This window comes from Pinus tabuliformis, chromosome J (assembly GCF_031772625.1).
Source record: "Pinus tabuliformis cultivar Carrire ecotype Pingquan chromosome J, CPIR1, whole genome shotgun sequence".
Classification (NCBI taxonomy): domain Eukaryota; kingdom Viridiplantae; phylum Streptophyta; class Pinopsida; order Pinales; family Pinaceae; genus Pinus; species Pinus tabuliformis.
In genome coordinates this window covers 521,284,113-521,356,201 of record NC_142295.1, presented here as the reverse complement: position 1 = coordinate 521,356,201, position 72,089 = coordinate 521,284,113, and positions in this window count along the sequence as shown.

The following is a 72,089-nucleotide window of genomic DNA, read 5'->3' as shown; positions in this document are numbered from 1 at the left end:
CCGTGGTTTAATATTAGACTTGGGCTTGCAGGGTCCCGATGTAGTTCTGCTCTCTGACCTCTAACCTCTGTCTCCTACTTTCGCTTCTTCTCGCACCTCCTCGTGGGTGCCTTTCTCCTCCTAGGTCCGCTGCCTTCCGACACTTGTGTCTCAGTGGTTTTTGTCTCTTTCTCCATGGAATTTTTCTATTTGTTCGGACTTGTCCCTCTACCTTTGTTCAAGACCACGTTACTGTAGGAGGGAACGGAGTTCCCTCCTCCTTGTCCCTCCATGGTTACCAGTTTTCTTCTGTCGACCCCTGTTTCAAACCCTAGCTTCCTCTGCCATAGAAAACTTCACCAATTTCTAGCCCATGCATTCATTGACCATTCAAATACTTATTAAATCATGAGCAAGAGCCATAACTAGAGCACATCATAGAACCATTATTGTAACCAACATATAACCCAAATGTCAACCAAAAAAATTAGGCATAGAATCCACATAATAAAAAGTACAAGTGCTCATAGATCATAATAAGAAAATAACTCTTATTAACTTGTTGAAAATCTAACCAAGTTAGGGATTTCCACGTACTACTCAAGCATAGATTGGGCTAAACCAAATATTTTTTAATACAATCACCCTCATGCCAAATTCTAAGCATGAATGTGGGATATAATGGGATAAAACAAGACATAATCAATTGGAGACTCCAATGGTTAAAGCACCTCCAACATCAAACTATCGTGATATCACCCAAAACTAGTCCCGAGATCACAAAACCAAACCAAGCCTCGATGCCTCATTTCTTCACCATACCTTGAGGAATTATCCTATCTCCACCCATGTGTGGAGGGCTTCCCAAAGAAAAATTATCTCCAACCCAAACCTTGGGAATTTTCCTGACAACACCTCACCCAATTCCAAAACCTTCTAGAAATCCAAATCTCAACCAAGAAATGAAGCCCATCACACCATGAATATCCAGGAAATAGAAAGGCAAGGCTGAAACCACTGTCAAGCCAAGTAAAACCCATGCTAATGAAAATAAATGAACCAAATAAATAAATTCATGTACCATGCATTCACACACCAACTAGGAAATCACATATGCAATGTGTTACCTACAAATCCCCCCACTAAAGTTGTTCATCCAACCTTCTCCTTACTTTCCTTTACTTGCTAGTTTCCCTCATTTCCTTTCTTGTCCAAGTGCTTGTTCTCTTTCCTTTGCTACACCTTCTCCAAACATGGGCAAAAGTTGTCAAATGATTCTCAAGGTCCTTTTATCATTGATGTCTCATTTTTCTTCATGTTCCTTCATTTTTCCTCTTATCTCCCTTGCATGCAAATTTCTGTCTCTTCACCTTCCTTTTCTCTTATTTTCCTTTATTTTTCATGAATAAATGCCAATTATTGCCTCTTTGCCTTTTCCAATTTATTTTCCAATGTCTTTATCCATTATTAAACCATAAGTGATGTCCACTACAATGCTTTCCCAACATTCATCTCGGAATACATGTCCCATCACCTTGGTCTTATTTTTCCTTTATTGTCCTTTATTACATGAAACTTTAATCTAGGGTTATTGCAAACCCCTCCCCCTTGGGGGAACACTGTCCTCCATGTATAGTGACACCTATGACCAGAAAACCACTGAAAAGAAAACATAATACCTATGGAGCTTTATAACATAACTCGTTGCAATATTTACAATGACTACTGCTAGAAACATGGCAAACATACCTTTTATTGGAGATTTTAACCTAACTCATCATAGTATTTAAAATAAAAATGACATATCCTTGTGCACATTTGCTTTAATAAGAAAATACACATATTGTTTATAAATATTTATAAATCCAACTCGATACAATACTCACAATAATATATACATATGCACATTTTCTCTAGCTAACAAATAAAAGGATATGATGTCTGCATCAACAACAATGGCATATAGAGGCTCACAACTACACCCTCAAATGTAGTATCGAGATTCAACTCCTTCCTAAGAAGTCAAAAATCCACCGCTAAGATCAAAGTCTGCATTCAATATCTAGTGCTACAATCCTTTTGTTGCTTTCTCTCCCAGTGAACAGTTACGGACTCTTTGTTTGAGGGAACACTCCTAATATGCTTCTGATTCGATATGGAGATGGTAATGACCAAAACAAATTTATTCCCCAAACTTTCCCTTCTTTTATTTCCAGTGCCTCCGATAATCTGGTCAACCCCTTTTGTTCAGTCACACATCTTCCAAGCTACACTAGCAACCCTTCTCAGATGATCCATTCCTTGGAAAGGTTTGCTCGCACTTGAAGGTCCAAAACCCAAGCATATCCCTTCCTCAAAAACATAATATTAGTTATAACACGCTCATGGAAATTAACAAAAACTATTTTCTAAAAGTGTCCCACAATAGCCCTTCTCCTTAATGCTTTATGAGCGTACTTATAAATGTTCCAATTCCTTTTGGCTATGCTCATGACTCTTATAGTTTGTTTCAACCAATGAAACTAGTAATTTCCCTGCTTTCCTATACCAAGAACATAACTTCCATTAAACTAAAAAGGAATTGAAATTAATTCAAATCATACATCATTAGTGCTCCATCAATAAGGTACACTTGCAATTTTGTTCACTTCCTATCAAAACAAGTCAAAGTAGCTCTTTGATTAAATAATCATGTATAGACATATCAAATCCGGTTAGATCAAAACTCAACCACATAAATCAAAATCATAGACTATGTGCATAATTAAAAAATGAAATAAAATACTGATACTTATCTTTCAAATGGTTCTTTCCTTCTACCTTTATTCATTGTTCTTTCTTTATACACACTAAATCAATTTCCAAACTTGGCAAGCACTGAGTGCCTTCTCTTCTCTTCAACCACTTACACACACTAGATCGGTTGCAAAAACTAGAAAGCACCTAATTCCTTCTCTTCTCTTCAAAGCAACACAGGAATACAGAGACTATACCACCACCTTCCTCAATATCAACAACAAGGGAATCTAGAGACTAAAATGCCTCTACCCTCAATATCAACAGCTCAATATTATTCTCATCCCAAGTTTTCCAAGTCTCCAGGAACTAGTAACTCAACCAACATCTTTGCAAGGCTCCAAAGAATTTGTTCCAACCCACAGCTCCAGGGACTAGTAACTCAAACAATATCTTTCCAGGGCTCCAAATAGTTTGTTCCAACCCACAGCTCCAGGGACTAGTAACTCAACCCACAAGGCTCCAAAGCATTTGTCCTGAACTGTAGGCTCTAGGAACTAGTAACTCAACCCACGATATTGTAGGAATCTAGAGTGTTTGTTCCAACTCACATCCATAGGGAACCTAAGAACCAATCCCCTTCACAACACATACACATACATAGTGTGAAAGACAACACATACACACACACATGGTGTATAACACCACACATACACCTACATTCGATGTACAACACAACACATATATACATTCACATAGTACAATACAATGAATACAAAATACTCGTGACAAAATATCACATGTACACAACACAACATGTACAACATATATAAAACAATAGTATTTCATATCCAGAGACCACACTATATCTATTAGGAAACCTTACCTCTAGCGTCTTTCTACACCTTACTGCACGCATCCACAATCCAATGCCTGAGTTTGTGGCTCTTTCTACTGTCTATGCTTGTGCTAGCATGCCGTCGATCACATTTCTTTCATTTTGTTGATGTATCCTTCAAAATCACTTGTCTATAACATAAATATATGCATAGTTTTAAGCAAATAGTATAAAATCATATCCACATGATACCAACCTCATAGATCCATCAATGCTACTCTACCCACTTGATTCCCCATAAAATAAAAACCTTTCATGTCATTCACCTACATAAAGAAATCATTCTTCCACAAGAATGATCCCTAATGACCCTTCTCAGGCAATGGCATACATACACACAAACAAACGCACATATGCACACACACGCACACACATATATTAACATATTCATGATCACAACACAATTACCAGATATCATAAGGTCAAGGTTAATAGAACTCCCTTTATCGGTGCACAACATGCGTAACATTAAGAATAACATTTCCCAACATAGCTAAGGAATTTGATGCCTCAAATCCATTTACTTAAACTTACCTATTAGTATTCTCATGATTGTTCTACCCTTATCCATTTACCCTAATGGACCCAACTAGCCCACTTGGATATCATATTCTTGCCTTCAGTTTCCCTTTATTTCATGCATCGGGCTGCATTCAGGTCTCATATTACTTGTTTGGTTTCATTAAGCTCTCCCCAAGCTCCAATAACTTTCCTCTTCCCCCTACCAAATCCCAAGACCATCAAAACATGAAAGGAAAGAACAAGAAGTAACAAGAGGGAAACCTTGAAAAGCCAATAATAATATGACACCATAAACAAAGTGCCATGGCAATGCACTAAACACAATAAAAAACCTCAAATAAAGTACAAACAAATAGCAAAAAGCTGGAAGCAAAAAACCTCAAAAGACACCATGACTCAACCCCATAGTTCCCAATGCTTCCAAAGGAAAGATTAACCTGAGCCTTTTTAACATTTCATGGATGCTTCTTTTGCCATGCAATTCCATGCATCATACTTCCATAAAAATACAATTGTTAGTGCCTAAATAAATATAAAAATATATTGGTTATCTTACATTGTTGTATAGAGAATTCTACCCTCTAAATGAACAGATACTTACCATCACTCAAGGGACTCTAATTCTCTCGATGAATCAATTTCCTCTGCATTTGATCAATTTCCTACCATGGAGTTTCCTCGGCCCCAAACTACTTCCATGCACTTTATTTTCTTTACTACTCAGTATTTGAGTATAAGCTCCTTCTTCTACAGGATGCATTAAGGATTTGCCTGGAATTCTCCCTCTAGTTCCACCATCCATCTCGAAATTAATGCCCAATGCTTTTCCTGCCTACCTGCGATCCACTGTTGCATAGACCTAGGTAGTTCTCTAACCTACATCCCAAACTATATGCGACTTCTATGCACCACAGATCTGAGGCCTACCACACATCCACTATGCACTCTGATAAAAAAGGAAATCATTCATGCAATGGTCTCCATCATAGGCTCAACGTCGCAATGGTTATGCATCTTCTGACATCAAACTCATTCTTAATCATCTCCTCATCTCTGATTCCTCTAACACACTTAACATATTCCCACTAGATGTGTGATTTTCCTTTTAGACTGAGGATATCTATCTTGGCTTTCATGTATTTTGCTGGAAAATATATCTTCTCACTCCTCCTACAAGGATTCTGGTAGTAATGGTTATGATGTCTCTTGGAACTGTAGCTAGAATGAAATCCATAAGAACTGCCCCTCTAGTCAAGTGTATCCAAAGATCTACCACCTCTGATTGTGTCAAATATGTCCAACATGTATCTTCTAAGAGACCTTCTACCATAAGCCCTATTAGTCTCCTGTTCTTGTTCACAGTTGATCCCCATATATCCATGTCCTTGCAAATATGAAAAGTTCTAAAGGCTAACTTCATTAAATTATCCTTGCTTTTCTTATGCTCTTGAAAGACTTTACTCTCACTCAATTATCCTATCACTATACTCCTTGTGACTTCAAATATTTGTCGTCTTATCCTCAGTGTATCGACTAGATTAGGAGATTACTTTTATCCTTGCTTCTCAACCGACCCTTCCTTTTTTCTTCATTTTCCTTATTTTTTCCTCTAATTACCCTTTCATGCAAATTTGTGTCTCTTCACCTTCATTTTCTCCTATTTTCCTTTATTTTTCATGAATAAATGTCAGTTATTTCCACTATTCCTTTGTCAATGCCTTTTCTAATTTCCTTAGCCATTATTAAACCGCAAGTGATTCCCACTATAATGTTTTCCCAACATTCAACCTGGAATATGTGTCCCATGACCTTGGTCTTATTTTTTGTCTATTGTCCTTTATTACATGAAAATTTAACCCAGGGTCATTACAAGGAAGACCTAAGAGAAAGATTGGAAATAAATTTCTCTACAGTAGGGAAAATTATGACAAGTATTGATGAGAAGATATAGATAATTGAAGAAAAAGTTTCAAATATTTATAAGGGAATTTGTCCAAGAGATAAGAAAAAATACATTCACTTGAAACATTTATTTTCTCATCCCATTTAGAATATCTTTTCTCTCACAGTGGATAATTTTCCCCACTCCTTTCCCAAATAAAAGTAAATGAATCAACCAAAAAAGAAAAAATATACAGTATGGATGCATATCCTCCCAAGAAGACAACCTTTGCACCGCATTCATATAGGCCACTAGCACCAAATCTCTATGGTAAAGGAAAACTTCTAGAGGTTCAATATTTGTAGATTAATACTATTCTAAATGGAATATTAATAATCTATTTGTAGGACAAATTAAACAAATGATTGATAGAACATATGTGTCTTATAAGACAATGTGTATGAAAGGAAAAATTAAAAGTAGATGCATGCAAGTCAAGGATTCAATGCTTCACAAGAACATTAGAAAAATGGTGGGAAACATAATCTTCTCCTACTTTGATAGAGAAAATGAAAAAAAAAGCCTTGAAAGGCAAGGGTGGTGATATCATATTAAATGCATTAGGGGAATTTTGAGGTCTAAAATGGGCCTCCTAAGAAAATTATAAAATAATAGTGGAAATAATAAAATAAGATTAGATTAAATCATCAAAATTTAGAGGGAAAAATAGAAAAACTACTTTTTGAACTCGTACTTTTAACTTATCTCTCTATGAGTTTGCTTAACTTTTGAACGGGAGCACTCGTTGGATGCATAATTTGATTCCTCATAAAATGAGTATCCATGTCACATACTTTTCATGTATTTCTCATTTCTCATGTAGGAGGGTCCATCGAAATTATTCAACATGGGCACTCCTTGGATGAGGAAATAAATTTTGCATCTAAAGAGTACTCCCACCCAAAATTTGAGTAAACCCTTAGGGCGATATGTTGAAAAAAGTAGTTTTATTATTTTATTAATTTTTAATCTTTTTACTTTTTTACCCCAAAAATGGTGAATCATCCCCTATGGTTGACATCATCATCTTGAATCTTATTAGTTCTTGTAAAGTTTATTTTGGTTGTACATTTTTCTAAGGAGGCCCATTTTAGACCTCAAAAGTACTCTAATGAATATGAGCGTTGTCAGAACAACATGATAAGTGTTCATTGATACTAGAACACTAGTTTGGGACAGAACATGAAATAAGAGAAAAACATTCAATCATACTCATGAACATGAAGTGCAAGAGAATGTTACGTTATGAAGATTTCCATAAATAATTGACACAAAGAATATATGAAGTGAATGACAACAAAAATATATTATGGAAACAAGTATATCTTGTTTCTTTACCTAGTAAATTTGTAGAATATATGAAGGTGCAAGTTATCTTTAAGTAGTTGTTTGAATTATACACACGGGGATAAATTTATTGTATGGTTACAAGTTCCTCAGTTGGAGTGTGCACAAATATGAAAGTCAGTAAGTCAATCCAAAAAATGTCTAGATTTCCATATAGTAAATATATTTGTGAAAAGTATAGATTTTCTATTGAAGATCCTATTGGGATAAATACGAAGGTTAGAAAAATTCTAAAGAAAATATGAAAAACAAGGAATAGGTCAAAATATTTTTTTAAAAATTGAGATTCAAGAAAAGGAAGGAGATTTAGGACAGTCTGAAGAACACCCTGTTATAGTCCTAAAGACACAAAACTAAAATAGATAAAATAAAATCCAAACAAAAATTAATTTGTTGGTTATGTGGAAAACTGAGAGATGCAACAAACATGTTCCTGAAAGGAGAAACATTCAAGAGAGGTAGAGGAAAAGGGTCATAGGAAAATTTTAAGAAGAAAAGTGAAAGAGATAAAACTTCACAAAAAATATATCCTTTTCACTACAATCAATGTGTCCCCGACAAAAAAATAGAAATCAGTGTCCAGATAGCCCTTTCCATATTAAAAGAGAAGTCCGCAGTTTTGATGAAGAATGTTGTGATTCCATCCTTGAAACCTCAGACTTCAATATTGATTGAAATGGTTTATCTAATATTGAACAAGAATCTTTATCGGTTACTAAAAATTGTTCTTGCAAAAAAACAGATATTTGTAATTGCAAGAGTGAAAGCATTACTAGTAATAGTGAAAAATAAGACACCAATGAAGATCCAGAACTTGCTGGAAATTTTAAATATTTTATGGTCCAAAGAAAATGATATGTAGATTCCAAAACGATGACCCAAATCAAAGTTATGCCTAAAGGAGACATGAAAGAAACACTTCTATATTCATTCCTTAAAACAATTGAACAATATTGTAAGCCTTCAGGAGCTGCTAGCCCTTCAAATAGGAAACCAAATTTTGTTGATGCAAGATTTGAAAGAAATACAAAGTAATTTATAATACATAACATAAATGAGGGAACACATTCTCTTACAGTAAATAATTTTGGTTGGGAAATAAATATTTTGAAAAGGGAAGCAACAGATTTTAAGGGGAAAATTCATTTACTAGAACAAAACAACCACACAGATCTATGGCCTACGCAAGAAATAAAAATAACTAAAGAATCAACTCAGGAAACTTGATTAGATACCACCTCCATTTGAATATTTTGAGGCAAATCGAAAAATTAACATGTTTGATGCTCAACACATTGATGGGTTTAATGCAATTAGGATATTTTCAATTCAACACAAAAAGTAAATCTTGACAATGTTGGATGTCACCAATAGTAGGGGGTCTCCCCGGTATGAAGTCCCAATTATACCTCACACGATTTGGGATAAGAGCCCCATCTAGAACGAAGGCCTAGCTACCATTATTCTTAGATATTTTCATTGGTTGCAATTATCAACATAAGATATTTCACAACAAACATGGATATACGTAAGTAACTTGACATTGTGAAGCATAAAATTTGCAATATATATAAGGTTCTTCCATAAAAAAATTAGAAGAGGTGAGCCTTTAAGAGAAAAGTAATAGTGCTAATCTAGTAAAGACACATAGGAGCATAAAATGAATTTTTAGTTAAATTTTGAAATAGTTCACATAGTAACAGTGATCATGAAAGAAAGTACCAATGCAGATTCAACAAGATGTACACTAAATCAAAAAAATTAGCTCATTTTCTTCAATATTTATGAACACAAACATATATGACAAAAATTAAAAGAATAGTATTACAACATCAATGATATATGCATGAAAGTGCATCATCTCTCATAGATTCAAATATTGAGTGAAAGTTCCAAGTACACAATTATAATAATGCAACACTAGCCCTAATAGTTGAACGTTAAGTCACCACTTGCTCCTCTAAAGAAGATCTTCTCTACTATGCCAGGTTACAAAAGACAAGGTGAAAAGTCCTTTGCTTGAGCTATAGGAGTGTATTTGTAACAAATGAGGTGACTCTCCACCTCCCTTGTTACTCATGAACTCCCTCATGACTCTTGAGCTTCTATGTGACCTTTGAGATCTGACATGACTCTAGTACTTCCTAGTGACATTTCACATTCCATGTGTGACCCTTGGGGTTTCACATATTTTACATTTTATCTAATTTTATAAATACATAAATTACATTCCAAAAATTGTGGCAAAATACATGGACAATATAAGACTTTTCTGATGACACTTTGAGAAGCCATAATTTGGTGACTTTGACATAATACTTGATTGTAATGTATAAATCCCATGTTCATCTCTTTCTTGCTATGTATTCATTTGTTCATGATAGGTTTGACCTGTACTTTATCGTCACCATCTAAAGGGTCTAAATAAATACTACAACCTTCTAATTCATAATGAGTTTCCATCTCTCTATCGTGGTCCAAAATTCCTCTACTCCTATATGATAGCATCTTTATGTCTCATATCCACAAGTGTCCTTATTGTAACCCCTTATTACTGAACTCCTTGATCATCATCTTGACATGATAGGGTGATACCACCTTCTCATTCAGTTCACTCATGACAAGACAACATCAGTCCCAAAACTGCCTATTTTATATTGTGCAAATGTTGACTGTGATTGGACAATGCACAAGGGTTGAGGAAGAGGAATTATTGGACATAATGTGTACGTTCAAGAGTTAAGGAGTGGAGGATTAGGCACTCGAAGTGTTCAATGTGAAATATCAAGGAAAAAGAGGTGAGATTATGTGCATTATGCAGGTCCTGGAGGAGAAGATGATAGGCTTGCTCACTGAGAATGTGTAGTGTGGAGTGCTTGAGGGAAAGGGTATAGGTGTTGCATATTTAAGCAATGCTAGGGATAAAATATGACTTTAACTCTCATTGAATGTGCACATTGCACAGTGAAGGTAAGGTGAGTCGAGGCATTGTGTAGAGGCCAAGTTCAAGAGGCATGGAGGCATGCTTGGGCACTGTGACTATGTAGTGCACCGTAACTGGTGAGGATTCTCTATGATTTGTGCAGTTGGCTTCAAAAATGGTCTAGAAATGACCCCACTATTCACTAGAAGTGCACTGTGTGAAAGGCAAGGAAGAGCTGATCAAAATTGCGCATTGGGAAAGTATAACTCGCAAGGCTAAGTGATTCAACTCTGAAGTTACTCAATGGACAATTGAACGAGGTTATCCTCTAAGACTATATATTGAATAGTTTTGAGGGATAAAGAGTTCATCACTGTGGCTTAGGAAAGCAGAGTGCATAATAGCTAGAGGCTAAAAGTTGATCATTGATTGGGCAGGTTATGAGTACAAAGAAAACTCCAAAATTGGTTAAGTGTGAGATTAGTGAAACAAGAGGGTAAAAGCATATAACAAGTCTTGAACATGATCACACACATATAAATGATCAACCACATGAAAATAATATACACAATACCCAAAATCAACATATATTCATTGAAATGACAACAAAGTGACACTTATCTCCAAGTGTGGCACTTAAGATGAAATCCTTTATGACACAAGTGTCGACTGTAAAGACAAAGTGTGCAATGCCTATAGGATTGTGTCTAACACATGTCCCTATGTTAGATAGGACCCACTAATGCAAGATAATGTTTTGGAGATGCCTCTTAAAGGTGTGTCAAGGTGCTATTAGGATATGCGAAATCGAAACATGCAAGAGTGAAAGAGACACATGCAAAAAAAAAAACACAAGTGACGCATGGAAGAATGGAAACAAGAAAAAGTTACACTTGCAAAATAAATAAAAATAAACACTTCGAAAATAAAAATAAACAGTTGAGAAACTCACCCTAAATATAGAGTATTTACAACCATGATTTATAGAATGCTCCTTCTACTCCAAAAGTGCACAAATCTCAATAGTGAAAGATGAATGTAAAAATGAGCTATGGACCTGACTCTTTTCATAGGGAGGGTAGGCATGCATTTAGGTTTAATATATCTAAGTGTTATTAGTGCATATAAGGAAACTACAAGTCAATATTGAAATCACTGTCGCTAAGAGGTGTGATAGTACTGACTTGAAGAAGTACACTCTTACTATCAAGAAAGAGTGGACAATCACTATATATAGAGGAATCCCTTTACACTATCATTGGGAATTGAGAAATCAATGTTCGCAAGGACATGATAGTCACTGTAGACAAGGATTATGTAGTGATTGTGAGAAAGGATTGCATAGTGACTGTCACTAGAAATTTCATAATCGTTGTTACTAAGGATTTCAAAATTACTATCTTTGGGGACTGCACAATCAATATATCTCAACAAGAGATACAATATCTTTCCTTCTTGGAAGAAGTGTGCTTTTGAAGCCATCAAGAGTTGGACATGTGAGGAAAAGTAGTTCAACACTTAGGATTCCTAACGGAGAACTTGAATACTTAAAAAAAATAATTGAGCATGACATTAATGGATTCAAATGAAGGATGACATGATCACAAGGAGGTTCTAAAATTTGAATGTAGGAAAACTTTGGAGGTTGTTATAGCAGAAACAACACTTGGTGACACATTGGAAGAAACCCAACTTCGATGTTTAGGTATAAAATTATGCACAAGGTCTACCCTTTGGGAAGTATTCACTCATCCTATTGATTACCCTAACTTTCTTAGATATCCATGTTATGTATGTAATATCTTTTATTCCTATTGTCGGCTTAACACCTTTTGCAAGACTAGTCAAATATCAGTGGTTTTGATTAGGGAGTAGTTGTATGTGAGCTTCATGAGTTTATGATATTCAGAGTTTTAGTATCATCTCCTATGTTTCTCCACTATCAGCGGGCTAAGTCACTTCAGGGAAACACAATCATTTCTTCACTTCCAAAGAGCCTATTCAGTACAACTGTGAAGTTTCTTGCTTCACCTCTCTACGAAAGAAGCATTTCTTTTCTTTCACCCTTTATTTATTTTATTGCCTTATTCTCATTGTTATTCTATTGGAATTTATTTCACCAAGGGAGGAAGAGGGATCCCGATTTTTTTGGCAAGAGAGGTTACTCCTTGCTTTGTGGAGCCTCTTATGTATACACCTAAAAAATTAATATAATTGCTTAAAGTTTTCCTCCTTTCCCTTCTTTACTGAGATGACACATTAAAACTAATCTATATAAAATCCAATTTAAGGAAATAATATCCCATTATAGATAGGAGCATCGTAGTTAGGCTAAGGATGTTTTTTAGGATCAAACATATCTTATGTATCATTGACCTTAAAATATATTTAGGCCCAAACAAAGAAGCAAACCAAAGATAAGACAAGCATTTCTTGTTGTCACAGTTTCCTTTTTAACTTTGCCACATTACAATACAACCAAACATGTTGGATTTCATACATTTCGCTATTAAAATAGAACATATTCAAAGAGACAAAAGAAAAGTAACATGAAATAAAATGAAAGATAACAAGAGAGCAAAGGCAAACATAAAGACCTATAAAAACATGAGAGGAATAAAACTCAATGGAAAAGTATTGTAACCTTATGAAAATGTAACTAGAATGAAACTAAATTTAAACCTTAATTTATCTAATCAAAATGTCAAGATCATGTAAAATCAAATTTCCAATACAACCACGACAATTGCTCCTAACCTACAAGCAAATAGATACGAGCAATTAGCACCATGATGAAACAATTTGCATAAACAAAAATATTTACCTAAATAGCCTGCATAAAATTTTAAAGGGCTTTCCTATTGGTAGAAAAATGTACCATACATGTTTATTTTAACCAGTCTACAATTGTACATTCGTGAATGTATTAATTCTTAGTAAGCATCATGTAAGATCAAAACATATTATTAACAACAAAGCTTGCTAAGTAAGATTATCACATCCAATTTGTGACTCGATCGTGGAATATGAAAGAACCCACTTTAGAAAACTTTTGAGGCAAAAAATGGGCCTCAAAACAAAAGTGTAAAACAAAGATAGAATTTAGAAAAACCAATAGGATTCAATATGATGTCAACCATGAGGTATGATTCACCATTTTTGGGGTAAAAGGGAAAAAAAACTACTTTTTCAACTCATATTTGTAACTTATCTCCCTACGATTTTACTCAAATTTAGAGCGGGAGCACTCATTGAATGTAGAATTTATTTTTCCATCCAAGGATTACCTAGGTTTCATGCTTTTGATGGACCCCACTACACGAAAAATATGAAATACATGAAAAACCATGATTGGAATCACATTTTTCATGTATGTCACATATTTCGTGTAGTAGGGTCTGTCAAAAGTATGCAACAAAGGTACTCGGTAGATGTAAAATTAATTTTTGCATTCGATGAATGCACCTTCTTGAAATTAGAGTAAAATCATAGGGAGATAAGTTGAAAATATGAGTTCAAAAAGTATTTTTTCTTTTTTCCCTCCAAAACTTGATGAGGCAACCTAATCTTATTTTATTATTTCCACTATTATTTTATAATATTCCTTAGGAGACCCATTTTATACCTTAAAATTTCTCTAATGTTTGAGAACCTTGAAATCCTTGACAAAATGAACTTTCAATCAACTTAATCAAATTACAGATAGAATATTGTGAGAGAAAATTGATCTGATTATGTTTAGAAACCTTGCCAATATTATGAGGACCTAACATAACCATTAGTGAAAGCTAATGTGCCTCAATTTCTTGACAAGAATCTGAGAAGTGAAATGATGAATCATAAGAATTTATGGCCTTTATGAGATCAACAACTATAAAACAACTATCATCAGATACACCATTAGGAAAATGATTAATTGAAAGACAATTGTTAAGGCTAGTATTATGATCTGATTGAGCAGTTAAGGAATACGATTATCCCTTATTCATAAATAGAGATAGGTAAGTTTGAGCAATTTCACAAATTATTTGAATAACTAAATAATTCTCCTCACATGCTAAGTACATTACCTTGTATCAAATTACAAACTAAACCAACAACACTGAAATTGAAAGGATTAAGAACGAATGCTAGTATAGGAGATCCAAGACATCAGTCAAGATACAAAGAGTAATGAGAGAATTATAACAAGGGATTAACATATGTTGGATTAGATTAAATCATTATATTATCTTGGGAAATTAACCTGTGAATATGCGAATTTTGATTCACCAAATAACTCAAGCATTCACTAACACTCAAAAGGAGAGATTGTGCTACAACAAAAATGATTACCCTCATAACATTCACAATAAAGTTAGTATTTGATTGTTCATAGAAGTACTTAATAGATACGAACCTTTCAACAATTGATAATATTTATCCCGATAATCAAAATGATAGGCTTCATAGTTCTATGCATCCATGAAATATATACATTCCAATCTTGGGTTCAATATAAGAGGTTTGCATGAATATGAATTAACCGAAATAGTATCCTTTATCTGATCTAAATCCCAAGCTTGAAAATTTGGAAAATTATCTTGGAAACCCCAAAAATATTTCAAGAATGAGTTTGGACCTAGTGAAACAATAAATAGACAAGAATTATACGAGAAAAGGATAGATCTAACCTAGATCAGAGATATCATCAGGATTGTGAGGACTTGACATAACCATCAATGAGAGTTTAAGTGCCTAAAATCCCTTACAAGTATCCAAACTTTCAAATGGTGAGTAATTATATTTTGAGAGTTGAGTCAGATCATGAATTGTATGTGGACAACTACTATCATTTATTTCAACAAGTCACTATTATCAAGATGGCAATCATCTACATCATGGGTTTGATCATATTTTTCAACCTTAAGAAAAGGATTACTCAATTCATAAGGTTATTTTGATTATGTTTTTGAGGATGTATAGATTAGAGAAATTTCATGAGAAGCCTAAACTAAAGAATTATCCTCATGCAATATTGGAAATTGCAAGGAATGGAATGGATGCTCAATTGTTTCATTTTTTTGTTCCCCATCATGTATGACCCAACCACCTTGTGTCAATTCAAAATTTTGCTCATCATATTATGAATTTGAAGAGCATGGAATATTTTTATCATGAGTTGATTCATTATGAGTGGTAGGACACAAGGGATAACAAGTTAAAGAAGAGGTCCCCATAACAAAATCTTCTTTGACCAAATCATATTCAAGATTTAAACATTGCAAATCAAAGTCTTCTTGAGAAATCAATAGATCAGTCGATGTACTTAGGAATTCATCACCATATATATCACTGGAGTCATTTGCATCAAAATGATGAATTCCCAATGATTTAGTTTGATTAAGCATATTGATTTCATTTAACTAATTGTCAAGATCAAAAGATTCTAGATCAACCAAGAATAAAGGAAAAAAATATTGATGTAGAGGACTTTGAAATAGGGAAGAGTGATTAAAAAATTCTTCACTCTTCTACTTCTCTACTTATGGAATGTTACCATGTTGTACTTGACCACCATTTGGACTAGAAAATTGAGTATCAAGAGTATTTGAAGAACTTTCCGGTGGAGTGGGTTGATAAAGTGAATCAAGGTACAAAAAGCCATGAGATGTACATGATAGATGATGAAAATTATCCCATGAAGAAACAATACTTTTGATGTTATAAGATTCAATATTAAGATTATGTGGATTAGTGTCATCTTGAGGAATGAAGGGATCAATCTTCACATTAGCCAATAATAATGTGTCAGAAAATTGAAGGCTATTTTGGATAATATCATGATCATTGGAAATGTATGAAGGTGGGATGAGTGGATCAAGAATTTGATTTTGAGATTTCCTCACTTCAACATGGGAATGTGAGACCACAATGTTAGGTAATAAAAAAGGAGTACAAGGGACAAAAGAGGAAGTAGATTCCTCCTTTGAGGGTTTGGGTTCGTCATGGTTGAGAAAATTTGGAAGAGTAAAATCAACCAAGGATTCAAATTCAAATTATTTCAAGGATATTTGTAACAAAGGGTGAAACTTTTCATGAAATAAATCACAATTGACATCTTCTTTAGGAAATGTTGGCATTATGTTTCAAGTGTTGTCCTTGATGGCAACTCACTCAGAGGTTGGTACAAGTGCTCAGAGGTTGGTACAGGTGATGGCAACTTGATCAGAGGACAGATCTCAGTACAGCAGGACAAGAAAGAGATATACGCAGGTTCAGCAAGGAGAATCCGCGTGTACACGCAGGTTGGCTTCAGTAAAAGCGCGTACATGTGAAAAGTACCTTTGGTCCGTGGTAGTTAGACCTTGGAAGTTGTGCCTATGGTTTTGGACCATAATGTCTCGACGGATGTGTTGATCCCTAGTTTCGAGGTTGATGGTATTGTGTTTCTATGGTTTTGGCTCTTGGTATTGAACAAGGCCTAAGGCTATATAAGGAGAAGATCACTAGGCAAAGATGAATGGATTGTGGGTGTCTGACACAGTGAGAAGATCTGGTATTGCTGGTTATCTGTTCGGGACGCTTGGCAAGGGTCGGATCTGACAGCAAAGGCAGAAGTAATCATTTCTAGATCTACACGCTGGTTGCCTTTGGAGAAAGCGCGTATACACGCGGTTTTGGTACAGTGAAGTAGCGTATGCATGTTAAGTGTTAATATTTCAGGGTGCTGTTGATTCTGGTGGTTGTTGCAGAGTTCTAGATTCTGGTTTGGGTTCTGTGTTCTTGATGACAGGGTTTCAGTGATTCGGTATTGGGTTGTTTAATGAATTATGATGCAAGTATAAGTTGATGATTGTATTGCGGTAATGTTTGCTTTGTACTCTTGGATCCAGTCTGAAAATTGATGAAACGTGGTCCCTGAAGGTTGTAGGGTCAGCACCTACGTACTAGTAAATGGATCAGCTAGTACAAGAGCTGAGGGGGTTGTAGCTCCCTTCCAGAAGTGGTTGGAAAACGAAAGAGAGGGTTGTAGCCCTCTGCAGGTTGTAGCCTGCATACTGGTAAAGGACTGCACCAGTATATTGTAAAAGAAGTTTCTCATTAAAGAAGAAAGAGACGAATTGCAGCAGGTGGTTTTCACCCACATTGGGTTTCCACCTTATATCATGGTGTTCATGTGTATGGCTCTTGTGTGATGTTCTGTTCTGTTATACTGCACCTGTTTACTGTTAAATTGCTTAATAATGTTCTGATGCATTTACTGAAGATAAGATTAACTGAATCATAAGATATCTGCATATACGCTAGTTGCTTTAGACACAGTCGCGTGTACACGCGGATTAACTTAACTGAAGTCGCGTATATGTTTCTGAGTATGAAATTGAAAAGGTTTTATTGATCTGATAATACTGATTCACCCCCCCTCTCAGTATTATTTCCAACAATTGGTATCGGAGCAGGTCCTTCAGAGGAAGCTTGATCGCTTGAAGGAAAAGATCCATCAAAATGGCTAATCCAGAAAGAGAGGCACATATCAGGCCACCAGTCTTTGACGGGAACAATTTTACTCACTGGAAGATAAGAACCACTGCCTATCTACAGTCTCTTGGAGCAGAAGTTTGGGGACTCGTAGAAGGAGGATACAAATTCCCATCAGCAACTCCTACAGATCCAGCAGAGAAAAAGCAATATGAGCTCAATGCCAAAGTAGTTAATGTCCTATTGAGTACTTTGACTCAATCAGAATTTATGAAGATCATGCATCTCAAATCAGCTAAGGAAATATGGGACAAAATCGTTACAAGCTACGAAGGAGATGATCAGGTAAAAATAGCGAAGCTTCAAACTCTCAGAATCCGGTATGAAACTCTTAAGATGCGAAGTAATGAAAGCGTAGCTAATTATTTCCTGCGTATGGATGAGATTGTGAATTGTATGAGGGATCTGGGTGAAGAATTTGAGGAAGTTGTCTTAGTTCAAAAGGTTTTGAGATCTCTGTCTACTAAATTTGATTCTAGAGTATCTGCCATAGAAGAAAAGGAGAATGTGCGGAAAATTACCATGTCACAGCTTCACGGGATCTTAACTGCTTTTGAAATGCGACAAGAGGTACCACCAGAGGCCGCATTCGAAGTGTCAGAGGAAGAAGATGAGGTAAATTTTGTCAAGAATCTTGAACGGGGAACTGGACGGTTCAAAGATAAGCTACCTTTCAAATGTTTTCTATGTGGTAGAGTTGGTCACTATGCTGCTCGATGTCCTCATAACAAAGAAAGGATATATGAAGAAGATGGTAGAAGCTATTATTCCCATATTAAAAGTTCATTAAATGATAGTGAAGATATTAGAAGTCTCATGGCGCACAAGAAGAAGAATGCTTCATCCAATAATAGCGAGGATATTAAAAGTCTCATGGCACATGAAGAGAAGAATGCAGAAACTGAAGAAGCTGCCAAATTAAAAGAACTATTGGAAACAGAAACCAGGGTAAGGGAGAGATTACAGGATATAGCAAAAGATCAGAGCACAACTATTCAGAGACTTGAATCAAAGATCCTCTCTCTAAAAGAAGATCTTGAAGATCAAGAACATGAAGTGATCAAACTAAAGCGACAAGTGGAAGAAGGGAGAAAAGTTGAAGAAGACCTAAGGAAGCAGTATCTGAAAAAGGAAGAACAACATCAGGTTGAGGTAAATATCTTGAAAGGTAAACTAGAAGAAAAGGATAAGCTCTTACGATTTCAAGATAGTTCTAAAGTCTTGGATGATATTCTTAATAGTCAAAGATCTCCTGCTATCAAGACTGGTCTTGGTTTTCATGAATATGTTGAAGGTGAATCTAGTTCACAAGGTGAGACAAGAAACTCTAATGAGAAATCTGAAATGCTCAAGGAACAACCAAGGAAAGAAATTCCTCAAGGAAGATCCTTTACTCCTAACTATGGACGTGATAGACGATTATTTCCTCCGCTGAATAATGTTGAATGTTATGTATGTCATAATCTTGGACATGTTGCAGCCAGATGCAGAAGTAGAATGGTTCAAGAAAGATCATCGCATCCCAGGTACTTCAGAGGGTATTGCTTTGCCTGCAATGCATATGGACACAAAGCAATTGATTGTGATAGAAGGAACATGAAAAATATAAGGTGCTATACATGCAACAACTATGGGCATAAAGCAAGGGAATGCAGGAGCAGATTTCAAAATTCAAGACAAAAGGACCATACATCATCACAGTTGCAGGAATTGAAGAAGACAGAGACAGAAAGGTGTGGGATAGCTCAGTCAGCTGACATAACAGACACAGGGGAATCTGAAAGTGATGAAATTCAGTATTCCATCCTGCATACGCTTATATAATGAAGACAAGTCGCGTATATACGCGAGTTACAGGCTGCAAAGTCGCGTATATGGAGAAAGGGCAGCAGAACAGACCCAGGTTCAGTCATGGTTGGCTCAGGCTCAGGGGGAGCAGAACAGACTCAGGAAATGGTTCAGACATGGTTGGCTCACACTCAGGGGGAGAATATTCTTCAAATAATTCATTGTTGGCACTATGGTTACAAGTTGATGATACATCTTGTTGTTTGATCAAAGGAATGGTATTGCAGGCTGATGCTTATGATACAGATCTGAATGGCTGGTCTTAGAACTTGCATCTGCTCAAGGGGAGCGTGGATAGATTGGTACATTTTGGCATATACAAAGGGGGAGTCAAATCAGAAATTTCAGCATGTACTCAGGGGGAGTATACCAAAGAAGAGCATATCTTGGTACGCCCTTTGCCCTTGATGTCAAAGGGGGAGAGTGACTTGGTGTGGTGGTTGCCATCAAGTCCAAAGGGGGAGATTGTTGGCATTATGTTTCAAGTGTTGTCCTTGATGGCAACTCACTCAGAGGTTGGTACAGGTGCTCAGAGGTTGGTACAGGTGATGGCAACTTGATCAGAGGACAGATCTCAGTACAGCAGGACAAGAAAGAGATATACGCAGGTTCAGCAAGGAGAATCCGCGTGTACACGCAGGTTGGCTTCAGTAAAAGCGCGTACATGTGAAAAGTACCTTTGGTCCGTGGTAGTTAGACCTTGGAAGTTGTGCCTATGGTTTTGGACCATAATGTCTCGACGGACGTGTTGATCCCTAGTTTCGAGGTTGATGGTATTGTGTTTCTATGGTTTTGGCTCTTGGTATTGAACAAGGCCTAAGGCTATATAAGGAGAAGATCACTAGGCAAAGATGAATGGATTGTGGGTGTCTGACACAGTGAGAAGATCTAGTATTGCTGGTTATCTGTTCGGGACGCTTGGCAAGGGTCGGATCTGACAGCAAAGGCAGAAGTAATCATTTCTAGATCTACACGCGGGTTGCCTTTGGAGAAAGCACGTATACACGCGGTTTTGGTACAGTGAAGTAGCGTATGCATGTTAAGTGTTAATATTTCAGGGTGCTGCTGATTCTGGTGGTTGTTGCAGAGTTCTAGATTCTGGTTTGGGTTATGTGTTCTTGATGACAGGGTTTCAGTGATTCGGTATTGGGTTGTTTAATGAATTATGATGCAAGTATAAGTTGATGATTGTATTGCGGTAATGTTTGCTTTGTACTCTTGGATCCAGTCTGAAAATTGATGAAACGTGGTCCCTGAAGGTTGTAGGGTCAGCACCTACGTACTAGTAAATGGATCAGCTAGTACAAGAGCTGAGGGGGTTGTAGCTCCCTTCCAGAAGTGGTTGGAAAACGAAAGAGAGGGTTGTAGCCCTCTGCAGGTTGTAGCCTGCATACTGGTAAAGGACTGCACCAGTATATTGTAAAAGAAGTTTCTCATTAAAGAAGAAAGAGACGAATTGCAGCAGGTGGTTTTCACCCACATTGGGTTTCCACCTTATATCATGGTGTTCATGTGTATGGCTCTTGTGTGATGTTCTGTTCTGTTATACTGCACCTGTTTACTGTTAAATTGCTTAATAATGTTCTGATGCATTTACTAAAGATAAGATTAACTGAATCATAAGATATCTGCATATACGCTAGTTGCTTTAGACACAGTCGCGTGTACACGCGGATTAACTTAACTGAAGTCGCGTATATGTTTCTGAGTATGAAATTGAAAAGGTTTTATTGATCTGATAATACTGATTCACCCCCCCTCTCAGTATTATTTCCAACAGGAAACTCATAAGATATGTGAAGAAATGTATCAACAAAATCCTCTACTAATTCATCATGATTCATTCCAAGTTTATTAATCCTTTTATAAAAATATTGGTAATCATGCCTACCAAAGGGGCGATGAATCTCCTTGAAGAGTTGTTTGGATGAGTGAATGGAAATGATTGTTAAGGTATGAAAAGAAACCTCTTCACAATTTATTTCATGAAAATAAAAAAAATTAAGAAACAAAAGTGTATGCTCTAGAATAGATGTTTCACCCTCACCATTTAACTTAAGATGCAACAAGCCATCTATTAGTTCAATGAGGATTGAAAGATTGACATTCTTGCAAAAACACCCTGAAATTAAGATTTGGGAATGAGCCATTCAATATGAGAGATTAAAAATAGAATCAATGGGCTCAACTTATAATTTGGCCCTCCTTCTAGTCCCAAATTTGTTGACAGTGCTTGATGTCGCCAATAGTAGGGGGTCTCCCTGATATGAAGTTCGAATTAGACCTCACACCATTTGGGATAGGAGACCCATCTTGAAAAAATGATCGACTACCATTATTCTTAGAGATTGTTGTTGGATGCAATTATCAACATAAGAGATTATACAGAAATTGTTAGATAAGAAATTAATTTGGCATTTTGAAGCATACAATTGCAATGTATATAAGCTTCTTCAACAAATGGAGTAGAAAGACTCCGGAAGCATAGAAGGACTCATTTGTTTACCTGCAAAATAGTTCACATAGTAACAACAATCATGAAAGAAAGTACCAACCAACATTCAACAAGATCTATAACAAAGCCAACAAAATAGTTCATTTTCTTTATTATGTAGGTCCACGTAAAACATATAACACAAAAATTAAAATAATAATCTTACAATATCAATGATATATCCATGAAAGTGCACCACCTATGAGAGCTTCAAATATTAAGTGAAAGTTCCAAGTACAAAATTACACTGACGTAACACTAGCCCTCCAAAGAATGATCTTCTCTCCTATGCCAAGCCAGAGAAGCAAAGGTGAATTTATTAAGCTATGGGGGTGCATTTTAATAATGAGGTGACTCTCTGCCTCCCTTGTGACTCTTGACCTCCCTCATGAAAATGATATTCTATGTGACCTTTGAGCTCCTACATCACTCTAGGAAATTCTAGTGACTTTCCACATTCCATGTGTGACCCTTGGGCTTTCACATATTTTACATTTTATCATTTTTTTGAAATGCAAAATTACATTCCAAAAATTGTGGCAAAATACATGGATAATATAATACTTTTGTGATGACACTTTTAGAAGCCATAATTTAGCGATTGTGACATAAGACTTTATTGTAATGTATCAATGCCAAGTTCCTCCCTTTGTTGTTATTTGTTCAACGATATTCCATGATAGATCTAACATATAATTCATCTTGACCCTCCAAAGGGTTAGAATAAGTACTAGAATCTTGCAAGTCGTCATAAGTTTCCATCCCTCTGTCATGGTCCAAGATTCCTTTACTCCTACATGATAGCATGTTTCTATCTCATCTCCACAAGTGTTTTATTGTAACCTATTCTTACTAGCCTCCTTTATCATCATCTTTCCATGATAGGGTGATAACACCTACTCATCACGTTCACTCACGAAAAGACAACATCAGTGCTAAAATCGCCTATTCTATCTTGTGCAAATATTGACTATGCTGAGACAATGTGCAAGGATTGAGGGAGAGTTCTTCATGGGCAAAGTACATATGACTAGGCACTAGGGGTGCACATTGTGAAATGGAAAGGGAATAAGAGGTTATATTATGTGCATTTCCTAGGTCCTGGAGGTAGAGACAACATGCTTTCTCACTAAGAATGCACAATGTGCAGTGTTTAAGGAGAAGGAACTTTGGTGTTGCATAGTTGAGCACTACAAGGGATGCAAGAAGAATCTACTGCTCACAAAAGTGTGTAGTGCATAGTGAAGGTAAGGTTGGTCAAGGAATTGTGCAAAGGGAAAGTTCAAGAAGCAAGGATGCATGCTTGGGCACTATGACTGTGCAGTGTGTAGTAACTAAGGAGGAGGCTCTAGGCATTGCACAAGTGGCTTATACAAGGGTCCAAAACTGACTGCACTATTTAGTCATGGGGTCTTCACTGGGGGAGAAAAACCATACCACGTGCATTCATATTGGGCGATATCTATTGAGGAAAAGATGGCATAATATATTGAGCATATATTAGAAGGTGAAGGGTTTTTATATTCACAAGTATAAAAATGGAGCTCAATGTTAATGAAAAAATATAAATGGGTATAAAAAATGTTATTGAAAAAATCGATACCTACAATATCTAGTGAAAGTAGAGTTTTATTATATTGGAAGGTGTATTGGGTTCACATTAGTAGTGGATTAGAGAATGTGATTTTTAGAGGTGTTTTCCAATATGTAGTAAAATTATGGGTATTGTTTAGTATGCCATGAATGCAAGTGATATGTTAGAGGTTCATTGAGTTAAGCCTTCGTGTGTTAAATATAAGTGTGCATTGTGCAAGGCAAGAAAGGGCTGATTAGAATTGCCCATTGGGAAAGTATGACTAGTAAGGCTAAATGACTAAGACTTGAAGTTGCTCAATGCATAATTGAACAATTTTATCCTCTATGATTTCGTAGTGTGAAGCTCTGCAAGATAAGGTCTTCATCATTATGGCTTAGGAATGCAAAGTGCATAGTAGTTGTAAGTTGTAATTTGATCATTGATTGGGAAAGTTATGAGCACAATGAAAATCCAAAGTTGGCTAAATGTGAGGTCAATTAGACAAGAGGATAAAACTATATAACATTTCTTGAACATGATCACACACACATAAATGATCAACCACATGAAAAGAAGATACATAGTACCCAAAATCAACATGTATTCATTCAAATGATAATAAAGCGACACTTATCTCCAGGTGCAACCCTTAAGATGCAACCCTTTATGACACAAGTGTCGACTACAAAGAGATATTGCATAATAACCCTCAAAATGTGCCCAATGCATGTCCCTACGATAGATAGGACCCACTAATGTAAGAGAATGCATTGGATTTGCCTCGTAAATGTGTGCCAAGGTGATCTTAGGATTTGTGAAAGAGACACATGAAAGATTGAAAATGACACATGTGAAAATAAAAGAAAATACAAGTGACACATGAAAGAATGAAAAAAAGGAAAAAGTGACACTTGTAAAAGAAAAAGTCATAGTTGAGAAGCTCACTTGGAAGATGGGGCATTTGCAACCATGAGTGAGAGAATTCTCCTTGTACTCCAAAAGTGTGTAGAGCTCAAAAGTGAAAGATGAATGTGAAAATGAGCTATACACTAGACTCTTTTCATAGGGAAAGTAGACATGCAATTAGGGTTAAGATATGTGAGTGTACTTAGTGCATATCAAGAAACTAGAAGTCGAGATTGAAATGACTACCACTAAGAGATGTCACATTAATGACTTGAATAAGTACACTCTTAATGTCAACCAAGAGTGCAAAATCACTATTTGTAGAGGCTGCCCTTTAAAATGTCACTAGAAACTAGGCACACTATTAGTAAGGACTGCACAATAATTGTGGACAAGGATTACACAGTGATTGTGAGCAAGGATTGGATAGTGAATGTCACTAGAAACTGCACAATCATTGTTGTTAAGGATTGCATACTCACTATCTCTAGGTATTGCACAAACATTATCTCTCAACATTAGTTGTGGTGTCTTTCCTACTTGGAAGAAGTGTACTTGTGAAGCCATCACGAACTAGGAATGTGATGGCAAGTAGTTCAAGACTTAGGATTCCTAAAGTGGGACTTGAACACTTAAACAACATGATTGATCATGATATTATTGAAATGAAGGATGGCATGTTCATAAGGAGGTTCCAAAATTTTATTGTAGGAAAATTTTGGACGACATTGTAGCAGTGACAATAATACCACATCCTCATTAAATTAATGATTATAGAATGAAGAACTTAGTTAAAATCCCAAACAGATTTAGGTTCTAACCTAAACATTCTCAATAATGAAATCATTCGTAGTATCTATTGGATTTTCACAAAAATCATTTGGATATTGGCCTAGGAAATAAATAAAAGCAAATGGACTATAAAGTACCTAAAACAACTTTGTTCTTTGATACTTGCAGATATCCCAGTGGCTTGCATTTTAGGAACACCATTCCTTGTAGGAATAAAACCCCATGGGCCTCCTAGGACAAAATATGGAGAAGTAGGGTATTTTTTCACAATTCCATCTATGCTTGGGATGAACAATACCAGGGTTAGAACTAAGATCATCCTTCCATTTGTATCGACTCCACAACTATAAAAAAATGGTCCAAGTAGCAAAACCTATAAAGAAGATAAAATATAAAATCCAAGAGCTCAAATAGTTTAAGGACAATCTAAAATTTCAAGAGAAATTATAGAGAGGAGAAACTAAAATAAATATACAATACCTACCAAAATAGTTTGAAGAACAAGATTTCTCTAAAATTCCAACAAAATTTTGGAATAGAAAATAAAATTTTATTGAAATTACATTTATATCTTTGTATGAAAGGAAACCTTGTAAACGTAGGGCTATTATGATGAATGATGAATGCCAAACACTATGTCAAGAAGAAATAAAGGTACTCTTACAAAAAGGATAGATCATAGAATCTAAGATCCCTTGGAAGTGTTATGTGTTTTATGTAAATAAACATTCAAAACAAGTTAGAGGAGCTCCTAGGCTTGTTATAACTTATAAGTCATTAAATAAGGTGATAGAAGTTGATACATATACCATTGCTCACAAATATAGCATTGAAAATAGATTTTTTCATCAAAACAATCTTCTAAGGTTGATTTGAAGTCGGGATTTTGGTAATTGACTCTCAAGTAAGAAGATGAATTCAATATTACATTTAGTGTTCCTGTAGGACACTATGAATGGAATGTGTTACCCTTCGTATTGAAGCATGCATCCACAAAATTTGAAAGTGTAATGGATGATGTGGAAAAATCCTACTTTGATTGGATTAATATGTACATAGATGATGTTCTTGTCTTTTAAGACTCTATTGAAGAACATTTCAAACATTTGAAGAAATTTCTCCAAGTTATAAAAGATGTAGGACTCGTAGTTTCAATTAAAAATATGGTTCTATTCAAAACTTGAATCTAGTTTTTAGCACATATAGTATCTAATTGATAGATAGCCTTACAACAACATGTCATTGAATTTGCTGATAAATTTCTTAACAAGAATAGATAAGACCCAACCACAGAGGTTTCTTGGGAGCCTCAATTATGTAAGTCATTTCTACAAGGATTGTGCCAAAGACAAAAAGATACTTAATGAAATGTTATCCATAAATCAACCAATATTGTCTAAATTTCATACCAAGGCTATAAAGAACATTAAATAAAAGGCAAAAAAATTTCCTATAATATACGTTGTAGATGATGAGCTTCCTAGAATCATTGAGTTTGATGCTAGTGAAGAAATATGGGGAGAAATACTAAAACAAGTTAGAAACAATGGTGAGGAAACCAAAGAATAAATAATTCAATTTTCTTCATAAATGTGGCAAAAAGGGGAAAACAATTGTTTGGGTGTAGTATATGGTATATGAATAAACCAACCTTTAATGTCAATCTAGGATCTGGGACTTTGAGGCCCAACACTACAAATGCGAGAGAGAGACTCCAACAACCTGCAAAACCAACCTTAGTTTGTCTAGAAAGTTTCTTACACCTTTAGTTTTCACATCCTTCTCTAATCATGTACTCAAAAACATTCATTAGAAGCAGAACCCCGACTATTACACACACCAATGTTGTATTTCACCAACATTTGAAAGCAAACCTTGATTATCGGTAATTAAAATGTGAAATCCTACCTAATCTCAATTAAAGAGAAAGCCTTAACTAAAAAATAAAATCCTAAATATTGGCAATCAAATCCTACTTACTAGGAATCTAGATTTTGGCTCCTTCACACTAGTAAAAGAAATCCAAATCCATTGTGAAATTGTGTTAGGGAAACTACTTTTGTACAAAATAAAATGCATGTATTAAATTTGGCTAAAGAACTTAGAAACCCTGTGCGCTAGCTTCAAATCCATTCATACAAACTGATTTGGTTTTCTTCAATGTCCAGGAATTCAATGAAAAAATTTATGGGAGCATCACCTTTTTTTATCATTTAGAAAGGATATAAGTTGTTCATTAAAAAATCATCTTTCTTTCACATAACAACACAATTGTTGCATCATTTTCAAAGGTTTGGGTATTAAAAAAAAATGTGCATGTGAATTTCAAACAAGTAATGCATGCATGTTTGAAGTCTTGTGTACACATAGGTACATCAATATAATGCGTTCAAGGCTAGAATAAATATTTAGCATACTTCAATGATGAATACTCCATAAGTACTATAGTCCAATGCTAAAGTTGTCTGGAACATTGAATGAATGATGAGATATTCACTTAAATTTGGAACACACTACTCTCCTATGAAAGTTGCAAGTTCTTTGTGTAGGATTCTCACCTTTATTTGATTACGGTCTTATGGAATGTTGCCACTGATTCATAAAAAAAAGCATAAAGAGAAGATATTTGTAACAAACCCGGTTAAAATTCCATGTAATAAAGTTAATAAAGACAATAATAAGACCAATTTCATGGGACATGTATTCCAAGCTGAATGTTGGCAAAAACATAGTGATGGGGAATCACTTGTGATTAATTAATGGCTATGTAAATTGGCAAAGAAATTGGTAATGTCACATTTTATTTATAAAAATAATGGAAAATATGAGAAAAGGAAGGTGAAAGGTCATAGGTTGCATGTGAGGAGGAAAATTAAGGAAAATGAAGAAATAAAGGCCTCATTGATAGAAAGGCTTTTGAGGATCAGTTCACAACTTTTGTCAGTTCAGTGTTTAGCACTCTCATTCTATTGTCTCTCTCTCATACTCTTGCACACTTAGAGTTCTTGGAGTACTCTTGGAGGATTTTGGCATACATTGAATTTAGAGAAAGAAGGGAAAGGAAAAGTAGGAAAGAACAAGGGAACAACGAGATAAACAACTACATCGGGTTTACTTTGCAAGTACTGAGTTTCATGTATGATTTCCTTTAGAGTTTTGGCATGCATGGTATATGCATGTGGTTGTTTGGTTATGATCTATTGTTGGCATGGAGGATTTCCTATATTGACAATGGTCTTTCCTTTCCTTTTCTTGGATAACTATGGTGTTGTGGGTTTTCCCATTTATTTTCTAGTTGTTGCTCATGTTCCATATGGTTGTGGGTTGAGTTACTAGTTCCTAGAGCCTTGGTTGGATAAACGTTCTGGAAGCTCTATAATAGTTTGTGTTGAGTTATTATTCCTTCATTGGAAAATTCTTTGGAACCCTTGGTGGGTTCAGTGACTAGTCAAGGAAGCCTTGGTTAGACAAATGTTCTAATGCCCAGTGACAGTTGTGGGTTGAGTTACTAGTCCTCGAAGTTGGGTTGGAAAAAATTCTCTAAAACCCTGGAAAACTTTGGTAGAAACTGATCTGTTTATAGTTAGTGATGTCTGAACGTGAGGTGAAATCAGTGGTTGAGGGTTGAGGCGATTTGGCCTCTAGAAGCCATGGTTTGGTGTTGTTTGATTTATTCAATGAGATCCCACAATCATGTTATTGTTACATTTGTGTTGGCATGTAGAAGTTGATGATGTCATTGTTGGGATGTGTTTTCCATGCATACATTTTGGTTATATATGTGTTCACTAGGCATGTCAGTGTCTGTATGGTTGTTATGCATGTATGGTTATGACTATGATTTTCATGCATGAGGTCATTGTTGCAGTCATGTCGTCATGCATAGGTTGATGTTGAAATGATGATTCTGATGATCTCATTGTGTATATTAATGTATGTTATGCTAATCTAGATTGATCTTACGATCAAGATAACCTCCCCTAAACTTCACTGAGGTACGTGTGATTTTGTTATGTTTGGTTATCTAACGAACTAGTTTACAGGAAGAATATCAATGATTTCAAGAAAAATGGTGGACTACATTTCAGGTGACTCTTCTGAAAAATCAAATGAGAAACATGGGGTGATGATTACTCCCCTCACATAGAAGATACATTGAGAAGTCTAAATGAATAGATAAGAAGTTGTAAAGAAGATAACTCAGTCCTAAGAGAAACTTTCTAGGGCACACGAGAAACATGCAGAGGTCAATGTAGTTATCCTTAACAGATAGTGAGACCATCAAAGACAGGGACCACTTAGGATCAGTCATGGACAAGAGGATAAGACTAATGGAGTATGGCAGTAGGTCTCATGGTGGGCATAGGTCATATAAAGATGATATCGTCAAAGATGGCAGGTTCTTGGATGAACTTGATAGATGAGGAAGTGGGCATGGGCTTTACTCTAGTTCTGGTTCAGACAGGTATCATGGTCATCACCGCTATCATACGTATAGGAGGAGTGTCGGGGGATATTTTCCAGATGAGTTCAAGAAATAAAATCAACCTACATTTGATGGAAACATGAAGAATTCAGAGGATGTAGAAGCATGGTTACTTGGGATGAATAAGTTCTTTTGGTTGCGTGAAAACTAAGAGAACATGAAGACCAAAATAGCTATGTTTAGTCTTAAAGGTAAAGAAGGCATTTAGTGGGAAGATGCAAATAACGTCATAGGCATCTAGGAAGAGGAGTTGATTTGGAGTGAGTTTGAGAGACTTTTTAGGAAGAAGTATTTATCTGAGAGATACTATGATGATAGGGCACATGAATTATATAAGGTAAAGATGGGATCTATGACTGATGAGGAGTACACTAGGAGGTTGTTGGAGTTGTTGAGGTATGTGCCTTATTTGAAGGAGGAGAAATGAAAGATTCAAAGATTCATTAGTGGGTTGATGGTAGCATTCAAGGACATGATTGAGTTTTATGAGCCTAGATCGCTATATGAATCCATCAGAAAACTGAAGTATTATTATGAGAAATCAAAGTTTAGCTCTGAGACTAAGCAGGATTGGAAGGATAATGAGAAGAATAAAGGGAAATGGGATACGAAGTAAACTAGACCTTAGGACACAAGTAAGAAAGACAATGTAGCACTCCCTAGGAAGTTCAATGCATCTAACATAGGATAGGGATTTCATTTTGAGGAGCAAAACAAAGGTGATGGTAGGAAGCCTTTAGAGTGTTGGACTTGTGGAAAGGATCATCGCCCCAGATATTTTCCATAGCATCAGGGTGGAAAGCCACATATTTACAGTGCTCATGGAGCACAAATAGAGGGGGATGTTGGACATAGTATTCCATGAATTTATAGAGCATTAGATAATAGGTAGGTGGATAACCAGGCATCTATTATTGAGATGGATGATAAGCTCTATGATCAAGTTGTTTGTATTTTGGCTGACCTTGGATCTAATTATAGTTATGTTAATCCTAACCTCATGGATTAGTGTGGTTTGAATAAAGAAGTACATTTAGAATCTTCGTTCGTGCAATTCGATACAGGTACAAAGAAAAGAATTTAGCATTGGGTAAGAGAATTGGAGATAAATGGTATTCCTACATTAGCTCATCTAAATATGATTTCGTTGGGATCGTACAATATGTTGTTTGGTGTGGATTGGTTGTATCTTCATAGGACTAAGGTGGATTGTAATGATAAGGCTATTGAGTGCTTGGATGACAATGGGGAACAAAGAATCTTGGAGGGTAAGAAGAAGGCTACATTAGTTAGAATGGTTACAGCTATGCATGCAAAGCATTGTGGCATGAAAAGGTGTGTCTTGTTTTCAATGCATATTTCCAGTGATAAAGGTAAGGACGTTGAGGATGCGGAGGTATTCAACATGTACATGGTTTTGCAGCAGTTTTAGGATGTATTTCCAACATATATCTTAGAGTTATTGCCTCACAAGGAAATGGTTTTTTCTATTGAGTTGGTACCAGGAGAAGCACCAGTATCAAAGGCACTTTACAGGATGAGCACTCCAGAGTTAGTAGAATTGAAGTTACAGTTGAAGGAAATGCTTGTTAAGGGATACATTACGCCAAATGTGTCGCCTTGCAGTGTACCAATATTTTTTCTGAAGAATAAGGAAGGTACTCTCAGGCTACACATTGATTACGGATAGTTTAATGAGGTATCCATTAAGAATAGGTATTCGTTATTGAGGATTGATGACTTTTTTGACCAATTGAATTGAGAAATAGTGTTCTAAAGGATTGATTTGAGATCAGGACTCTATCAGGTATGCATAAAAGAGGAGGAAATTTACAAGACTTATTTTGGGACCAGGTATGGGAATTATGCTATGTTATAGTTCCATTTGGTTTGGCTAATTCTCCAACTACTTTTATGTGCTTGATGAATAGTGTATTGCGTCCTTATTTGGACAAGATCGTTATTATATTCATTGATGATATATTGATATATTCTAAGAATAAGGAATAACGTCTCAAACACTTAGCAACAGTATTGAGATTTCTATGAGAGCATGAGCTGTATGCCAATATTATTAAATCTAGTTTCTTCCAAACATAGATACATTACTTGGGACATGTGGTTTCCACGGAAGGCATAGATATGGATCTGTAAAAGATAAAATCCCTCATGGAAAGGGTAGATCCTAGGAATGTGAATGAGGTCAAATCATTCATGGGGTTAGTAGGTTATTATAGTAGGTTCATCAGGAGCTTCTCATGGATCATATATCCTATTACATCATTGTAGAGGAAAGGGAAGAAATTTGAATGGATAGAGGAATGTAACAAGTTTTGAGCAGTTGAAGCTACTGTTGACAAATGCTCTAGTATTAAAGATTGTAGATCCAGAAAAGGAGTTTTTGGTATGTATAGATGATTTCAAGAGATGAATTGGTGGGGTTCTAATGCAGGGAGGATAGGTAGTATGCTACAAGTCAAGGAAATCTAATGAGCACAAGAAAAACTATGTGACACATGACCTTGATCTGGGAGTGATCATCCATGCTTTGAAGATGTTGAGACACTATCTTCTTGGCAGGGGGTTCATATTGATGAGTGATCATAGTGGTTTGAAATACTTATTTCACCAACCGAATCTAAATGCCAGGCAAGGTAGGTGGTTGGTGTTGTGGGGAAAAGTATCCGATGCGGATGACCCTATCCCTACTCTATAGGTGACAGTCTTTAGCAACAACTGAAAGTAAAGCTTTGATGTTTTCCTTTATGAAAGTACAGAGAGGGGGAAGAAATGATCAACCAACCTGGTATCCTTCGCTTAGTCGATCTTGATCCTCTCTCTTTGTCTCTTGTTCCCAGCTCCTTGCTCTCTTTGCCGGTCCAGCTACACACAAGCCCTGCACAAAACGAGAGAGGAAACTACAAGATACAAGTACTCATAACTGATGCATGGATTAGAGTGAATCAAATATACATGTAAATACAATATATCAATGCAATACAAGTATATAGGAGAACATGCAAAAGTTTATTGATAGAAGTAACAGGGTTCTGAGAAGGTTACAACCAATGATGGCTCCAATCCAGCAGCACCTCCCCAGCAGCAAGAACTCTCCTCTTCACCTCTAGTAAAACAATCACCCAATAGCTCTAACTGTAATCCAACAGCACCTCCTTGCTTTACACAAAATTCCAGCCTCCTTAGACCTCATAGAAGAGCTCTATATATAGGAGAGAAGAAGAGAGGATGAGTCAGCTTGAGGCTGGCATAGAGCTGACTAGTGTCCTCTCCCTCTTCAGTTAATCTTCAGTTCTTGAGTCCACTTGGAGATCCTTGCTTACACATGGTGATCAAGTACCTCTTACTCATCACAAGGCGAATCTGATGAACCAAGTGTCATTTTGGAAGCTTCCTGGGCAGTTGACACCTTGCAGGATGACTGTGCCACTTGGCCAATCTCGCCCAGCGCAGGTAGCCTTCATTACTTTTGACTTCCAACGCAGGTACAGAGTGGGACAGTTGCATTACAGCGCAGAAGCTCAGTTAAGCAGCTGACATGATCCAAAATAAGCCTGTTTTGAAGTGTTTTCAGGTGGAGAACTGATTGGAAGTGCTGTTGTTTGATGACCTTGTTCTTTTAGGGGTAAGAACAACATGTTTAGGGACTGAGGATCCCTGTAATTATTGACATTCCATGCTCCATGATGTGAGGCACAAAAATGTCTATAACAGTTGGCCACAATCAATGAGTTTGACTCCGATATCCTCTACATTAAGGGAAAAGAGAATAGGGTTGTAGATGCTCTTAGTAGAATAGTACAGGTAAATAAGATAGAAGCTATGAGTTCATATCGGACACACTTACAGGATCCTATATTACAAGAAAGACTACAAGATGGTAGGTATAGGGATCTTAGGCATAGGATACAACAGGGTACAAGTGAATAGAATATGGATTATCATCTCACGACATATGGTTTAGTTAGATTTAGGGACAAGATATATGTTTCGGACAACAGTGAGCTCAAGAAGCTTATCTTGAGGTAATTTCATGCTAAGTTATATTAAGGTCACCCAGGATATCAGAAAACATTGATAGTTGTGAAGAAGTTATACAATTGGCTAAATTTAAAGAAGGAAGTAACAATGTTTGTGGCTAGGTGTCTGGATTGTCAATAGGTGAAAGGAGAGAGTAAACATCCAGGTGGTTTATTATAGCCGATTATGATTCCTGAATGGAAATGGGAAGTCATTTCCATCGATTTCATCATAGGTTGGTCGAGGACATCTAGAAAACATGATTCCATTATGGTTATGGTGGACAGGTTGATAAAGGTAGCACACTTCATTCCACGGAAGTCTACAATTTGGATAGTGAGGTATCATAGGTATTCATCAGGTATATAGTGAGGTTGCATGGTATTCCAAAGAAGATTGTATCTAACAAAGATTCCAAGTTCACTTCCAGGATATGAGCAAAGTTATTTTCAAGTTTGGATACAAATTTTTCCTTCAGTACAACTTATCATCTATATATAGATGATTAGATAGAGAGGGAAAACATGATTTTAGAGGACATGTTGAAAATGTATGTTATGCATCAACAACAAAAGTGGGAAGAGTAACTTCCATTGGTTGAGTTTGCTTACAACAATGGGTACCAGGAGTCAGTAAGGATGAGTTTGTTTGAGGCACTCTATGGGTAGAGTTGTAATACTCCCATTAGCTGTATTGATCTAGCGAACAAGGTATTGATTGGAATGAACATGTTGCCACAAATGGAACATGAAGTGCATATTATTAAGAAAAATATAAAGGTATCACATGACAGGAAAAAGAGTTCTGTAGAACAACATAAGATGTTTAGGGAGTTTTGGGTTGGGGAAAAAGTGTACTTGCACATCATGCCCAAGAAGATCTCCTTGAGGATTGGATCATGTGCCACGTTGGCACCTTGGTATTGCGGACCTTTCAAGATTCTTGATAGGATTGGACTAGTATCTTACCAACTTGCACTACCTCCAACAATGAAATTTCGTGATGTTTTCCATGTGTCATTGCCTAGGAAGTATGTGAAATATGTCGATCATGTGATTGAATGGTCTGTATTTTAGGTGGAGCCAAAAGGCGAATTATAGTGGGAGTCTTAGTGCATTTTGTAGCGAAAGATGCTCATGCTCCCAAATAGAGCAATCGAGCAAGTTAAAGTGCAGTGGAAGCAATTTGGGCCCAATGAAGCTACATGGGAGATGGCTGATCAGATGCAGGCTATGTATCCTTATCTATTCAATGGTTGAGAGGATGTCTTTAGGTATATGTTTTGGTGTTGTCATTTGGTATTTTATGTTTATATATATATATATATATATATATATATATATATATATATATATACACCATATCAAGCTGTGTTATAAAGCTCCAATAAACAATATGTCGTTCATGATATGTTGGTTGTCTTTTCAGCTTATCCTCATATGATGTGAATACTACCTCGAGCTGTGTTATAAATCTGCATGGGCAACTTGTGTTTCATTGGTTTTATAAGTGTCACTGAATATTGAGGAAATTTCTCCCCCCAGGGGGAGGGTTTTGTAACAACCCTTGCTAAAAATCCATCTAATAAAGTTCATAAATGAAAAAAAAGACCAAGGGCATGGGACACGTATTCCAATCTAAATTTAGGGAAAAAACATAGTGATGGGAAATCATTTCTGATTGATTAATGGCTATGGAAATTGGAAAATGCAATGGTAAAGGAAAATTGGCATTAGTTGGCATTTTTTAATGAAAATAATGGAAAATAGGAGAAAAGGAAGGATAAATCTCACAGGTTGCATGTGGGAAGGAAAATGAAGGAAAATAATGGAAAATGAAGAAAATAGAGGCCTCGTTGATAAAAAGGCTTTTGAGGATTAGTTCATAGCTTTTGCCAGTTCAATCGTTGGCACTCTCATTCTATTCTCTCTCCCTCATACTCTTCCACACTTAGGGTTCTTGGAGCACTCTTGGAGTATTTTGGGCATACATTGGATTTGGAGAAAGAAGGCAACAAAAAAGCAGGAAAGAATAAGGGAACAACGAGATCAGCAATTACAATGGATTACTTTGTAGGTATCAATTGCATGTATGTTTTCCTTACTAGTTTTGGCATGCATGGTACATACACGTGGTTGTTTGGTTGTGATCTATCATTAGCACGGAGGATTACCTCGATTAACATTGGTTTTTCCTATGATTTCCATTTCATGGATAGCCATGGCGTTGTGGATTTTTCCATTTGTTTTCTCATTGGTGTTCATTTTCCATATGTATGTGGGTTGAGTGACTAGTTCCTAGAGACTTGGTTGGGAAAACACTCTGGAAGCCATGTAATAACTTGGGTTGAGTTACTGGTCCTAAAAGCCTTAGATGGAATAACATTCTAGAGCCCTTGTTGAGTTGGGTTACTAGTCCAAGAAGCCTTGGTTCGACAAACACTCTAGAGCCCAACAACGACTGTGGGTTGAGTTAATAGTCTTGGAATCTAGTTTGAAACAAATGCTCTAGAGCCTTATACAAATTTTGTAGAGACCGATCAGGTGCTGGTTAGTGATGTTTGACCATGAGGTGGAATCACTGGTTGAGGGTTGAAGTTGCTTGGCCTCTAGAAATCCTAGTTTGTTTTTTCTTGGTTTATTTCATGAGATCCCACATTCATTCTTGGAATATGGCATGGGGGTGATTGGATGAAAGAGAGATTTGGTTCAGCCCAATCTATGGTCGGGTGGTATGTGGGATCCCATGACTTGGTTACATTTTGCATATGTTAATAAGAAAAAGTTTCCTCTTGTATTTTATGAGTAAATGTATTGGTGATTAAGTGGTGTCAACTATTTTTCTATCATTAATATTGATGGGTTATATGTTTGTTATAAGCATGTTATATGTCAGACTTGAGTTATGGCTCTGATCATGTTTTGGTTAGTAAGTGAAATGTTAATGAATGCATGAACTAATAGTTGAAATTGCGTCTATTACGAGAGGGTATAAGACCTTCTTGACGATTCTCACATAAGTATAAGATCCCTATGTTCAAATGTGCATTTATGACATGTACATTACATGTTCATGATGTGTTTGAAAACATGTCTATCATAATTAGGTATGGTTAGGCCAAGTTCTTGTCCAAGATTTGTATGGAAGGTTTTGTCCTTGTGTCATTCATGGTTCTAGAAAGTTTCATTAGGTTATGTGTAGAAGTCTTGATCTTATCATAGAAAAGTGGCTTAAATCTCACGGTTGTATGCACATAACAAGGTGAAAAAGACTGCATGCACTCCCTTGTTGGAATCATGCATGTGACTCGATGTTTTTAGTTGAATTCCATCAGTATTGTGCCATCATATGGGATATCAGGGCACTATAACAATGTTTTGTCTCAGGACTTGGGCACATGGAAGGGTGGTTTATCCCTTAGGGTTCCTATAGCACTTAAGAGAATTCATTAAGGGTTTTTATTGTATATTACACTTCCTTAAGGTGATATAGGAAGTTGAATCATATCATAGTAACTCATCACATGTCTACCCTGGTAGGTCGATAACTTGGGTAAATGTTGGAGGAGGGTGTTACAATATTGAGTGCAAGGCATTACTCCATTTCCAATTAAGAGAAGAATACAAACTTATATTCCCTTTGTAAATAGTCCTCTAAAATGTATTACAAAATTTAAAATAGTGCATTGCATATATTGAAACATCAACATGCATAAAAAGTCCACAAAAATATTTGACTCAATTAACTTATGCTTCAATATAGTGAATCATTCTAGATCTGTGCATATTTTTCCAAGAATGAGTTCCTTTCAATTATCATCTTTGTGTGTTCCAGAAATAATGCTTAGATTTTTTTTCAACATCAAAATAAATCTAAAATCTCTAGAAAATATAGAACATTCAGATCAAGATCTAGAATTAAAATCCAATAAGTAAATTCTTAAAACATAATATACAACCAATTATTCATTGGTGTTTATAACATTTGCACGGTGTTTAATAGTAGATCTAAAACCTGTTGTATAAAATGGTTGATCACAATTATTTGTATGTATATAATTCACCCCAAAATCCTCTCAAAGAGATAAAGCAAACATATTAATTTTTTAGATCCTTATACACACAAGAATAAATGATTTCATTAAAAGAGAAAAGTTGAGTTTATCTTTCAGATCTGAAAGAAAAATTGTAAAATAGCACACCAAACAAATGATAAAAGCATATATAAAACATAAAAAGGAGGGAAACAAGAGAGGACAACAACATGAGTTGGGGGGGCCTCCCAACCAGATTATTGCCTCCTAAAATAAATCAAATTACAACCACAAAATACATAAAATAACTGAAAATGTAAAACTTGGTAAAAGCTTCCATGTTAAATAAATGTCTATTCTTTACATTGTGTGACAAAGATATCATATTCCAACAACCTTTAGAGAGAAATCCCTTGTTTGATTACAACATCATACTTTCACAGTGGAATCTATTAGCTTGGATTATAGCCACAGATTTTCTTATATATTTATAGGTTCAAAGTCATTTAAAATAATTTACATTGATTTCAAAACTAATTAAAGGTCATTGTCCTGGCTTGGTAACCAGCTAGCGACAATGTTATTCATGAGAGCTAACAAGAATGAACAAGCTGACTCGTGATGAGACCTCTTATTTTCCATCTTTTCGATTAAAATCCATTGCTCTGGCTTGGTGACCAGTAGTGGTAATATAATTCTCATTAATACCCATGATCATGATAGGTCAACTCATAATGAGACCTAGTATCCCTCAATTAATCATTTTTAAAATAAAATTTGGTTACGATTAGCCTTAGGTAGGTTAGTTAATAGGTGGGGGGGCAAATCTGCTCCTTAAGAGCACGAGATCGCATGAAACATTTTTAAAGAGTAATATTTACTAGTTGGTCCTTCTACCCTAAAGAATCATTTTAAACAAGGCATATCATATAATGACCAAAATATTCCTTGAGTTAATCATGCTATGAGAGCTCATTAGGGTTTTATATGAGTGGCCCACCATAGGAGGATTTTCACTAATACTTTCGAAGAGAAACTTGAAAAGGTTTCTTGGATGACAATTTGTTAGGCGATGAGTGGGTTTTTAAGCTTATGAATGGAAAGTATTAAACATAACAATAAAAACCCCCTAACTGACCCAATGGATAATTTTGGCTAATAATCAAAGTCAGTTTATAAAATATTAGGTATTACTAGTTAATTTTTCTAAAAAGTCTTACCACGAGAGTGCATAATGATATAAATTTCAATAGTTGTGCCTTAGGAATTGCAGTTTCAACAGTGCTGTTGTAGCAATTTTATCTTAAATGACATATTTATTCATTACTCTTATACTACCCTACCCTAATTTAGAGAGAGTAAGATATCCTTCAAGTGTAGGAGTATTTTCCGATGTAGCCATGTGCGTAATAGAATGCTAAATATACTCACACTCAATTTTAGAGAATAAACTTCAACACATACCAAAGTATGAGAAATCAACTGCTTTATCTAATATGGTATCAAGCGTTGTTGAATAATTAGGGAATAAGGTGCATTGATGATTATTTGAAACAAGGCTTCAATGGGATCCACAGATTTATGATTCTCCAAATCGTACAGATCATCCACAACTTGATAAACAATCTCTTGGGGACATAAGGGATCATGTTAGGTCCCATACTATTAGTGTAATCCCTTATTGTTATTAGTGCAACCCCTTTTTTATATTGTTGTGCCCATGTAGTCCCCATATTGTTATTATTGTGCCCCATAGAAGCCCGATATTGTTATTGTTGTGCCCTTACATTATTATTGTTATGTCGGTTCTGATTACATTATGACCCCTTAGACTCCTATATATAGAAAGGAGGTCTTGTCATTTTTATGATCGAAGAATTATTCATTTGTGTAATCTAAAGGAGGTTTCCCCCTCGAAGAGGCTAATTTCTAAGATGTTGATCTATCTTTTCTATCCTTTTGTGAGATGGTTTCATAACATTTGGTATCAAAGCTTTCTATTCTAGTGTTTTTCTACTCCAAATAGGTCATCATAGAATGTTCAGTATAATGTTTTTTCTATGAAGTTTCAGAAGCTAAAAAAAACCCATTTGAGTCGAAATCATGGTGAACATTGAAACCAAATTTCAGATCTTGTTTCACTATATTTTTGGAGATATGGTCCAAAACATTTAGGGTTTCTACAGGCTCTCGAATTACATCCAAAACAAGTGACCTGGGGAAAATCATCATAACTTTTTGTCAGAGCATCAGATTGAAATTTCATAAGAAGCTACAGAAATATAACATATTGTACGTTTTTGTGTATTGTTTTCAGGTTTGAAGGCCGAAATAATAACATGTGGTACTTCATACAATTTCACTCTACTGAAAAAGTATATAAGTAGGTCATCTTGGGAGATTGGGCATAACTCTTTCTTGGAGAATCCAATTTCGATCAGACTGGTGGCATTGGAAAGAGGACTCAGAGGGATATTGTAGGTCACAATTTCAGACCTTGGAGATCCAAAATTATAGATTTACAGTCGTTTCAAGATCGAGATCCTAAAATCAAGAAAAGGAGATACGAGGAAGTTTGATGGCAAGGATCCAGTGAATTGGATACTATAGATGGAACAACATTTTGTTCTACATGATGTACAACTGTTACAAAGGTATGTATTGCATATTTATATTTAGAATCAAATCCATTTTTATGGTATAAAGGGCTTTGTTCTCGTAAACCACTTGTCACTTGGTCAATTTTCACAAAGGAAATGATAGCACATTATGAGGATACAAAGAGAAGCACCTTCTTTAGCCAATTGATAAATCTCAAACAGAAGGGATCAATGGCAAAGCACATTGAGGACTTCCAAAATTGAATATAAGGGTAAATGATATTCTAGAGAATCAAAGGATTTATGTCTTCATAGGGAGTTTAAAGGATAACATTCAACATGAGGTTCGTCTTTGGGAACCTGATTCATTGGAGAAGGCATTCAGGTTGGCAAGAAAAATTGAAAGTGGAATTATGGAAACAAGTAATCCTACCACTCACAACTATAAATATGGAATTGTTTTTTCTCCTAGCCTTCCACAACCTACAAGGTTTACGCCACAACAATTGAAATAAAAAATAAAAGAAAAAGGGCTTCGCTCCATTTGTGATAGCAAATACACTAAAGGTCATAAGTGTGCTGAGAAGAAATTGTTTTTCATAGATTCTGAAGAGGAGGAAGAAAAGGACCAAGAAACATTAAAAGAAGAGTATATACATGAGGAACCAACCCTAGAGAAAGAAGAAATGAATCCAATCATATCTTGTAAAGCATTGGCAAGAATTAGCACTCCTCAAACTCTCAAGATAGAAGGACATATCAAGAAGAAAAAGGTTCAAGAAGTGTAAGATCACATCGAGGATCAAGAAATGAAATTGACCATATATTGTAATGCATTGGTAGGAATTACCACTCCTCAAGCTATCAATATAGAAAGACATATCAAGAATGAAAAGGTAGTAGTGTTGATAGATTCAGGCAGTACTTGTAATTGTATCCATTGTAAGATAGTGAAGGAATTGAATTGCTTCCTATATCCAGCACCAGAGTATAAAGTGATGGTTGCAAATGGAAAACCCATAAATTTCTCTGGAAAGTGCCATAATATCAAGATATCCATGGGAGAATATGTTTTGAATAGTCCAACACTTTCCATTCCAATGGGTGGTGTTGATGTTGTACTAGGAGTCCAATGGCTACAATCTTTGGGTACGATAACTTTTAATTTTCAAGAACTCTTCTTGAAAAAAAATTCAGAAGGAAAGGAATTTGGTTATGTAATCGCAGGGAAACCGAGAAAGATAATGAACTGTAATGGAATGACAAAGCTTCTCAAGAAAGAACAATGAATTGTAATTACACAATTATGTTCGCTAGGGTTCCTACATCAACATCATCTATTTATTCGGATCTCTAAAGAGTTTTGGACAATCATTCCAAGGTATTTGAGACTCCCAAAGACCTCCCACCTATTTTTGATCATGATCATGCTATTCATTTGATTCTAGGAAGTGTTCCTCCAAACATCAAGCCTTACAAATATCCATATGCCCAAAAGAGTGAAATTGAATGTATGGTTGTCGAAATGCTAGAGGTTGGTATAATTCAACCTAGTCAAAGTTCTTTCTCTTCTCCAGTGGTATTGGTACACAAGAAGGATGGATCATGGCACATGCGTCCGGATTATAGGGAGTTCAACAAGCTTACTATTAAAGATAGATTTCTCATTCCTGTCATTGATGAATTACATGGATTAATTTACTTCAACAAGTTGTATCTTCCTTCAGGATATCATCAAATCAGAAAGAAAATTGAAAAAATTCCAAAAACAGCATTTAGAACTCATGAGGGTCATTATGAATTTTTGGTCATGCCTTTTGACCTTACCAATGCACCTTCTAGATGTCAAGGTTTGATGAATTCCATTTTCAAACCCATCCTTAGAAAATTTGCGTTATTATTTTTTGATGATATACTAATCTACAGTAACTCTGGGAAGGATCATGTTCAACATGTTGACAGGGTGCTCAAACTATTGGAGGATAAACAATTATATGCAAAAAGGTATGAATGTTTCTTTGGAGTTTAAGAGGTGTAATATTTGGGTCATATTGTATCTCATGAAGGTGTTAAGGTAGACGCTAGCAAAATTAAAGCCATTAAGGAATGGAAAATTCCCACATCTATAAAGCGTCTGAGAGGATTTCTCAGGTTGATAGGGTATTATCGCATGATTTTTAAGAAATATGGGAGAATAGCAGAACACCTAACAACATTACTAAAGAAAGATGCATTTTCTTGGACTCCATAAGCAACGAAAGCCTTTGAACATCTTAAAGAGGCATTGTGCCAAACACTAGTCTTAGCTACGCCAGACTTCATAAAAACCTTTATTGTGGAATTTGATGCCTTAGGAAATGGAATTGGTGTTGTTTTAATGCAAGAAGAAAGACCCATTTCTTTTGAAAGTTGTCCAATCAAAGGAAAGTATTTACACAAAACTATTTATGAGAAGGAAATGTCAGCAATACTACATGCACTTAAGAAATGGTGACCTTACCTAATGGGAAGACACTTCAAGGTAAAAACGGATCATGATAATCTTATATACTTTTTAGAACAAATATTATCTTTAGAAGAGCAGAAAAAATGGGTCACAAAGATGTTGGGTTATGTCTTTGAAATCATCTACAAAAAATGGAAACAAAATGTGGTTGCAGATGCACTCTCACGAAAGGATGAGGATGTGGAAGCATTGTTTTATGCCATTTATATTATCCAACTAGATTGGATAAACGAAGAAAGGGATGAATGGAAGAATGACGAAGAAGTGTGGACACTCATTCAAAACGTGAGAAGATCTAAGTTCAAACAATATTGCCAGAACATGATGAGGAAGGGAAAATCATATTGGAACCTGAAGCAGTGACAGAAAAAAGAAATTGAAAGCTACGAAATCAATCAATTTCAGAGTATCACGTCAAGTGGAAGAACTTACCCACTGAATATTCAACATGGGAGGAAGATAATTTTATATAGAGGCATTCAGAACTACTCAAGCATTGAGGACAACACTTTTTGAAGGAGAGGGGCATGTTAGGTCCCTATACTACCATTGTAACCCCTTACTGTTATTAGTGCAACCCCATTATTATATTGTTGTTCCCACATGGTCCCCATATTGTTATTATTGTGCCCCATAGAAGCCCACTATTTTTATTGTTGTGCCCTTACATTATTATTGTTATGTCGGCTCTGATTACATTATGATCCCTTATACTCCTATATATAGAAAGGAGGGTTTGTCATTTATATCATTGAAGAATTGTTCATTTATGTAATGTAAATGAGGTTTCCTACTTGAAGAGGCTAACATCTAAGGCATTGATCTATCTTTTCTATCTTTTCCTGAGCTGGCTTCATAACAGATTAGGTGAAAGACAAAAGAAGCACCCCTCAAGTTTGGGATCAAATATTTTCTCTTTAGGTTGAGAAAAATGGTTAAGGGAAATACTAAGGTTTTGAGCTTCAACAATAGCTTTATAACATGTTCCAACTATATATTACTCCTCTAATGATCGTTGAATTAGATCTTCCCAAGGTGAATGTTCAATACTCATAGTAGATGTATCCAAACTCGCCCCTTCCCCCAACCTCAAAGATATATCATTTCATTCAGTAGGGGAATCAATGGGAAGAACATGTGTTTTACATTGTTGTGCAACCTCCTTGTTTAGTTAAGGTTTGGGCTATCGTTTGGGCTAGGGTTTAAACTATGGATTGGGTTAAGGCTTGGACTAGGCTTTGGATTTGGATTAGGGTTTGGAATAGGGTTTGGACTATTGTTTAGATTAGGGTTAGGTCTACGATTTGGATTAGGGTAAAACCTTGCATTAGGTCTAAGGTTTGGATTAAGGTATGGACCAGGGTTAGGTCTAGGGTTTGGACTAGGATTTGGATAAGGGCTAGGTGTAGGGTTTGAATTGGGGCTTGAGTATGGAATAGGATAATGGATGGGGTATGGATTAGGGCTAGGGTATGGATTAGTATTAGGGCTAGGGCATAGATTAGGGTAAGGTTTCACAAGTAACTCAGACCATAGAGGAGGATGACTTGGTGGTAATTTAGATGGAAATTACAATTGTTGTTGTTGATTTTGCATGAAATATTTCCTTAGGGAAAAGGCTACAAACAATTCTGAAGGACATGGAGATATCTGACTTGAGGAAGGGGGCCACTATTGCCATGGCTTAGGGTATTCATTTGGAGGAGGACTAAAATATTTCCATGAAGCTGTATGATTATAGATCTGTTGAGGAACCTACTAAGGATAATAAGTGTTAATCCAAGTATTAAATGATGATGGGTTTTGAGTTACACATGGAAATTGAATCGATTCCTTAATTCATTTTCTAAGTAGCTTTAATAGTCTTTGCAGTGATGGGAAATGTTTTATTGAATGACCCTCCTTGCAAATTTTACAAACTTTCAGACTGCTAAGTGGGAACTTTCTGAGGAAGTGCTTCTTTCTATAGTTAGCGCAAAACATCAACAATGGTTCTTAAATTTTATCATGCTTATGCTCTTCCTACAAATCATCCAATTGTGAACTAAGAGAAAAAATAACATAATTTTTTAAATTTTCAAGAAAAATATTGATTTCTGCACTCGTAAGTTCATCATTGGATGATTTGTATATCTTTGTAGCAACATCAAAACTCCTCATTGAATGATTCCTACAAAATACTACTTTGCTATTCAATAAGAAAGCTAGTATATTCTGTCAACACATGGGTAAGTATATAGATAGGAGGGGTTCTTAAAACATCTTAAAAATGAAATCCTTTAAAATAAATGTGTAGGAAAGAAACAAATTCAAAGAACAAAAAATTGCAAGAGAAACTAGGTAAAGAGAAAACCAAACTACAATAGGTCACCAAGGTCAATAATCTAAGCGCTCCCTAGAAATGACAACAAAAAATTGGGTGTAGTATATGGTATATGAATATACCAAAATTTAATGTCAATCCAGGGCTCATGGAATTTTAGGCACAACATTATAAATGCAAAGGAGAGACTCTAGCAAGCTCCAAAACCAACCCTAGTTTGTCTAGAAAGTTTCTTGCACCTTGATTTTTTGCATCCTACTCTAATCTTGCACTCAAAAAAATACATTAGAAGGAATACTCTAACTATTGCACACACCAATCCTGCAGTTCACCAATATTTGAAAGAAAACCATGATTATTGGCAATTAAAAGGTAAAACCCTATCTAATTGAAATCAAAGAGCAAACCTTAACTAAAAAACAAAATCCTAAATATTGGCAATCGAATCTAGTTAGTGGGAATTTGAATTTCAACTCCTTCACATCAGTGAAAGCAATCCAAATCTATTGTGAAGTTGTGCCAAGCCAACTGCTTTTGTACGAAATAAAACCCAGGTTTTAAATCTCCCTAAAGCACTCAGAAACCCTATGCGCTAGTTTCCAATCCCTTAAAACAAAGTGATTTGGTTTTCTTTAAGGTCTTGCAACTGTTGGAAATTTCAAGTGATTTCAAACACAAAAGACCAGAGAACAACGCTCTGATATAATGTTGGGATTTTTTCTGCTAAAATTCCAAAAACAAAACAAACACAAAACAGAGAATGATACTCTGCTAGGAATTTCTGATAATTCCAGAACAACAAAAAAAAACTCACTTTAACAGAGGATAATAATCTGATTTACAACACACAGGATCTTTACAAAGTATCTTGCTACAGACAGAATTTCAGCTCGTTGAAGATAAAGTTTCAGCAACAAACATAAAAACTTCTATTCATTAAAAATAAACCAACTATTACAAAAATCATCTTCCTCTTAACAGAGGAATTCACCAGTCTATGCTGAAGAGCATATTCCTCTTGACAAAGGGATTCACCAATCTATGCTGAAGAGCATCTTCCTCTTGACAGAGGGATTCACCAAGAGACTGCTTCAGATGCAGTTCCGAAACCAAAACATTCACTGCACTGCTATGCATACCCATTACATTGTTCTTCTATGCTGCTGCGTATTCTCTGCTGCACTGTTGTGCCATTTTCTTTGTTGCGTCTACCCCACACTGTTGTGTCTGCTTCTTTACGCTACTGCACCTTATTCTACACTACTGTGTTTTCTCCTTGTTCTTCACGCTGCTGCGTCTACTCCTTTGCGTCTTCTCTACACTACTGTGTTTTCTCCATGTTGTTTTGTCTCACTTGCATTTCAGATGCAAATAACAAAACTGTGTTGTTGCGTTTCTACCCTCTCTCACAGTAGACAACCACAAAACAAATTACATTCAAATCTGCACTGCTATGCGTTTTTCCTTTTCTGCGCTCCTCTATGCTGCTGCGTCTATTCTACTCATTTTTGGAACAATACATTATCTGCATTATATAAACTATGCTCGGAGGAGTCATAACTATCCACCAACCGCTTTAACTCTCTGACAGAGTCTCTGCTGCAATCGGCTGCTCATGATGAACGAAATCTGACCTTTTCGTACATTCTGCTGTGCTTCTTGAGTCGGTTGTGTGGAAGCTCATAACTGATAAATGCTCTGTGGCCAGCTCAAGGCATGCTCTTCTCTGGTAGCTGTAGACCTGTTGGAGCTGGATGTAAGAAACACATAATCTTTTTAATGCACTTGCACATGACGCATCCTTCTTGTTCTCAGCCATGTTGTTGATTAAATGTTGTAGCTGAGCATTCAATGTGTGGGAGCTGGATCTAATCTCCCTCCTCCTTTGGGAACACAAATAGGTAAATGGTGAAAAGGCAGCAATGGCGGTGGCATGAGTAAGCCAGAAAAAATAATGGCCATTGGATTAAATACAGATGGACGGCTGGGATCGTTTGTAGGTGAAGGTGCGATCTACGATGGCTCAGATCGCATCACAACATTGTGGAGGGCTTAACACGCAATGGCTTAAGGTTTGCGATCTGCGATCTGCGATAAGATCGCATCGCAAAATCGTAATCGGGGCAGAACAGGGGTGCGACAAGCTGATGTGCGATATGCGATCTGCGATTTGATCGCATCGCAGGGAACTCCAATGGAGGTTTTCCGGAAACAGAACACTGCGGTCGCTGTCACTCCACGACAGTTGAAATTATCATTCCAACACTCCCCTTTAATTTCAACTGCTGGGTTATCGGTCATACCCAGACACTTCATCAAAAATTCGAAACTTTTCTGCCTATTCGTATTATCTTCCTTTCATCACTTTCACTACTGTGCTCAGGTGCTCCAATCATGTAATATCCTCTTTCTCTCTGCCTCAGGCAAGATTTCCAACCTTTGCATCTCCAAGCTATCCTGCAACCTTTTTTTTCTCTGCTTTTATGGCAGATTTGATTTCATATCTTTCCCCTATAAGAATATCTTCATCAAAGAATAACTGTTAATATAATTCGGCAATAATGATAAAAAATTACAGGCTCCCCCTAACTGTATGCATCGTCTCCTTTTGGCAGAGTCTTCTCAAATGAAACTTAGATTGACTAGGGAGCATGAAGGACTTTCGGATTGTATTTCCTTCCTTCTCCATACTTGTGTAACTTTCTTCTTTTGCGTGGGTCTAGCTTGCATAGGAGCCCGTGTTAAGTTACAATCACATGCCATATGCCCAATGTTATGACACTTGAAACATTCTACATTGTTCATGAATAAGATTTCATGATTTCTTCCTCTAAAATTGTTTCTTGGAGGTTGTTGGAGACCATAACATCTATTTCTATGAAATGCTCTTCAGTCTTTTGCCATATGACCAAAGTTTGAACAAGAATAACAATAACCAAAAAATGAACTTTGGTACTTGGTAGATGGTGGCTTCCTGGATGTACTTCTGAAGTTTTTCTGCATTGAGTTCCTTTGATGATAACTATTACCTCTTGCCTCTTTGACATCATCTTTTTGGAGTTGGTTTTCTACTTGGAGCATGATTTCTTCTATTGTAGCCTTGATTTTTCTTCTTGCCTTTCCTAGAACTAGGAGCATCACAATTTCTTTCTGCCTTCTTCACATCTCCTTTGATTAAAGTATTTTCATTCTTGTTTGAGTGTTCACCTACATACCCGAGTCCTGATTTATCAGATGGAGATCTGTAGTAGCTGAGCATGTCATCCAAGGCCTGAGAGCTCTTCATGATTTTGTTCATCCCTTCAACCTTTTTCCTGAGGAGGACAATCTCTTCTTCCAATCTTTCACACTCATTATTCTTATTTGTAAGTTGTTCCTCAATTTCTTCCTTGCTACGAGGAGCTTCAGCTACTACTATTTTAAGGGAGATGATATCTAACTTCATTTTGGAGATTTCTTCATTCTTTGCTTGACTGCTTTCCATTTTCTTTTTAGCTCCTTGTGCATGCTTCCTGGCTTCTTGTAATTCAGAATTAAGGGAGGAGACCTCTACCTTGTACTGTCCAATCTCTTCTACAAGTTTGTTCACTCTCTTGTGAATTTGTTTAAGTTGACTTGACAAGGTATCTTCCTACTTCTTTGCTTTATTCAATTGATTTGTCATGGATATGACTTCTTCATGATGCTTCCTTTTGCTTTGATCAAGTTCCTTCTTAAGCTTGGCGAGCTCTTCATCCCTTTCTTGTACTTGAAGCTTGATGAGGTCAAACTTCTCATTTTCAGCTTCTATGATGGGTTCATAATTTCCTTCTTGATTGATGGTCATAGTCAGTGCTCCCTTTGTGTGAAGGTCATGAAATCTGTCCCATATATCCTTTGCTGATGAATATTTTCCTAGATTCTTCTTTACAAAATCAGGAAGCCCATCCAAGATTATCTTTACTGCTTTTGCATTATACTCTTTGAATTCTCTATCCTTCTTGCTATCATCAATCACTGATTCCCAGATTTCAATCCCTTGAGACTGTAAGAAAGTCCTCATTTTTACTTGCCATATATAATAATTCCCATTGAACCTTGGGGCCTCAAATAGAAAGGTTTCAAGTTGATTATCTTCTCTTTTAGTAGTAGAGGGAGACACATTTTTAGCAGGATTGGTGACTTTCTTCTTTGACCTCGCCATTTGACTAAGTATCTAGAATAAATGACTGTCTTCAATAGTAACACAGAAAAAAACGAACTTGAGAAAATACCTTGGATTTTTTTACTGAGTCTTCACGCTGCTGGAGAAGCTGTTGCAGCAAGAAACCCTTCCTTCAGCTTCTTTGACACTTTCAAAGAGCCTAGGCAAGCTCTGATACCACTTGTTGGAAATTTCAGGTGATTTCAAACAAAAAAGACTAGAAAACAACACTCTGATATAATGTTGGGAATTTTTCTGCTAAATTCCAAAAACAAAACAAACACAACATAGAGAATGATACTTTACTAGGAATTTCTGATAATTCCATAACAACAAAAAAAAATCACTTGAACAGAAGATAATACTATGATTTACAACACATAGGATCTTTACACAGTATCTTGCTGCAGACAGAATTTCAGCTTGCTGAAGATAAAGTCTCAACAACAAACATAAAAACTTCTATTCATTAGAAATAAACCAACTTTTACAAAAATCATCTTCCTCTTAACAGAGGGATTCACCAATCTATGTTGAAGAGCATCTTCCTCTTGACAGAGGGATTCACCAATCTATGTTGAAGAGCATCTTCCTCTTGACACAGGGATTCACCAAGAGACTGCTTCAGATGTAGTTCCAAAACAAAACATTCACTGCACTGCTGTGCATACCCATTACATTGTTCTTCTATGCTACTGCGTATTCTCTGCTGCACTGTTGTGCCATCTTCTTTGCTATGTCTACCCCACACTGCTATGTCTGATTCTCTACGTTGTTGCATCTTCTTCTGCACTGCTGTGTTTCTCCTTACGCTGTTCTTCACGTTGTTGTGTCTACTCCTCTGCGTCTTTTCCTCTATTGCATCTTCTCTACACTGCTGTGTTTGCTCCACGCTGCTGTGTCTCACTTGCATTTCAGATGCAAACAACAAAACTGTGCTGCTACGTTTCTACCCTCTCTCACAGCAGACGACCACAAAACAAATTACATTCAAATATGCACTGTTGTGCGTTTTTCCTTTTCTGCGCTCCTCTGCGCTGCTGCGTCTATTCTACTCATTTTTGGAACAATACATTATCTGCATTATATAAACTATGCTGGGAGGAGTCATAACTGTCCACCAACCGCTTTAACTCTCTGACAGAGTCTCTGCTGCAATCTGCTGCTCATGATGAACGAAATCTGATCTTTTCGGACATTCTGTTGTGCTTCTTGAGTCGGTTGTGTGGAAGCTCATAACTGATAAATGCTCTGCGGCCGGCTCAAGGCATGTTCTTCTCTGGTAGCTGTAGACCTGCTGGAGCTGGATGTAAGAAACCCATAATCTTTTTAATGCACCTGCACGTGACGCGTCCTTCTTGTTCTCGGCCATGTTGTTGATTAAATGTTGTAGCTGAGCATTCAATGTGCAAGAGCTGGATCTGATCTTCCTCCTCCTTTGGGAACACAAATAGGTAAATGGCAAAAAGGCAGCAATGGCGGTGGCGTGAATAAGCCAGAACAAATAATGGCCGTTGGATTAAAGACAGATGGACGGCTGGGATCGTTTGCAGGTGAAGGTGCGATCTGCGATGGCTCAGATCGCATCGCAACATTGCGGAGGGCTTAACGTGCAATGGCTTAAGGTTTGCGATCCGCGATCTGCGATAAGATCGCATCGCAGAATCGTAATCGGGGCAGAACAGGGGTGCGACAGGTTGATGTGCGATATGCGATCTGCGATTTGATCGCATTGCAGGGAACTCAAGTGGAGGTTTTCCGGAAACAGAACACTGCGGTTGCTGTCGCTCCACGGCAGTTGAAATTATCATTCCAACAACAACTCAATGAAAAAAAGTATGTGATATTCATTCTCCAACCACGAAAAGGAGAATCACTCTATTTTTATCACTTACAAAGGCTATAAGTTGTTCATTCAACAATCGTCTTTCTTTACCATAACACCGTGGTTATTGCATTGTTGTCAAAGGTTTGGGTATTAAAAAAAATGTGTATGCAAATTTCCAGCGCGTAAGTAATGCACATATGTCTAAACTCGTGTGAATATAGGAAAACCAGTATAATGCGTTCAAGGCTAGAATAAATATGTAACATACTGAAATAATGAATGCTCTAGAAGTACTCTGGTCCATTGTGAAAGTTGTGTGGAAGATTGAAAGAATGACGAGATCCTCACTTAAATTTGACACACAGTACTCCCTTATGAAAATTGCAAGTTCTTTTAGCTAAATTTGACACGCAGTACTCCCTTATGAAAATTGCAAGTTCTTTTAGCAGGCTTGTCATCTGTATTTTCTTACGGTGTTAAGGAATGTTCCCACTACCACATAAAAAGAAAGCATAAAGAGAAGATATTGAGTGCAAGGCATTCCTCCATTTCCTATTAAAAGAAAGCTACAAACTTGGATTCCCTTTGTAAAAAGTCATCTAACACATATTAGAGAAGTTAAAATAGTTCATTGCATATATTGAAACAGAAACATGCATTGAAGGTCCATGAAAAACTTTGACTCAATTAGCTTACGTTTCAACACAGTGAATCACTCCAGATCTGTGCGTATTTTTTCTGAGCGCGAGTTCCTCTCGAATATCATATTTGTGTGTTCCGGAAACAATGATTACATTATTTCTTTAAGATAAAAATCAATCTAAAATATCGAGGATCTAAAACATTCAGATCGAGATCCATAATTAAAATTCAAGAAGTAAATTCTTAAAACAGAGTATGCAACCGACTATTCATGAATGTTTACAAGTAACATTCGCATGGTGTCTAACAAAAAATATAAAACCTATTGTATGTAAGGGTTGATCACAATTATTTATATGCATATAATTCACCTCAAAATCCTCTCAGAGAGATAAAGAAAACACATTAAATTTGTAGATCCTTGTAAACACAACAATCAATGATTTCATTAACTGAGAAGAGCTCAGTTTATCTTTTCGATCTAAAGGAAAAATTGTAAACTAGCACACCAAACAAATGATAGAAGACAAATATAAAACGGCAAAAGGAGGGCAATGAGAGAGGACAACAATCTAGGTTGGGGGGGCCTCCCAACCAACCTTTTGCCTATTAAAATAAATCAAATTACAGTCACAAAAAATAAATGAAACTGTAAAACCTGGAAATAACTTCCATGTTAAATAAATGTTCTGTATTTACACCCTTTGACAAAGAGATCAAATTCCAGCAACCTCCGGAGAGAAATCCCTTGTTTTCTTATAGCAACATACTTTCAAATCAGAATCGCCTAGCTTGGCTTCGAGGCATAACTTCGTTTATATAAGTATTTTCAATAAAAAATGAATGAAAAATAGGATGGATGAAGATCTAAATAGTTTTCCATCGATGGAATTCTATTAAAACCATTAACTAACTGATGAGATACAAATCTGATGCAGGATTTTCCATCATTTTGCAAAGCTGGCACTACTGTCGAAGTTTGGAAATATTGTTATTTTTAACCAATTTCCTCTGAGGAACCCTACATATCTCTCATGCCATGGAAAATTTTGGAAAACTATTAGAAGGGAGCATAATTTCCCATATTTTCAACAAAACATGTGTTTCAGAATTTTGAGATTCTTCTTCATGTGCACACAAATCAAGGAAAAAGTTGGCAATTTGAAAACTGGGAGAATTTTGGGGATGATTTTTTCAATTTTCTTCTAGAAACTTGCACGTGCAACCTGAGTGCATTCCATAGTTACCAAATTCGAATTCGAATTCGATTCGGATTCGAATTCGATACGATAAAAATTCGAATGAAAAATTTTCAATTCGAAAAAAATTCGATAATACACTGCTTAAACATTTTTTAAATAATATATTTTAAAAATATTTTTAGCTATCTTCTTTCTAATTTATTTTGAATTTTATATAACTTATAATTGTATATAATAAAAAAACTTTAGAATCAAATCCACTAAAAAAAATTACTCTCACCTCTTCCCTCCAAACTATATACTCTTTTAAAAAACCTATGTTCTTTTCTTGATTTCAAAAATTTATTTATGTAAAATATTTATTTATTTAAAAAATTAATATTCAAATTTATTTTATAAAGAAATTCATGTCTTGTTTAAAAAAAACAGAAATTTTCTAATTTAGGTTTCCATTTCCTTCTGTGCATTTCCCTCCAAACCATATACTCTTTTCAAAAACTTATATTCTTTTTTTGATTTCAAAAATTTATTAATGTAAAATCTTTCTCTATTTAGAAAATTAATATTCAAATTTATTTTATAGAAAAATCAACCTCTTGTTTTTGAAAAAAGAAATTTTCTAATTTAAATACTTCCATTTCTTTCTCTATGAATGGGAAAAATCTAACCAGAAAATATCTTTTTGTACATTTCCCTCCAAACCATATGCTCTTTTCAAAAACCTATATTCTTTCTTTGATTTCAAAAATTTATTAATGTAAAATCCTTCTCTACTTAGAAAATTAATATTCAATTTATTTTATAAAGAAAAGCAACCTCTTGTTTTTGGAAAAAGAAATTTTCTAATATAAATACTTCCATTTCCTTCTTTGTGAGTGGGAAAAATTTAACCAGAAAATAAGATTTAATAGCATCAATGCTCATAACTCTACAGCTTACCTTTGAGATTGGGAATTTTGATCATAACGGTTATTACTCATTTAACCTGTAAAATCTAAGTAACCCATAAATTTCCTAATTTTTATGTTTTTAGCTGGGTGAATGCTATAAAGCAGCAATTTTTTATGTTTTTAGCTGGGTGCATGATATACCGCAGCAATTTCTACTTTTCTATGCGTGCATGCCATACAACAGCAATCTATTTGTGTTTAGCGAATGAACAATCTACTGGAGGAATCTTTTGTCTTTCTCTGATGCCATATCGCAACCATTTTTGTTTTTCTCTTGTGCATGCCATACTGTAACAACTTTTGTTTTACTCTGCAGCATGCCATACTGCAACAATTTTTGTTTTTCTATGCAGCATGCCATACGGCAGCAACCTATTTGTGCTTTAGCGAATAAACTATCTGCGGCCATTAACTATGCCAGGGAATGAACCATAAATGCACCCAAATCGTTAATCGTTAAGCACCTACACTACGAACCGGATCGAATTTTATCGGACTATTCGGTATTCGAATCGTACGGGCGAATTTTCGTATTTTTGACCATGATTTGAGCGTATTTGGTAACTATGGTGCATTCTAACTCATGTGGAGGTGTCAAAACATTATTTTGGACAAAACACATCTTCATCTTTCCCTGAAAGTGTGCCAACCTATCAAAACCCCAAATTGGTGCACTCAGAAACCCAAGAGTGGTGCAGGGAGAACCAAAGACTTAGCGAATAACCATCAATGAGGGAAAGTGCATCAAACCTTGATCGGATCTTCAAAATTATTTTTTAAAAGCGTAATCGATGGGTACGTTGTGACTTCATATAAGAACCTCATGTACAATTTCTTCTTGGTGTAGGAATCCCCAAGCATGCAGGATCATGGCCAACCAATATGCATTCAACAATACATGTCTATAAACGCAATTTTTAGACCTTCATATGCACAAACCATCATTAATATTTTATTTAATGTTAAATCTTATTGAAACAAGGGAAACGTTCTAAATAGTGAACATTTACTTTATAATTCACAAAATGACCACAATAACCCTAGGAACTGTGAGGGATTTCAGAGAAAAAAGTGATCTAAAACTAGACAAAATGGAGGCCTGACAGAACTATGCAAGAATAAACAAAAAGATCAAGGTCGCTCTCAACGCAGTAAATAAGTTTGAGATATCTTTGGTAAATAAGAAATTTGTGTTAAGAATAAATGCTTCAGCGATGAAAATGGTATTAAATAAGGAAGTTAGAAAGGCCATTGAAGAAAAATTTTCTAGGTGGCACGCTCTCTTTGCAAATTTTGACTCTGATATTGAACATATAAAAGAGAGTTAGAATTGTATTCCATATTTTCTCAGTCGAGACAATTTATAGAAAAAGCATTCAGGCGAGCGTGACGACAATCTAGGTGAGGTAAAAGAGAAATGAGGGAATCAAGAAAAAATCAAAATTAGGTGAGCGGGGGAAAATCTCAAATTCACTCGAATGCGAGAAAATTCCAAAATCATATTAGCATGGGAAAATTTCAAAATCATGTGAGTGAGACAAAATTTCAAGTGAGCATTATCATATCTCAAGTAAGTGAGAAACCGAGAACCAATCCATGATCATAGTCATAGAACGGAAAAATTTCTAAGAACATGGACGACAAATTCATGAGAATATGACTTGGTACAAATACAGAGAGAAATGCGGATCCAAATGACAGCTTAGAATCACCCAAGTTATAGATATAAATCCTCAGCCCAAGACTGCATTAGCCCAACTAGTATCATAAGCGTACACAAGACTGATATTAGTTGCAACTGTACAATACATGGTCTATGAATGAGCACTAGAAAATCAATGCAGGAACAAAATTTTCTAACGTATAGATTCTCTGACATCAATCTCATCTGGAAATAAGTAAATAACAGAGGAGGACTAGTACATCAATACTATGGGTTAAACTGACAAAGAATTCTCAATGAATGGCCTAGCAAGAATCCTATCCTTAAATTCCCTAGTGCTTATTATGATTACGATCAGTATAAAAATATTTGGTTAAATTTATTATGTAAAGATAACCTAGGGAAACATACACTATTCTAAAACTTGGCTCAATAAATACAACATTATCCAGATAACAATGAATGGTTGTTAGATTAGTGGAAAGCATTTGGAATTTAACTAGAGCACAATGGACCCATGGATCATCGAGGAAGAATACGAAAGTGTTTCGATTCCACTCTCTAATATGGAATATCTCCATAACGCTAAAATTATGAATGAGGAATATATGGTGGATGTTTTTATCCATTCACATCATCAATGGCTCATAAAGATGAAAAAAGATGAAAATATTTGTACAAAATATGCAATGAAGAACCATTGTCATCTGGAAAATAATCTCCAAAATGTGGGACCTGCTAGATTACAGGCGAAGATTCCCTAGTTCGGGCATACACTTTTTGACTAGAAGAGGGGTGTGTCCTCTTCAATCAATCTCTTTTAAATCTTTATTAGATTAATTTCCGCACGATTCCTATAGGACTTAAAGGACTTCTCTAACCAAAGGTGAGACTTGACCCACATCCTAGAGAATCTATGGAAAAGTAATCCAAAGAGTATGTCAAGTCTATCTAAATCTCCTACTCGGAGAACAATTCCTGCATGAATTGTCATGAGAGTCGCAATTGTAAATGTTGCATTAGGCTCTCTCGGAGATCTATAAATAAATGGGAAGAATTCATTCTCCTTATTCAGCGTTAGTCATTCTTGAGTTTGTGTATGCTCTACAACTGATCCTTGTGCAATATGCTTGCATCAAAAGAAAAACTCTCAGTGGTATTTAGGTAGAGTTCGATAAGCCTGCATAGGTGCATGAGAGTGTATTTGAGAAAATAAAGTGGTGGGACTCTTAGGTTGTTTGAATTGTGTGTCATGAAATATGTAATTATGCTTTGATATGTACTATTCAACGATTAGGCTTTGTTGATAAGAGGAAAGTTTCTCTGAAATTGTATCTCTGGTATATTATTTTGTGTCCATATAAAATTTGTTTTGAATTCACTCAAGGTTCGCTTAGAGGCTTAGAATACTAATTAAGCTAAGTCCCGTAGATGCAGGAGGTTGAGTATAGGGAAATTATTGCAGAGTGTTGGGCTTGCATAAAGGTTCATGTAGAGGTTTATGAAGTTTATAAAATGCAAAAGACTATTAAATCAAACTCATTTCCTCTTCAAGGGAGCCTCTAAAAAAATCAATATTATTTTTTCTCATTTGAATATGTTTCATCTCCTTTATTAATATTTATAACCAAAACATCAAATAAAATGATTATATATATAATATTACACTTGAATGGTATTCAAATAGAAAATAGCATTAAATTTTTATTTTAATTCATTATAGAATAGATACCTATAGTTATTATAGTTATCATCCATATCTAGTTTTTATTAGATATTTATAAATAAAATTATTATAAATATAATATTAAACTTAAACTTAAATTTTATTTAAATTAAAAATAGTATTAAATATATATTTTATTTATTTGAGTATGGATACCTTATACTTGACATTTTCTTATATATCATAAATTAACATTAATAAATCTGTCATAATATTATTATTTTGTTATATAAATATAAATATATATATATATATATATATATATATATATATATATATATATATAGATATAATTGTTATATATATGAAAGTTGATGTAATTGTGAAGGAGAAATTTCATTTTGATTTATGATAATATGTGTTGAAGGCGAAGTTCATTATTAAGGATAACGACATTTTTGATTGAGGATACAATTGCTAGAAAAAAACTTTTAGGTATGATTATCCATTAAGGAGCCTATTCCTAGTTTGTAAAAAGAGATTGGAGTTGGTTGGTTTATTTGTAGAAGGTTATTTGAATTATTTTTTTGAGAGCTTCTTTTCATTAAAATAAGTTTGAGATTGATGTGTAATTTGAGATATTTACTTAATTATATAATTGTTCCATGAAAACATTTTTTAAAACAAGTGTTACTGGCATAGTGGTAGTCCCTACAGATTTGTAATTTTAGGATACAAATTTTTTGTTGCATTGCTTGGATGTAGGGATGAATATCCCTTGTTAATTTGATCTAAATCTAACTGGGCAATGCTATGTTGCGTTGTGTTGCTTGGATGTAGGGATGAATATGCCTTGTTAACTTGATCTAAATTTAATCGGGCAATGCTATGTTTTGTTGCGTTTCTTGGATGCATGGATGAATATGCCTTGTTAATTTGATCTAAATATAATTGGGCAATGCAGCTGACACGTAGAGAGAGGTAGCTATTTCAAAACCTTCAACAATGCCCATCTACACATCAAATAAATACAAATAATCTGGCTAGAAATTAAGTGGAATACTTCATCCGCGTTCCAAATCCGTGCTTGTACCAGAAATTTTAACTACAAGGGAAACACATTTACAATTTTCAAATTTATAAGCAAAGGAAAATCATTTATAATTGTCAAATTTAAAAGTGACAGAAGACCTCAACAATCAAGTGGCCTCCATGTAATGTTCATAGTGTTCATTTATGACTGATTAAAAACACATTAATCATACATTTGAAAGTTGCCACACTTTCTTATCCAGTTTGGGTGTAGAGTATTGGAAGACCTCAACAATCAAGTGGCCTCTAAGTAGTGTTCATTTATGATTTATGACTGATTAAAAGACACACTAATAGTACATTTGAAAGTTGCCACACTTCGTGATCCAATTTGGGTATAGAGTACAACCCCAGTTTGGGTAGTTTGGGTATAAAGTATTTGGATTGGGTTTTCTCGAATAAGCTTATAAAGAAAGTGGATCCTAAAAGGTCAAATGATGGGCTTCATGCTACTCTTCATATTTTGGTGTTGCTTGACAAGTCACATATATAACAAAGTAAAATTTTGTGCCCTACCAAAATGCAAAAGTTGTTCAATCATGAAAATATTATGATCCATGTTTAAGTTGAAACGGAATGACTAATCTTTGCATATGTAGAACTAAACTTTTATTATAAATTCATTCTGTAGCAATCCTATTCAAGCTTTGACATAGCCTCTACTTCTTCATTTTCAATCAAGATTAGCAGACCTGATAGAAATTTTGACCACCTCTTGTTGGGCTTGGAAACATGTGATTTTTCTTCATTCTTAGCAATTTGTTCATTCTTGTACTTCAGAAACTCGAAAAGATTAAAGAAATGTGATCTAGATGGTTTGAAAGACCAATTATATATGTTGAACATTAACATTGTACATTACCTAAGCTCCCATTTCAGCGACATGCTTTGGAGGCACTTCAAGTGGGGTCTCTTCTACTTTAAACACTCGAAGTCTATTTAACATAGAAAAGGAAACTAGAAGGAACTTTATCTAATTTCTACTGATATCTAACTCCTCAAGAATTTAAAGATTGCCTATGGACCAACGAAGGGATTGCAAGGCAACAAAATTTCTGCCAACATTTAGTTTGACAAGACGAGTAGCAAAGAGCAAGACTTTGCGTATTGACTCCAGTTCATTAAAGCTCACATCAAGTTCTTTCAAACTTGATAAAGAAGCCATAATAGTTGGTAGGCTCTTTTATTCTGTTATAGTGTAGTGTTAGGACTTCTAAAGGCACAAGCTTTCCAACTACCTCTTGCAATGCTTTGAGGTGATTGAAATCAATTCGCAATTCAATTCGAGTAGTAAAGTGGTAAGTTATATATGGTAGTTCCTCTATCTCATTTGTCTCTACATTTAGTCTTTTCAAGTTGGTCATCTTCCCAATAGACTCTAGTAATGAGGACAATTGGTTTTCACTTGCTTCAGATTTGTAAGACTGGAAAGATGCCTAATTGAGGGAGGCAAACTCTTCGAGTAGTTTCCATGTATATCTAGATTAGTTGGGCTTGAAAACTTCTCAATGAAATCAAGAAGACTGTGTGATTGATTTGAAGGCAAGTCTAAATTTGTTAACCATGAAATATTTCCAATGGAACTAGGAAGTGTCACAATATAGTTTTAAGACAAATTGACTTCGACAAGGTTGCTAATCTTTCCAATTGAATTAGGGAACCACTTAATTTGTTCCTCTAATCTTCCTCGAAGATCCATATTCTCGACACCTTTCTCGCAGTTGCTTCAATAAGGTTGACATTTTTTATTAGACTGAGTTTTTGTCCGTTGTCCCCTCCTTAAATCACCATCAAAACAATTACTAATTCAGGCACCTTGGATTCAGTTGCACAAAAATATGAAAAGTACATAATTATTTGACAAGAACTAATTTGGTTGAAAAAGAAATTTGTGGCCACAACTCATGAAAATTGCAATCCCAAGTTCATGTATCACAATTCAACCACCATTCCCAAGGATGGAATAACATGGTTGGGTGGGAAACTGTAAAAGTAGAAAATAAAATATCTTGATAATAATGAGACAAACTATCTTGAAAATCTTATTTGAACTGAAATTTATTTATCCTCAACATCTGTGTTTAAAAGAGGCTTCAAGGTATTGGCTTACCCCAATATTGGGCACCCTGTAAAATGATGTTGCAACTTCGTGGAAACACTCAGGAAACCTAGATATCAGAAAATAGGTTTCATATCAAAAATCAAGGAAACTGATATTTTCCCAGAGAGAGCCGAAGTTACACATGCTACATGGCATATATATAACATATATTATAAATTTATATGAGTTTCAATACATTAATATAAAGATTATCTAACCTAGCAACGTATGTTCGGTTGTTTCCATTAATCAATATGAATTATTCTGTCGACATAGCTAATTATAAAATCTAATTATTCTATCGAAATAGCTAATTATAAAATCTATTGGTAATATGGTTACAATAGTATTCAAACAAATCTTACATATGTTGAGATATTAAGTTCCTCATCGTAGGCTTTGTGCTTGATCATTAACTGTTTAACATTACTTCACTTTAGCGTGGGTCATTGTTTGTAGGACCATTTGTTTACAAAACTCAAATTATTGATATGATATCAAAGTTTAATGTATTTTTGTTTTTTTTTTCGTTTTTTAATATGAGCATCATTCACGGAAACATATTCTGCCCACCTGGCCAACCCACAATGTGAATGGTTTCCCACATCTTCTTGTTGGCTGGCACATATCTAGACTAGAGACAAACATTGCAGACAACCTGTGCTCATTTTTGGAGGGAGCCATTATTGATTTAAAAAGATAAACCACACATCTATTTATTAAACCACGTGTTCACCGTTGGTACTGGAAGGCTTTGATGAGAAAATCAATGATATGGGCCTAGGTTTTTCTCTGTTATAGTCTAACCATAACTGAAGGATTTGATGAGCGAATCAAAGATATGGGCTTGGGTTTTGCTCTGTCATACTCCAACCCTAACTGCAAGCTCTCAAAGAGAGCCATGAAAATAGTCTCATCAGTCAATAAGAATATTGTGTGAGTGGCTAACTACTTGAGGAAATTCGTAGCATTACTTACGAACTAGAGGAAACATACGACTGCATATGGTTCTCTAATCCATGTTATTTATCCAGGTGATGTGCATTATTTCTTTGGCCTAATCAACTTGTTGATTGGAAAGGGAAGCAAGGTGGTTGTTCCCGCAGGCAGCAATGGCAGTCAAGCATGTTGAGATTTATCTTGTTGAAACCTATTCTTGCCTACTTTTGATTTCATTAGCCTCAGAGTGGTATGCCTTCTCCTATGTGTGCTATGCAAAAGTGATTTCCATAAGGTAGTACAAGGACATATATTGCTATGTTATATTCTAACCCCAATTAGAAGCTCTCGAAGAGAGCCATGAAAACTATTTGTCGGGCACCTGAAGAAAATCTTATTATCCATTGTCAAAATGTTTCATTATCCATTGTCAAAATGCACATTGAATTTTCCACTGCACAAAATTTGTTTCTCAAATAGCATACTTAAATGAACATTAAATGTGTTTCAAGCATCTTGAAAATGGCGCAGATGATGATGGTTTCCTTTAAAGCTCATGTCAATGAATTGTAGGTAAGTTTCATACAACCATTTTCCAATTCCATGTTTGAATATGCCATTATATGTTTTAAGCAAGGTTTGTGTCGAGAGGCACCTGAATATATATTTTAGAAATTGGGTATTGTAGTTTTCATTTTTTATATTTGGGTTAATAACGAAAACCCATATAGAGCTAAGCTTAGTAGACCTAGCATAGAGGCACGTTTGGTACACCTTGGGGCAAGAAGCTTTGTAGGGTATTGAACCATTGTTTCTTTCTAGAATGCCTCATTAAATATCCCTATCTTAGAACTTTGCTTCTTTGGATGGCACTCTGGGTGGAAAAATGAAAAGGTTTGTATGGATTTAATGGTAGGTTTCTAGCAATATCAAATGGCATGGAAAGGATTTTGCAGAAGTTAGCAACATTTCCTGTTATGAGAAGTTTCACACCCAGAATGCCTATTTATGTTCTATGCTATACTAAATGGAAGAAAGCCGACATTCTCTGTTGTGTGAAACTTCACATGCAGAATGCCTGTTAATGTTCTCTGTTATACTAAATAGAGGAAATTCAAGGCCAAAGCAAGCTAGGAGAGCTAGCCGAGGTTATGGAGGGGTTGTAGCTGTAATGTGAGATGCGTAGTGATGTCTTCCCGCCTAGTTTAACACCCAAGGTCCACTACATCTAAGTTTGACGGACTCCATTTTAGGCCCTCACCCATCGATTCCTCTTGATCTTGTTTGTTAGTAGTCAACCCCATGGGATTTATACTAGTATGATAGATTAGATAAACCACAACTGACATTCTATGCTGCTCCAAATGCTAATTAGATATAGTGGGTTTTAGTTTGGGAATCGCCAAGCTCACTAATTAATTAGTTGGGCAGGATATTTAGAATGCTCAACTAAATTCGAAACAGATGGATAGGATGTTAGAGACATTAATGAATAACAAAAGGGGCAACAAACAAAAGGGCCATGAAGGCATAGGTTTCAGAAGAAAAAAAGGGGAACAAACAAAAGGGCCATGAAGGCGTAGGTTTCAAGAAAAAAAAAAAAAAAAAGAAAAAAAAAAAAAAGAAAGAAAGAAAGAAGAAGAAGAAGAAGAAGAAAAAAAGAGGGAGGCAGAAACAAGACTAGATACTATTAATAGGTATATAGATTCATTTTAACTTTTAATATGAAAATGTGCAGAGTGAAAAATTGTAAATAAATTTATTTATAGAGTGAAATTTTGAAAATTTATTGAAACTTTCTAGACATAGTAAAACATACCATATCATTTGTATGAGTTGTTTTCTACTAACTAAAGGGCTACAAAATTTATTGAAACTTTCTAGACATAATAAAACAAGCCATATCATTTGTATGAATCGTTGTTGCTAACTGTATGACTCGTTGATGGTAACTGAAGGGCTATGAGAGAAATATCTTGGAGCATGAGAAATATGTATGACAAATAATGCAATAGTTTCTTACTTTCAGGATTTCTTACTGCAATTTAATTGTTTGTGTTCTTCTTGTTCCATTGTTCTTTATGTTCCTTTATTGGTTTGGAGCTTTTTCAACGAGGCACAAAACAAATTATTCTACACCTTTGCAATCTGCTAACTGAAAGGATATGGCATGTCTTTCTATTATTTTCATGTGCTATTCTGGTGCACTGGAGGGCTAACTAAAGGGATATGACATATCTTTCTACTATTCTAGTGCGCTGAAGGGCCATGAACATGAGACGAAAGGAGTATTTTTTGGAGTATCTTTCGGTGATTCTAGTGCACTAAGGAGAATAATCAGGAGTCTACAAAGCAAACAATAAGTAACAAGAGCATGAGGGAGCTTGTGTTATTTTAGCAGTTGTGGGAAGCATGACAGCATGACAGATGCTTGTGTTGTTTTGGCAGCTATGGGTGTTGTTTTGGTAGCTATGGCAAGCTTAACCAATGGTTAACATGTCTAACATGCCAACAACCACTTGCACAACATGACACAACCACTTACACAATACGACATAGAAACATGACACGACCACTTACAAAATATGACATAGAATGTTTTGGTCATGATGTAATGGAAAGTATTTGAAAACATTAAATTACACAACACAACACAGAAAGTTTTGGTTATGATTTAATGGAAAGTATTCTAAAACATTTAATGTTAACTGCAAACTAGCATTAAGCCGCATCGAATTAAAATTCAAAACTGATTATCCTAAGTTTTAATTAAAAGCATAAAAATCATACAATTTTCCAACAATAAGAGGTAGAAACTCAAACTTTCAATAAAAAAATTCTTTGCGGGGATATTACTCTTAAAACATTGGATATGTTTAATTAGTCAAAGCTAATTAATTCTCGGTCAATGCTGAGCGATCACTATAGTACCTGCGGTGTCGAAGGTAGGACTAATATTGTTGAGATTTTTCTGTTTTAGATGAAATAGGCAAAAATCCCAGTGTGTGACAACAATAGAAAATCTGTTGCTAGATAAGCTCCAGGTTGTTGGGAGAAAATTAATGCATCCTAAATTTGATGTGAGAGGCAGTTAGATTCTCCTTGCTATAAAACAGGTAGTCATACGGATAGTTGGGTGTAGTGTGAGAGTTTTATGTAATCTCCTGTTTTGATTAATAAGAATTGCCGATGGCTATGTTTGGTGGACGTAGCCCAGATTGGTTGGGTGAACCACTTTAATTCTTGTGTCTTTATGTGCTTGTTTTTTATGGCCGTGTATATGTTTTACTGTTAGTTGTGCATCTGATCTCCAACAATTAGTATCAGAGGATGTTGGAGGTGCTGTTGATGGTTGTGCATTGAATCTGGAGTGAACCTGCGTGCTGTGTGAAGTATATAACTGCGTGGCGGACTCCTGTTTTGATTAATAAGAATTGCCGATGCCTATGTTTGGTGGACGTAGCCCAGATTGGTTGGGTGAACCACGTTAATTCCTGTGTCTTTATGTGCTTGTTTTTTATGGCTGTGTATATGTTTTACTGTTAGCTGTGCATCTGATCTCCAACAATTAATACCCTTATATTTATATAATGCATCACTATTTGATATTTAATAGTGTTTTACGAATTTTCGTATGCTAACGTGTTTTATGAATTTGGTACAAAATCTAGATTAGGCCTGGCTCCCGCGATGGTCCTCGATCATGAAGGGAATCGTGTTTTGTGTAGTTTATGTGTTGTGTGCATATTTGTCCACCAAGGGAGGTACACGCCACCACCATGGAGAATTGTTGCCCGTGAAGGAGATTTGGCACCCAGGTGGGATCACAGCCTAGAAAATGGATCTGCGTTGCCTCCTTGGTGTCTATAGGTAGAAGAAGACACCATCCCATCTCTATGATAAAGACTATGCATCAAGGGTTCGATTTGGTTGGCGTAGAGAGGCCGTGAAGGCTTTTAGAAAGAGCGTTGTTTATATGAAAATCGATTCACTGCTTGGATTGAAAGGTACGAAGAATTGGAGCTCTGAACTGCCTGATCATACAATTGTAATTATGTTGAAGTATGCAAGGAAATGGCTGTAATATTGATGGTGCACAAAAATTTGCAAGCGCTATTGGTTCACGATACTATTGCCGCATTCCATCGTCTAACTGTAGGGATTTTCAAGTGAAGGGATTTCAATTGTGGGTTTGTTACATAGATTCATGGAAGTCTTTTTGTCAAAGCAAACAAAAAAAACATTAGTTGTTGTTGAGATATTAATTTTATTATTGGTTAGGTGTTATTACATTTGATTTTGTTGTCTGCTAAATGCAATAGACAGTTCTGTTTATTGGAATTTTCGAGTCATTAATTGTGGATGTTTTCCCTATTTTCCCTGTAATCTATTTATTTATTTTAAAACTGAGGAGATTAATCTCAGCGCCTCTATTTCTCTTCATCCAGGTTCAAGTAGACTCCAGAGAGCAGCAGAAACCAAAAATCGAAAAAGCGAAAAGGACGAAGCATGCCATTATCTCATCTTAATTTCTCTCAGAATTTTGTTTCTATAATATTCTTCCGGTCTAGATCAGGAGATATCATTCTTCCTCTAGTTTTATTGAGGAGCACTGAAACATGTCGTATAGTAAAGGATCGAGAGGCCTTTCAATGTACTCAACAGCTTGATCGTCTTCGCCGTCTTCACTAGAATAGGGTGTCGATGAGATGTCTGTTGAATTTGCAAGTCAAAGGTAAAGGCGTGTGAGACGGTTCAGTTTTAAAAGGTCGAAGTACTTTTAAAGGTTCGAAGGTCAAAGGTTTAGATTTAAAACTAGTTGTCTCTAGTGTGATTTTTTGGAAGCTTTTCTGGTCTAATTTTTGTGAAATCCGGTAGGAATTTATTGAATCACAAGTTTGATGGGTAACCCTAGCACAATGGAAGTTCCCTAAGGATTTTTAAGGGTGATGAATCCATGTACACAGTCAAAAAACGAGTTCAAACAATATAAATCAAGATTTGGCCTCAAATTTTTCCACCGTATTTCCACACTAGAAAGTCAAAAACATCACACTAAAAAAACTCCGTTTTAAAAGATTGAAGCCTCACAATTTTTTAAAGGTTCCCATTATTTATTCACTGTTTTTTTTATTATGAACCAACATTATTTCAATTAAAAAAAAATGTTAATTCAAAATTGTTTTGGTGAAGGTTATTTTAACACTAAGATTAAGAATATTTTAGAGGCCTAAAGTGAGAAATTAAAAATAGTTTTTTTTTTTCAAGTTAAAAAAAAATGAAAAAATTAAGGGAGAGCCTATTATATTGAGAAAAGAGGATTTTTTTTAAAGGAAGTGGTGTTTGAATTCATTTTTTTTTAAATAGATCCCAAAAAAACTTTGGAAAGGGGATTATAAAAAGGCACGCACGTTTGCATTTCAAAAAAAGATGGTTTTTTCCAGTGCTTTACCACGAACTTTCACTTTGTTTGTTAAAAATTACAAACTTTTGTTTTTAAGAATGAAGACATTTTTTCAAGCACAAGAATGTTGGGATACCCTGTCGAAGAGTGATATAGAGATGACCCAAGAACAATTAGTAGTCGTGAATAATAATCAGAGGAATGTCGTTGTAGAACTAAGAAAGAAGGAGCATAGAGATAAATGTTGGATACAAAACTCAGTCGATGACTCTATCTTCGACAAGATAACCAACACATCAACATCAAAAAAAGATTGGGATATTTTGAAAGTTGTGTATCAAGGTAATGATAGAATGAAGACTGTTAAATTACAAACATTGAGAGCTTAGTTCAAAACCCTAAAGATGACTGACACGAAGAATGTGGATGAGTTCATGACTAGAGTCATGGCAATAGTCAATCAGATCAAACTCATTCGTGAAACCATTACAAATCAAATGATTGTTGAAAAATTCCTTCGTATCCTACCCAAGAAATATGACATGATTGTAACAACCATACTAGAATCTAGAGATTTTACAACTTTCTCACTAGAACATTTGACTGGTTCACTTTTGACACATGAAAAAAAACTCAAATTGGTAGAAGATTCCATGGAACAAACATTCAAAGCACAACTATCCTTTGGAAGAGGTAGAGGCAGATGACATAGAGGCGACAACAAGTGAGGCAGAGGTCGAGGAAGAGGCAGATCAAATTATCATCATGCAACACATAAGTGGAGATGTCCACAAAACCAAACATAGAGAAGCAAAACATGGAACAAATCTAATATTCAATGCTATTAGTGCAAGAGATTTGGGCATTATGAACATGAATGCAAAAAGAAACAACCAGATTAGTAAAAAGGCAATGTCCATCTCTCCAACAATGAAGGAGAATCCTCTGAGACAATCTTTCTTCTTGCCATTTTGTTTAAGACACTCATAGTGAGGACCTTTGATTGCTGGATAGTGGCTACAAAAATCATATGATAGGTAACAAAATTCTTCTTTCTTATCTTGATGCTTCCATAACATCAAAAGTTAGTCTTGCAGATTGTTCCTACATTAAAGCTAAAGGGAGAGGTATTGTTACTATTCTTATCAAACGAAATCAACAAAAATACATTACTAAGGTTTATTATGTTCCACATCTGAAGCATAACCTCATTAGTGTAGGTCAATTGATGGAACATGATTATGATGTAATATTCCAAGGAAACACATGTTATATCTATGAAAAACCACCTGATAGAATACAGATAGAAAAGGTTGAAAAAACAAAGAATATGATGTTTCCATTGACTCTTAGAATTGGAAATCTCTTACAATCTTTTCTCTAAATTGTGTCAAGTATAGATGATTCTCAACTATGGCATTGTAGGTATGGCCACATCGCATTCAAGAGTCTAAGTCTACTTCATAAACACTCAATGGTCATTGGTCTCCCTGTTATGAATGAAATAGATTGTAATTGTGAAAATTTTGTTCTAGCAAATCATAAAAGAGATAGCTTTCCCACATCTTCCTCTAGGGAAAAAGAGCCTTTATAGCTAGTCCATACAGATATATGTTGCAAAACACAGACACAATTTATCTGTGGTAGTCTTTATTTTCTTACCTTCATTGATCATTATATCGGGAAGATGTGGGTGTATTTTCTCAAAAATAAATGAGATACATTCTCAAGGTTCAAAGAATTCAAAGCAGAAGTAGAAAAATAGAGTGGAAATCCTTTGAAAGTCCTTAGGTTAGACAGAGGAGGAGATTACAACTCCAATGACTTCAAAGATTTTTATCAACCACAATGAATAATCATGCAGAACACAACAAGATATACTCCACATCAGAATGGAGTAGCAAGAAGAAAAAATTAGTTAATCGTGAACATGGCTAGATGTATGCTCCATGAGAAGAAGTTGTTAAATAAATATTGGGCTAAAACATTTTCAATAGTAGTGTATGTTCTGAATAGATCTCCAACAACCAATCTCCAAGATACAGTACCTCAAGAAGCATGTGATGATAGAAAGGTAAATGTATGTCACTTTAAAGATTCTGGATCAATAGAATTTCCACGTGTTCCTCAGAAGTTAAGAAAGAATCTTGATGATAGGAGTGAAATATGTATTTTCATAGGCTATATTGAGCAATCAAAGGCCTACAGACTTTACAATCCAGTTACGAAGATTTTTCTTTTAAGCAGAGATGTTAAATTAAAAAAAAAAAAATCTTGGCCCTCATCATCAAGCTTCAAATGGACCTATTTAAACAACACAACTACCAATACTGCAATTTGAATAAGGGCCATACCATTATGAAAATAGTACATTTCAAGCAGTGAGTTCACCAATGATTCAACATCTTCAGAAGACAATCACAAAACAAGAAGCATAAGAGAAATATATGAGCAAGAGGATGACTTTGACCAACAGAATATGTTTGCATTCCTTTCAACTCAACCAACCCATTTTGAAGAAGTATTGAAAGAAAAAAATTGTATTGATGCAATGAACCAAGAAATTGTTGCCATAGAGAAGAACCAGACTTTGGAACTAACTAATCTCCCAAGAGACAAAACCAGAATTGGTGTAAAATGGGTATAAGACCAAGCTAAATGAAAAAGGAGAAATTTAGAAACATAAGGCAAGGATAGTTGCCAAAGGATTGTCACAACAGTTTGGTGTCAACTATGGTGAAAACTTTTCTCCAGTAGCAAGGTTAGACACTATTAGACCCATTTTATCCACAACATCTCAACACAAATGGAAATTTTATCAGCTTGATGTAAAACATGCCATCCTAAATGGTATATTACAGGAAGAAGTTTATGTAGAGAAACCTCCTGGTTTTGAAGTTATTGGATAGGAGCATAAGGTATACAAATTGAAGAAAGCCTTGTAGGGCATACAATAATCTCCAAGATCTTGGTACAGTAGCATTGACACCTATTTCATCAAAAGTTATTTTTGCAGAAGAAGCCATGAGCCATCTTTGTATACCAAAACTCATGAAGGTAAGATCAATATTGTATGCCTTTACGTAGATGATCTTCATTATAAAGTTAATATGATGTTAGCAGATTTCAAAGAAACAATGAAAACAGAGTTTGATATGACTGATCTAGGGATCATGAAATACTTCTTAGGCATTGAAGTTCAATAATATGCTAATGTAAATTTTGTTGATCAACAAAATTATGCTAATGACATCATCGAAGAGCTCAGAATGACAAATTGCAAACTAGATGATACACCAATTCTTCAAGGCACCAAGCTGATAAAAGAAGATGTAGCTCCACTAGTTGATCCCACGTTGTATAAAAGTCTAGTTGGTAGTTTATTGTATCTCACTGCAGCAAAACCGGATATCATGTTTGTAGAAAATTTTGTCTCCAGATTTATGTAGTCATCTAAGATTTATCATTGGAAGGTTGCAAAAAGGCTCTTAAGGTATATTGCAGGGACCCTAGATTATGTTTTGTTCTACACTCATTCTGAAAATTGCTTACTTTGAGGTTATACAAAAATCGATTATGTAGGGAGTTTAGATGATTGCAAAAACACCTCAAGGTATGCTTTTGATCTTGGAACCAATTTGATTTCATGGGCATCCAAGAAAAAATCAATTGTTTTGATATCCTCTATAGAGGTATAATATGTAGTAGAAAATTCAACAATTTGTCAAGCAATGTGGTTGAGAAGATTACTGAAAGATATTATAATGTTCAAAAGGAGTCAACTCCTATTTACTATGACAACATTTCAATAATTTCTTTATAAAAAAAAATCATGTTTTCTACAAAAAGTGCAAGCACATTGACTCACGCATTGGAAGTAATTCTTCCATCTGATGTCTGATTGTCATCATTAGTCCCTAGGTGTCAATATAGAAGTAGTTGTTTTGCTATGTGTGAGTTGTAACAACTATATATATGTGTCATATGTTGGAATTTTTGATAATTCTAAGCAAAACTGAAATACAGAACAATACTCTATTTTTAACACAGCGGAAATAAAAATCGTTTGCGGAATACGGTGTTTCAGCAACGCTGAAACTGGTGTTTCAGCAACGCAGTTTCGTCAGTTGCTGTTTGTAGTGTATCAGCAACGATGTTTCAGCAATGCTGAAACTCGTGTATCAGCAACACTCTGTTTTGACGTCAAGACTATTTTCTGGTTACGGTGTAACAACAACACACAAATAAAACTTCTATTTATAAACAGTAAACCAACTGATACAAATTCATCTTCCTCACATAGAGGGATTTTCACAAAAGATTATGCTGAAGAGCATCTTCCTCTTGACAGAGGGATTACAGCAAGAACACTTCAGTTCCACAAACCGATTTTTCACTATCTGAAAATTACAGTTTCAGCACTGCTGTGCGTTACAAAAAAAGGAACTCTCTATCATTCTTCTAACCTAAAACAAAACTGTTGTTCATTACATTTATATGTTAAAACATATTTGGCTTTAAATAATAAGATAATAAAAATATCTTCTAAAGCTTATCTGCGTATTGAATGCAACAAGCGGTGATGCCTTTTGAAGAAATGAAGTCGGCTGTTGCAGGGGAATTTAATGCTGAAAATTTAATGCACATTAATGTGGAAAATATCAAGCATGACTTTGAGGCATCCAACAGTCTGGAATATCTACAACAAATCAGATTTCTGTCTAGTTGTTTATGTTGCAGTTGGAATTAAATTCCAACACTCCCCCTTAATTTCAACTGCTGGGTTTTTCTGCATACCCAGGCATTTCCTGAAATGATCAAAATTTTTCTTTCCCAATGGTTTTGTCAAGATGTCAGCGAATTGATCCTCTGTTCTGCAGTGCTGCAAAACAATCTCACCATTGTTAACCAATTCACGTATGAAGTGAAATTTGGTGTCTATGTGCTTT